Here is a 72,089-nt window from a genome sequence, read left to right as displayed (position 1 = left end):
TGATTTGTTTTTAAAGTGCAAAAGATAATTCTGACACTGTAAAGTAAAAGCATGGCTGTTTTGGTACCCGTGTGCTTGTCTAAAATGTATTTGTTGCCACACAGAAATGATTTTAGACACGGCCAAACGAATAAATCTCTACGCACATATCACACGAAGGTGGAGGCAATCAAGTATTTGATCACGCATGATACAACACTATCTTACAGTATTTTTCGAATCTGCGGCACTTTCTTTAAAATTGCTACTTCCGGTCTGTTTTTTGTTTTCGTTTTTTTTGTTTATGTACGTAGATTTCTGTAAATGCTATTTTTCATTTTCCATGTCCAAAATAATTCATGTGTTGGGTTCCAAATACATTTTAGACCGAATCACAGGCAAACGGGTACCATTGTAAGTATCCCATCTTTCACTTTGAAAAAAAAAAACTTCCGGTGTCTGCAAATGAAATCCGTTTTGGTCTGTTTTTTTCGTTTCTGTTGACTGAGGATTTATTTTTTCATTTTATGAAATATAAAATAAAAATCACACCGGTTCTAAATGCAGTTATTAATCTTTCACAACAAACAAGAACAACGCTGTTTTTTGTGTGGTTTTTTTTTGCATTTTAAAATTAAATTAAAATAAACCAGTCGTTACGGTGTTTCTGCTATCCATTGACAAAAAGGAAATCAAATGACCAAACCATACACTGATCGTCTCAAGTTAATTTTCCAATACAAAAACAAATAGTGTTCTTTTTTGTGTGTCAAAGAGCAATAACTAGGTCTAAAAACGATTTCATTTAGATTTTAGATTTCATACAACAAAAATAAAACTCACAGGACGAAAAAAACTGACCAAAAAGTAATTTTGCGGAATCGGAAGTGGTTAAAGACAGGCCGACCTTTATAAAATAAAAAATGTGGTGTTGTATTCTGCGTCAAAAAGACCAAATGGTGATATGATAATATATTCTTAAGTTCATATATATATAAACACAAGATACAACCACACATTACTTGTTCTGGCAAGCCGAACCACGACGTTGTTTACATCAATTTCCGGTTCCGGTGATACAAAAACAAAACAAACATCTGCTTTGGTCTGTTTTTGCAAAGCGGTAACCTAAAATATTGCTATATCATGTCTAAAATGAAAACCAAGTCGTCCTTAAGGTGTAATTATTTATATTTGTCACTGAAAAAAAAAATTCGATTATAGTTTTCTGTATATTAAAATAAAATTATAGTAATTATGCCATGTTTTACTTTGAAAATACAAACTTTCGGTGTCTGCAAATGAAACATCCGTTTTGGTCTCTTTTTCGTTTCTGTTAACTGGGGATTTTCCATCCATCCATCTAGTTCCTACCGCTTGTCCCTCACGGGGTTGCGGGGCATGCTGGAGCCTATCTCAGCTGCATTTAATTTTTTCTTCTATGAAATATAAAATTTAAATCACAGCAGTTTTAAATGCAGTTATTGATCTTCGACAAAAAAGAACGTTTCTTTATTTTTTTGCATTTAAAAATTAAATTAAATTAAACCAGTTGCTATGGTGTTTCTGCTATCCATTGACGAAAAGGAAATCAAATGACCAAACCATACACTGATCGTCTCAAGTTCATTTTCCAATACAAAAACAAATATCGTTCTTTTTTCGTGTCAAATGGCAAAAACTAGAAAACGAAAAACGATTTCATTTAGATTTTAGATTTCATACAACAAAAATAAAACTCACTGGACGAAAAAAAACGGACCAAAAAGTAATATTGCGGAACCGGAAGTGGTTAAAGACACGGCCACCATTTATTAAAAAAGAAAACAATGTTGCGTTGTATTCTGCGTCAGAAAGACCAAATGATGATAGAATAATATATTCTTAATTTTTTATATACAAATACAGGATACCACAACACACTATTTGTTCCGACAGGCCGAACCGCGACATTGTTTACATCAACTTCCGGTTCCGGTGATATATTTTTTTTTTTATATATATCTGCTTTGGTCTGTTTTTGCTAGGCGGTAACCTAAACTTTTGTTACATCAAGTCTAAAATGAAAACTGAGTCGTTCTTAAAAGTGTAATTATTTCTATTCGGCACTGAAAAATACATTTGTTTTTTTTCAAATTATAGTTTTCTGTATTTCAAAATAAAATTCATATAACTCAAATCGTTTTGTTTTTTTAATTCCCCTTCAAGAAGCGAAATTTCAGTGACCAAACCTGACACTGACCTTAGACTTTGTCAGTAATCTTTGTCACACATTCTTCTTAATTTATGTAAACATAATACCTGAAAACTGCACCATGATGCATTTATTTAAATAATAAAAGGTGAAAATGATAGCAACAGCTGGGACACAGGTTTCATGTTGTCCTCGATATGTGCAGGTTAGTAACGTTAAAGTGGAATAATGCATTTGTATGTCAAATAAAAGCTAAGCATATTAGACACAAATAACACAAGCAAAATCATTTGAGGCAGTTTAATGACGGCAAAAAAAAACAACATAATGTATTTCATCATTTTCGAAAACAAAACTTATTTCCCAGCAGCTTTTTGAAAACTAACGGCCAATTCAAGCACATCGTACACTTGTATCGCACGTGACATCACACACACAAGTAAGCATGCTGCAGGACTGCTTGTATCGCACGTGATATCACACACAAGTAAGCACGCTGCAGGGCTGCTTGTATCGCATGTGATATCTTACAAGTAAACACGCTGCAGGACTGCTTGTCTCGCACATGATACCACCCACAAGTAAGCACACTGCAGGACTGCTAGTATCGCACATGATATCACACAAGTAAGCACGCTGCAGGACTGCTTGTATTGGACACAAGTAAGCACGCTGCAGGGCTGCTTGTATCGCACACAAGTAAGCACGCTGCAGGGCTGCTTGTATCGCACATGATATCACACACAAGTAAGCACACTGCAGGACTACTTGTATTGCACACAAGTAAGCACACTGCAGGACTGCTTGTATCGCACATGATATCACACAAGTAAGCACGCTGCAGGACTGCTTGTATCGCACACAAGTAAGCACGCTGCAGGGCTGCTTGTATCGCACATGATATCACACAAGTAAGCACGCCGCAGGACTGCTTGTATCGCACATGATATCACACAAGTAAGCACGCCGCAGGACTGCTTGTATCGCACATTTTCCATGCAAGCCAATACCGTCAGATATAAGTTTTTTGCTGCTATCAAACCAATATCCACATCGTATCGGACCACCCCAGAACAGGAGTCCCTGAAGGAGTCCCTCAGGCTTAGCCGTCTTGATGTTTGTACCCCGCCATGACGACGCCGTCCTCTTCCTCCTCCTCCTCCTCATCCCCCCGGGCTCGCAGGTGCTCCTGACAATGCTCCAGGAAGGAGTCGAGCGCAGAGAAGCCCTCCCGGCAAGGCAGGCAGTGGTAGGAGCGCTTTCTCCTGGACGGCGCCCGCTTGAAGGCGTGCACCTCCTGCGCGCACACGCTGCACTCCCTGCTGGCCTGGGAGGAGTCGTGCAGCTGGGCGTGCTCCCTCAGCTGCGACTGCAGCGGGAAGACTTTGGTGCATGAGGGGCAGGGGAAGTCAAGCCGCGCCTCCTCCGCCTTCGTAGGCCTCCCGGGTAGGCCGGTCTTCGCCCGATGGTTCGGAGTGTGTTCGGTTAAGTGGGCCTCTTTGGCCTTGCTTTTGTGCGCGGCGCCGACACACGAGGTGGCCGTGTAGTGAGCGTCCAGAGACAGATGGTGGAGGAAGAGCTTGCCGCAGACTCGGCACGGGTAAGATTTCTTCTGCCTGCGCTGCAGCGTCGTCGTCGTCTCGCTGGCGGACTTTCCCTTCGTGCGCGCTTTCATAGTTTGCTTGGCTTTCCTGAACGCGCAGAACTCCGAGGCGGACCTGAAGAACATTCTAGAACCAGGAGCAACGCCACCGGTCGGCTTTTTGGACCCAATGAGTGGAGCCACCCGGACCTCTCTGCGGGCGCTCTTCAGTTCTACCTCTGCACGGAAGGTCCTCGGACAGACCTGAGGTCTACCGGGTCCGGAGACTTCCGAGTCCTCACAAGTCGGCGGAGAGAGTTCTGTGCGCCTGGCGTCCGCAAGATGAGACGGTTCCCTGTAGATATCCTGCGGGGGACACGGCATGTCAGCGTGTCCCCCGCACGGAGCGCACCCATCTGGGCTACTGCCCGCATGGCGAGGGCGTCCGCTGGGCGACCTCACGGGGCTGGGTATGTCAATCATGCGTGCAGGTGGCACTGCGAGGCAAGTCCGATCGCACTCGTGATGCTGCAAGGAGGACCCCGGCCCGCAGAAAGGGCACGGGGCGAGCTCCGATAAGGTGCATTTTGCTTCCCGGCGGATCGGCAGCTCCGTGGCGTCACCGAGGCTTACGGAACATTCTGGACGGACACATTCAGGCTGATGCAACAGTGTCCCCGTTGTTGTAGACAAATGACTCCTGGGGACTTGAAGCACTCCGGACGCCATCCATGCTTCCCACCTAGGCAGAACATTTGAGAAATGAGGTGGTATTCTCCATGGTATAGATGGCATTCATTTAAGCGAGCCGTTCAAAAGACTTGATCACTATACCGTAAATTCCAGACTACAAACCGCTACTTTTTTCCCCTACACTACGCACCCTGTGGCTTATAAGCCGGTGCCGCGGATTTATGGATTTTTCTTTGCTGACAGCCATAATAAAAATAGTTTAAAACAACAAGCAAATACACAAAGAAGGTGTTTTATTGTTCGTGTTATGGCGCCATCATTTAGTGCTATGGCGCCTTCCATTTAGCGCTTTCAACCGGAAGTCAAAGTGCCATTTAGTCTTCTCGCCGTCCATAGCGTTTTTACTCGTACGGATATGGTATTTTTACCACTGTGTTACATGGCCTTTCCTTTTTACAACATTCAGTAAACGTTTGAGAACTGAGGAGACCAATTTTTTAAGCTTTTCAGGTGGAAATCTTTCCTATTCTTGCTTGATGTACAGCTTAAATTGTTCAACAGTCCGGGGTCTCCGTTGTGGTATTTTACGCCTCATAATGCGCCACACATTTTCAATAGGAGAACGGGCTGGACTACAGGCAGGTCATTCTAGTACCCGCACTCTTTTAACATGAAGTCTTGCAGAATGTGGCTTGGCATTGTCTTGCTGAAATAAGCATGATAACGTTGCTTGGATGGCAACATATGTTGCTCCAAAACCTGTATGTACTTTTCAGCATTAATGGTGCCTTCACAGATGTGTAAGTTACCCATGCCTTGGGCACTAATACGCCCCAATACCATCACAAGTGCTGGCTTTTGAACTTTGCGCCTACAACAATCCGGATGGTTCTTTTCCTCTTTGGTCCGGAGGACACAACGTCCACAGTTTCCAAAAACAATTTGAAATATGGACTCGTCAGACCACAGAACACTTTTCATCAGTCCATCTTATATGAGCTCGGGCCCAGCGAAGCCGGCGGCGCTTCTGGGTGTTGTTGATAAATGGCTTTGGCTTTGCATAGAGTTTTAACTTGCACTAACAGATGTAGCGACAAACTGTTGTTACTGACAGTGGTTTTCTGAAGAGTTCCTGAGCCCATGTGGTGATATCCTTTACACACTGATGTCGCTTTTTGATGCAATACCGCCCGAGGGATCGAAGGTCTCGGGCATTCAATGTTTATTACGCTTACGTGCAGTGATTTCTCTAGATTCTCTGAACCTTTTGATGATATCACGGACCACAGATGCTGAAATCCCTAAATTCCTTGTAATAGCTCGTTGAGAAATGTTGTTCTTAAACTGTTCGACAATTTGCTCACGCATTTGTTCACAAAGTGGTGACCCTCGCCCCATCCTTGTTTGTGAATGACTGAGCATTTCATGGAAGCTGCTTTTATACCCAATCATGGCAACCACCTGTTCCCAATTAGCCTGTTCACCTGTGGGATGTTCCAAATAAGGGTTTGAAGAGCATTCCTCAACTTTCTCAGTCTTTTTTGCCACTTTTGCCAGCTTTTTTGAAACATGTTGCAGGCATCAAATTCCAAATGCGCTAATATTTGCAACAAAAAAAAAAGTTTCTTTGTTCGAACCTTAAGTATGTAGTCGTTGCAGTCTATGCAATTGAATATAGGTTGAAAAGGATTAGCAAATAATTGGATTTGGTTTTATTTACAATTTACACAACGTGCCAACTTCACTGGTTTTGTAAATTTAAATCACTTGTTACACTTTTGGTTAATGTGACGTCCCGCTAGTTGTTTAGGCAGTAATGTGTTTGTACAAACTTTGATTAAAATATGACGTTTTTAATTGGGAAATACGTTAATGTCTCTTGTTAACATGTTTCACCATCATCATCATCATCAATTTGTATTCCTTTCATGAAAATGCGTATATACAAGCCATATACAGTTGACACTTTCATTGTTTTTGTTTCTTATACATTTCCATGATCAGAAAGGAGCAGATGGAAGAATAGTAATCTTATATTTATCTTCCCCCTTTTTAACACAAACTATTTTAGATGACTTTATCACTGTTCCCTCCACCAACACCCGAACTCCAACATACTTTTAATTTTCGTTTAAGCATTTTCAAAATGACACGTCCAATCAAAATCAAAAACAGTTTGATATAATTCCAGTTGTCTCTTTTTGTAACTCTTTTTAAATTCAAAGATATTCTTGCAACTTTTTAAGTCTTTGTTTAGAGAATTCCATGCTTTCACACCAGCAACAGACAAGCACATTTGTTTCAAATTTGTTCGCACTCTTGGATGTTTAAAATCATACGGCCTTCTGTGGTTCTCATCTTCAGACGTGAACACAAATAACTTTTGGAAGTCCTTCGGAAGAACTTTATTTCTAGCTTGTTAGCATTTAAGCTAGCTAGGAAGCTAACACTACTTGGTCTCCATTATTTTATCAACGTGAGGATATCAATCCCTGTTTTTCGATCATTTTAATTTATAGGGTAATAATAAACGTCGGGAGTTTTAAAGCGGCTATTATTACTACCGTTTATTTCCTATTTTAGTTGCCGTGAATTGATTACGTGAACCCCGACTTAAACAAGTTGAAAAACTTATTCGGGTGTTACTAGTGATGGGTCCGGCCGGCAACACCGATGCGTCGAGCTCATAGAGCAAAACCCTGTGTCGGTGCGTGTACCGCTTTGAGAAAGTCACGTGACCGATCATGAGCCATTTCGGTCACGTGACCGATACGCAAACTGTGTCGCACTGACGCCTCCTCTGTGCCCTGTGAGCGGGTCTTTTCTACAGCCGGAGAAATAATAACTACGAAGAGAAATCGTCTAAAATTTAATACGTTGAAAAAACCGTTTTTTTTAATAAAAATGTGTAAAAATAAAAATAAAAATCCCGGTCCTCAACATCCTCATTCACAACACGTTCTCTTAGATTTCCATGTTATGAACATGTTCACATTATCTATTGACTGTATCTAAAAAAGATACAAATATATTTTTATCTAAATGAAGATATGAAATAATCCTAAATGAAATACAATGACTTGGTTTATATTATTGTATATACTAGGTCATAAAATCAGTGTCAGTTGAGTCGGTCCATAAGTTGCCTGTAGGGATTTTTAATGTCCAGCAGATGTCAGTATTTAGTGACACAGTATCAATACAGTTTTGCAATGTGTCGAAACGCTTCATGACGCCTCATCAACCCATCACTAGGTGTTACCATTTGGTGGTCAATTGTACGGAATATGTACTGAACTGTGCAATCTACTAATAAAAGTTTAAATCAATTCAATCAGTCGGGCGACGCTGTATCTGCACCTGCATAGAAAATGCCCCCAAACGAACGGCTCACAACCGCGAATCGGTTCCCATCGTTCACCTAAAAGAGCCGTTCAAAAGACTCTAATCGTTCGCGAACGTCACATCTCTACTTAACTCCGCAGCGTTAAAGTTACACAAGTTCAGCACGTTTGCCTAGCTTCTCTTTCTCCCTCGCGTATCTCACATTAAAATGAGCAAACCAAGTAGCTTGAAGTGAGAAAACAACAACTATGTCGTTCGAAGAGACCACGAAGCGCCGCGTTTGCTAACACTAGCATGTGGCTAACGCTAGCAATATAAACACGTTGAGCATAGCAGCGTCTTCGGTGCAGAAACAGATGGAGGTTGTATCTTACCTGGACACACTAACACATGCTTTTTGACAGAAGTGTGGTCGAAGAGAAAAGTTTGCACCGTGTGACAAACAGTTTTAGTCAACAAAAATTACCACTTCTACTGCTTAGGCAAAGTTGACGGGGGCGTTACAAGTATAGAGGATAACTTCGGTGACCTCACCGACTGACATCCAATCAGCGTTGAGCTCGCCAAGTCATTATTATTAATGGCTGTGACAGTCCGGTTTATTTAACATTATCACTTATACGCATGAACGAAAGTTCAATTCCACAACTAATCAAATCTCTGGGAGTAAAATCCGTCTAGTTGTGGCCGTGGTAGAACAAACGGACATGTTAAAAAAAATGCCGTGGCTGTCACTCATGCTGATCCGTTTGCGCATGCGCAAACATAACTTCCTGACACGCTGCTGGAGTTTTCCCGACTTTTTGAGCCATGAAAAATGTTTAAAGATTTTCCCATTCACAATATCCAGAGCAGTGTTTTTCAACTTGTTTTGAGGCACATTTTTTTCATTAAAAAATCCGAATTGATTAACGTGGACCCCGACTTAAACAAGTTGAAAAACGTATTCGGTGTTACCATTTATTGGTCTATTGTACGGAATATGTACTGAACTGTGCAATCTACTAATACAAGTTTCAATAAAAAGGCACACCACCAGCAGAAAACGTAAAAAAAAATGAAACTCCACCAGGTCGTCGTGCCTTATTTTGAGTTTGTTAGTGTTTTCTTGTGTGTAGTGCTTTAGTTTTTGTATTGGGCTGTTATTTTGGTGGCCCTTCCTGTTTTGATGGTGTTTTCCTGTAGCATGATATTTATATTTATGATTGTAAATAATGTAAATAATTCAATGTATATACTCTGATGATTAACTTGTATGATGACTGTATTATGCTGATAGTATATATTTATTCCATTAATTGATTTACGTGGACCCCGACTTAAACAAGTTGAAAAACCTATTCGGGTGTTACCATTTAGTGGTCGATTGTACGGAATATGTACTGTACTGTGCAATCTACTAATAAAAGTCTCAATCAATCAATCAAAGCACTTTCATGTCTTCCTTTGAGCGCTATCCCGCGCATTGGCCATGTCTTAGCAAGCAAGGCTATTTATGTTGTCGCTATCCTTCTTTGTGGGGACATTGTTGATTGTCATGTCATGTACGGATGTACTTTGTGGACGCCGTAAGTTTTTGCTGTCATCCAGCATTCTGTTTCTGTTTACTTTGTAGCCAGTTCAGTTTTACTTTAGTTTTGCGCAGCCATTGCCTTTTCCTTTCGTTCATTTTTGGTTTAAGCATTACATACCTTTTTACCTGCACACTGCCTCCCGCTGTGGTCTGCATATTGGGATCACAACAAACTATCCTCATCTCACCCGACACATTCCGACTTTTACAAAGCAATTAACTACCTGCTGCCACCTGCTGACATGGAATATTACGGTTACCCTGCTGAGTTTTACGAAGCAACGGCTCATTATTTACAGATTATAACTATTGATTTGCAAAAAAATATTTTTTGGACCAATTAAGTTAAGTTGCATAATTGGAAGAAGTGTCAAAAGATGGCGCTAACAGGCGTGGCTAAGATGCGCAAGCAGTAGTTTGCCTCTGCGGTAACTCCGGTGAAAACTTTAAGATTTAACTCAAATTCTGCTTTTTTTTTTAATTTAAAACTTACAACTCTTGGCTAACTATATGCATGCCTATCACTCTGGGTGAGTTATACTCTATCAAGACAACATAAGAATAATTATGCCCAAGACACGAAGAGGGAAGCAATTAGAGTCACCTGTGGCCATAAACGAGCTTGAGGCTGGCGCTGAGATGGCGTCATCAACTTTGGAGAAGTTGCTGGATAAAATACTCGAGTCTATCAACAAACGTTTTGACATGCTTGAGGAAAAGCTTGAGGCTCTTACAAGCAAGCAAGCGGCATTGACCAACAGAGTGGAGGACATGCAGCAGCAAGGTTCCGAACATGAGCGCCGCATCGAAGCGCTCGAACAAAAACTGACTGAAATGCAGAAGAGCAATGAGAAATTGGCAGCTAAAATTGACGAATTGGAAGGGCGCTCAAGACGTAATAACTTAAAAATAGTCGGGATACCAGAGCAAGAAGAAAAGGGAAGACTTACGGATTTCGTTGCGGACCTGATACCAAAGTTGTTTGGAGCGAGTAACTTCTCCAAGCCAGTGGTGGTGGACCGCGCGCACCGTGTCCCGCTCGCTCGCTATGGTGACGGCAAGCGCCCCAGGAGCATCATCGCAAGGACACACTTCTACCAGGACAAGGAGCTACTTCTTCGACTGAGCCGCGACCAGGAGCTGATCTACAACGGCCTGCATGTGTTCCTGTTTCCAGACTACACTGCCGAGGTGACAGCGCAAAGACGGGCCTTTCGAGAGGTAATGAACACGCTGCGGGAGAAGGAAATCAAGTTTATGCTACGTTTTCCAGCTCGCCTGCATGTGGAGTACAACGACCAGGTAAAGGTGTTTACCTCTCCTACAGACACTAAGACTTTCATTATAAAACATCTTAGTGGATAATCATCAATAACGGCTCCACCACACAAGGCTTATGATAAGCATAAAGCAGAAATACACTTTTTTCACTGATGTTTATTTCACCGGAGGACGCAGGGAAAAAAAAAAGAAAACACTTCGCTGCTGAGCTAGTGCTTGGAGCAGTGAACGCAACTACTAGCATGCGCCCTGTGCCTGAAGATGGGGGTGGGGGACTTTTGGACTGGGGAATCGACCAACACGATGTCGTATGGATAACATCACCATGGAGATTTCACTCCAAAACATCGAACTACACACGATGGGGACAGAGGGAGTGGGGAACAATGGGGTGTGAGTGTTGTGTATGTGTGAATCTGAGCATGAATGTGGAGGAACGAGGTGCACAATTATATTTCAACTTGCCAATTACTAAGGTTTTTTTTCACGTAAAGATAAAATACCCTAAAAAACTTTAATGTCAACTTATAAGAAAAAAATTACACTAGTTTCATGGAACGTCAGGGGTTTAGCTAAAAATATTAAAGCAGGGAAGGTTTTTTCACACTTAAATTCATTAAAAGCAGATGTTTTATTCTTACAAGAAACACATCTCTGTAAAGACAACCAACACAAACTTAAAGCCAGCTGGATATCTCAGGTTTATCATGCACCCTTTACTTCACAAGCTAGAGGTGTAGCCATTTTATTTCATAAAAATGTGCCTTTCATACTTACATCAAAAATAATTGACCCTAACGGAAGATTTATTTTATTAAATGGTCATATTACATCCTACCCAGTAACTTTTTTGAATATCTATGGACCAAACACAGATGACTCAAACTTTTATCATAGAGTCTTTGGTCTACTTCCTGATGATAACTCTTCTCATATCTACATTGGTGGTGATTTTAACTGCCTTTTGGATCCCACTTTAGATAGATTGTCAACTAAATCTCATGTAATTGCTAACTCAACTAAAACCATTAATAATCTTATGAGATCAAGAAATATCATAGATATATGGAGAACAAAACATCCTAATAAAAGGGAGTATTCATTTTAATCCGCTGTACACAATTCTTACACAAGAATCGATTACTTCTTAGTAGAAGCCTCTGCTCTCTCCAATGTCAGTAATCCTGAGTACCACAGTAGAGTCATCTCAGATCACAGCCCTATGAGTATGCAGATCCAAATTGATCTCCATAAAACCAAACAAAAATGGAGATTTAATCCACAATTATTATTATATGAAGATTTTAAAGAGTATATGAACAAGATTATCCAAGAGTTTATTGAGGTGAATGATAACGGAGAGGTCTCAGACTCTATATTGTGGGAAGCCCTTAAAGCTACTGTGAGAGGATATATCATTTCATTTGAAAGCTCAAAACAAAGAGAAGTAAGAAAAAGGCATAAAGAACTGGAAAAAGAAATTAAAGAAATGGAAGAAATTCATATAAATTCTCTTTTGCAGTCTGACTATATTAAGATGCTGAAACTGAAAAACGAATACAATTCTCTTCTTCACGGGGAAGTATCTAAACTCTTACTGAAAAATAAACAAAAACATTTTGAAATATCTGATAAACCACAAACACTTCTGTCTAGACAGCTCAAAGGAGATCAAGCTAAAGCTGCTATCCACAAAATATGCTCAAAAACAGGTGAAACATGTACAGATTTACAGGATATCAACAATGTCTTTAAAGACTTTTATTCAGAATTATATAAATCTAGTTCAGCTATATCGGTTAATGATTTAAATGATTTTTTTACTCCATTAAATCTACCTCAACTGAGTCCAAACCATCAGAATTCTTTAAACAATACTATTTCAACTGAAGAACTGCTAAAAGCACTGAAATCTTTCTCCGTGAATAAAAGCCCTGGTCCAGATGGATTTGGTGCAGAGTTTTATCAAGCTTTTAGTGAAATACTGTCCCCTATAATATTAAGAATGTTAAATGACTCTTTCGTAAACAATAAACTTCCAAGCTCTTTGTATGAAGCTCATATATGTATAATACCAAAAAAGGGAAAAAATCCACTCGATCCAGCCAATTATAGACCTATTTCCCTGCTCAATCTAGACCATAAGATACTAACTAAGGTACTCGCAACAAGGTTAAGCAAGCACATAACAGAAATTATCCATCCGGATCAGGTTGGTTTTATTCCGGACAGACCTTCTTTTGGCAATGTACGGAGATTATTGAACCTGTTGTACTCGGACTGCATAGGAAACAAAAAGGCAGCCGTCCTGACTCTGGATGCTCATAAAGCTTTTGACTCAATTGAGTGGGCTTATCTACTTCATGTTCTCAAATTATTTGGGTTGGGAGAAAATTTTATAAAATGGGTTAAAATAATTTATTTTGCACCAAAATCATATGTCATAACTAATAATGTAATATCGGATAGTTTTGAATTACATTGTGGCGTGAGACAGGGCGATTGCCTTTCACCCTTACTTTTCAATTTGGCCCTAGAACCACTGGCTATTGGTTTAAGAATGAACTCTAATATTAAGGGATTTTCAGTGGGCACATCAGAGAGTCTCATCTCACTTTATGCAGATGATGTACTTGTTACACTTACTGAGCCAGAAATTGCATTACCACTTCTTTTAGAATATGTAGACTCTTTTGGTAAAATATCTGGTTACAAAATAAACTGGTCCAAAAGCGAGCTTATGTTCCTTGGAGATAATGTTAAGATCAGTCAAAACCCAGTTAAAGTTGCAGAAAATTATATATCCTATCTCGGCTTAAAAATATCTAAAAATTATGAATCATTACTAAAATTGAACTTTACTGAAGCTTTTGAGAAATTGAAAGTGTGTATAGAGTATTGGAAGACCCTGCCCCTCTCTATGTTGGGTAGAGTGAATGCTGTCAAAATGATTACCCTGCCAAAATTTACCTATCTTTTTCAAAATTTACCAATTCTAATTCCTGCAGATTTTTTCAAAAAACTTGAATCTTTAGTTCTAGATTTTGTGTGGGGATATAAAAAACGCAGAATATCTAAAAAGCACTTATTCAGATCTACAGGGGAAGGGGGGCTGGGTCTCCCAATGTTCAAAAATTATTATTGGGCATCAAATCTGAACGCATTGACCTATTGGAAGATGGGGTTCCCAAAGAATGAATCACTTAATTCTGCTCCCTTGTGGCTGAAATTGGAACTGCAGTCATTAGTTAAACCTTACACATCATTGCTATCTTTACTTTTTACTAAACCAGTCTCTTCTATTAACTCAACAAGCCATAGTGTAGTAGTAAGAAATTCTATCAAAATTCTTTCTCAAATTAAAAAACTATTGAATATTTCCAATGTAACTATGTATTCACCATTGTCTCACAATCATGCATTTATTCCATCGATAACAGACAGAATTTTTTTTAACTGGTACTTGAATGGAATTAAATGCATAAAAGACATGTTTGTCGAGGACAATCTTGCATCATTTCAGCAATTGCGAATCAAGTTCAAGTTGTCCCAATTCAGTTGGTTTTGCTACTTGCAGGCAAAAACATTTATTAAAGAAAACATTTCAAAGTATCATCTGGTAAATGAAAAACACCCTCTCTTAGAATTACTTAATTTATCACCCACAAGTAAAAAGCTTATCGCCAAATTTGCCAGCTGCTTCATTATGCCCATGACATCAGCAGACGGTGTTAAAAGAGCATGGGAACAGGAACTAAGAATAACAATACCCAAACAGCAATGGGAACGGACACTCTCTCAAATTCACAATTGCTCAATTAACAGCAGACTTAGGCTCATACAGTTTAAAGTGATTCATCGTTTTTACTACTCCAAAGTCTTATTACACAAATTTTATCCTGATACATCTCCACTTTGTGATAAATGTAAATCTGCTGAAGGATCACTGTCTCATTCGTTTTGGGAATGTCCAATTATTCAATCATTTTGGTCCAGCATTTTCTTTTTTTACTCGGGGGTATATCAGAGAAAACTTGTCCCTGACAGGGATATAATCTTGTTTGGGTGGTCTTCAGAAACACAAAAACTTCCAAAATATATTACAGCTGTGTTGCTGCTTGGGACGGTCTTGGCCAAAAGACTCATTCTCAAAGACTGGAAAAGCCCATCTGCACCCAACTTCAGGAACTGGCTAAATGAACTTGTGAATGTAATGACTCTTGAAAGAATACGATTTATAAACTCTGCAAGTATGGATAAATGGGAACAAACTTGGAAACCTTTACTGACATATATTGAATCATAATTTAGACATTTAAGAAAAAAAACAAGAATCTTTTTTGTAGGTGTATTCATATTTTATTATCTTTATTATTTTCTGTATTGATCCTACATTATTGTTTGTTTGTTTTTTGTTACTTCTGATATGGCCTTCCCACGGTTTACTTGCTTATTTATGTATTTATTTTTTGTGACTTTTTATTTTGTATTGTTTTACATCTGAACAACTTCTGTGACTTCCCTTTTCTTTTTTAAGTGAGAACGGTGGAAAGGCCCTCGAGAGGTGATCTTGGGATCACTTCCTGAGGACCCTTGATGCAGAGGAATGTTCATCCATCTTGCTATGGTCTGGATAGCCTGCTGATCCTGAGCCAGAGCGGGATGGATGGATAAATATATACAATATCTGGGTATCTTTTCTAATAATGTTTATACTGTAAACCTTGAATTGTTGGAGTTTAGGTGCACCTCTCTCCTCAAGTGTGCATGTGAGTGGGTATGAGTGGATGTGTGATTGTATGTAGGTTTTGCGTGACCAAAGTATGACTGTTAAATGTGATTTTAACTGTAAAATTCAATAAAAATATTTGCAAAAAAAAAAAAGTTGCATAATTTCCCACGACACACCAGACAATATATCACAGCACAATAGTGTGCCGCGGCACAGTGGTTGAAAAACAGTGATCTAGACTGAGCACAAAACTAATTTTCGAGGAATAGACCTTGAACTTAGCGTGAATTGCAAACTTATTTAGATATTTATTCACGCAGTTTAATCATTTTTTAGCAACTTTATTTCAACAGTATGGTGCAAAATGTCACATACAAAACAAACCCACTCTTTCAAAACAACATATGAACATAAATAAACAAATATATTTTAATGATTATTACAAATATGGACACGAAAATAAATTTTTCAGACAATGATCCAAGATTAAAAAAAAATACAATAAAAGGAAAGAGGGGAAAAAAACGTGTGCTCGGGATTGCGCTTTGAATTGAATGAAACAAAAATAAATAATTATACTATACATTACATTTTGCTTTGATTAAAATTGTGTTAATGTTTTTAGAATGCAGAAATTTTTCATAGCATTTTTGTTACATTTTTTTTTGTCATTCGTGAGTTAATGATTTTTTTTTTCAAAATTAAACAAAAATTAATATAACATACAAGTTTTTTGAAAATATAATAAACATGGCCATTTCTAATTTGAAATACAGTTAATGTTTATTAGGTTAAGCCAAAAGTTAAGTTTAAAGTTTTGCGAACCATATAGAAAAACTGCCGTCCGATGGGGAACGTCAGTGGATTTTTGGCGCATGCGCAAATTGATCGGGTAGCGACGCTAGTGTGCAAGTCCCAGCGTTGTTGGAGTGACAGTCGGGGCGGCCAATCACATTTCAGCAAGAAACTGCAACGTCAATCAATGATATTGTGGGCGGTGTAAGGAAACCAGGCTTTAACTTGAAGCTAACTATGCTTGGAACGCCCGTTTGTCATTTTGTCTTAGTGCTTGATCCGTTGACATGTAATAAAGTGTACTATTGCTTTAGGATGGTATAAAAATACAGGGGAACAAAACTATTTATATACTGTAACTACAGTGGATAGCGCGCTTTCGAAACCCCGCTGATGACGTGCCTACACGGCGGCCATCTTAGTAGGGGCAACTTCCCCTTTAAGGCAATGCAATACAATGCGTTCTGTATTGAAAATAAATTATAACTTGCTTATTTATCCTCAAATTCTCATTAGGTTTACTTTGTCAACGTACAAACATGTATTGATACAAGTACCACAGCTGCTCATATGTACAGTATCATTCAAAAGTTTATACACAGAGAGTAACATGAAAATATGTGTAAACTTTTGACAGGTACTTTACATTGTCAGCTTGTTTACATTGTTATTTAGGACTTCTAGCACATCCAGACAAATGAATCAAGACCACGGAGACAATGTGATTGCCTAAAACAAAACATAGCAATCTTTTAATATAAACAAAAATAATGTACATTACAGTACTGTAACAATCAAATACTCCCTTTAAGGCTGAAGTAAGTCATTCTAACACAGCTTGTATTGGCCCAAAGCAACATTTGGCATACCATACATTGATTAAACAGCAACAACACACAATCAGGAACACCTTTTCTTTTAGGATATTGAGTTAATATTAAAACCAAACAATATGGAAAAAACAATATTTCGAAGAGAGGCATGAATAAAGCACTGAAATACTTTGCATTTCCAAAAAAAAAAAATGGCTTAAAATAAACCATATATTCATGGTTGACGAAACTCAATTTTTTTCTGGCTCAAATGAGATACAACGGTGTAGTATTTATCGTCAGTATCTTATGTAAATGCTCAATAAGCAGCTCCGCCTTGTTATGCATGAACTGACATGTTAGAATAGCAAAACAAAATCCTCAACACTAATTTTGTTACCTAGCTGTCATACAATGTCAGGCCTTAAGATGCAGCATGATAACACGTCATTGACCTACATTAATATTACCTACTCACATTTATGGAAACGTCAATACCAAAGTCTAGGATTGTCAACTCTTCCAAATGTAAATCTCACGTTAATACGCCACTTCCTCAAATCGCATTCGTTACTTCCGATCCAAGAACAATGCGAGTCGAGCAAGGAGATAAAAAGCAGGACTGAGGACAAAGCTTATGTGTCACATGGTAAAAGACAGAAGTACATCTTCACAAAGGCATCGACATATACTGTACTCTTGAGCACTTACTCTGAAATACTCACCAGCGTCCTTTGGTACCGCGGAACGGATCGTTAAATATGTCTGAGTGGTAAAATCATTCAAAAGCAATCAGGAGGACGGACACAAAGTTGCAGAGCGTTGATCGAGATGAGCACTTCTTTCACAACGTTTTGCACAATCAATACTGTTGCAGCAAAAGTAATTTAGTCAAACCAAGTAGGGGTGTCCCTATACAGCTTTTTCACTTCCGACTATTGTCCGATATCGATATCAGGGTAATTTTAGGATCATTTGCAAGTATAAATTAATTTCAGTTTGTCCTAGGTGTGCTGCCGTAGTTAGGAAATAGTCTTTGCCATTAGGTCGAACGTGCCAGTTGTGTCTCTTGTTGAGTCCTACAAAGTGTGTGTACTGCAAGTATTGCACTTATTACACATCAGCTGTTTGATTGTAAACGTACATCTTAGTTGTAATTTTCATTTGCAAATTCGGAGGTGTTGTAAAATCACTAATGCTAATCAGTAGCATGTAAACGGCATACCCAGTGTAAATTAGCATCGAGCTAGCGCATTGGTTTTAAATGTTGGAATGTCACAGAGAAGTTATTTTATATCCCATGTAACCTACATTGACATACTTTATACTTCTGTACTTTCAGTTTTTAGTAGTGATGTGCGATTTTCTTTCCGATCCGATACCAAGTAAAATTCAGGCTGGTAATGGCGCTACCAATCCGATACAGATACTTTGTGCAATTATAATGTGTCTGCTAAAATAACATATACCGTATTTTTCGGACTATAAGTCGCAGTTTTTTTCATAGTTTGGCCGGGGGTGCGATTTATACTCAGGAGCGACTTAGGTGTGAAATTATTAACACATTACCGTAAAATATCAAATAATATTATTTAGCTCATTCACGTAAGAGACTAGACGTCTAAGATTTCATCTGATTTAGCGATTAGGAGTGACAGATTGTTTGGTAAACGTATAGCATGTTCTATATGTCATAGTTATTTGAATGACTCTTACCATAATATGTTACGTTAACATATCAGGCACATTCTCAGTTGGTTATTTATGCGTCATATAACGTACACTTATTCAGCCTGTTGTTCACTATTCTTCATTTATTTTAAATTGCCTTTCAAATGTCTATTCTTGGTGTTGGGTTTTATCAAATACATTTCCCCAAAAAATGCGACCTAGATATGTTTTTTTCCTTCTTTATTATGCATTTTCGGACGGTGCGACTTACTGTATACTCCGGAGCGACTTATACTCCGAAAAATACGGTATATCTAAAAAAATAAACAGTAAAATTGATCATGTAATGACAAATAGCTGACATTTTCTAACTAATAATAATGTACTTTGTCTTTAAATATATCTAATATATGTTTTACTTGACTTTTCAGAATGGTGGACAAAGTTTAGACACACCTGATCTAAAATATTAGCAGCTCTCAAAATTAAAATGAATTATATCTAAAACATAAACAAAGTTTAGTTAGTTCATTGAAAAATGAAATAATTGTAAGCAAAAGAGAAAAAAAATCGGTGTTTAATGACAAAAAGCTGAAATGTTCTAATCAAATCTTACCCAATAACTGTTATTAGCATTTTTATTTTTAAATTTAAAAAATTATCAATATGGGCCCCGCATACTTGGCCCTTGGTGGAAAAAGTTTCAGCACCCCTGAACTAAAATATCAAAAGAATCAATATTTTGATTTAAAAATCGATAATAGAGCATAAAAATCTGGTATCGGCAGTATCGATATTTCAGTGTCGATGCACACATCACTAGTTTTAATGTTTTAAACACTCTCAAATGGAGATAATCTGGTATCTGTTTGCTAAAATAGCAGGAAGAGTCGTTAGCAGGAACAGAAAAGGCTGCTTGTGTCAGAGTTCTTCTATCAGATGTTTGTAGATGCAGGCTGATATAATCAGATACCAGTTTTATTGCTGGTATCGGACAAATATCTGATAACAATATTGAATCGGTACACCCCTAGTCATAACTATTCATTGTTCTTCTGCGTATTGAATCAAACATCAAAGGGTAACAAAAAAAATACAAAGTGCATTTAGGAATGATAGATGTACCTTAAGTGAAATATTAAAATATACTTTATGATAAAATGGCTTCTAAAGCTACATGAACCTGGTAGGTCATTTCTCCTCAACAAAAGGAGGCAATACAATTCACAAGTAAAGAGAAACTAAAACACTTTTAGCGAGGAGAAATGTAACGTCCACCTCTTTGCTCCTTTTAGTACGCACACCTGAAACACACCATGAAATAACAGCATGAGATTCAAAAACTGATGAGATTAGGTGGAGCTTTGAAGCGGAGACGTTTGATTGGCCGATTCTAATTACAGCTAGCAAAATGTATCTGAAAGGGGGAGTTGGCTTTATTTTATATATAGAACAATTATCTTCAAGTACAGTCGTCCCATGCCATATGTGTGGCTTCACGACCTCGCAGATTCAAATATAGACCTTAAATTCCGGACTATAAACCGCCACTTTTTTCTTACGCTTTGAACCCTGAGGCTTATAAAACGGTGCACTAATTTATGGATTTTTCTTCGATGACGGCCATAACGCAAATCATGAACAGGTGTGTTACTGTTTGTGCTATTGCGCCATCTTTTGAACAAGTTCGCTCACAGCAGGTGCTGCCATGCTTCGGTGTTCTTTTTATTTAGTGCTTTCAACCTGAAGTAGAAGTGTCATTTCGTCTCCTAGCCATCCGTAGCGTTTCTGATCGAATGGATTCTTCATTCGTCACTTGAAGCCACGTTTGTAAATTTAAAACTATTCTTACTTACTAAACCGTCTCATGTGTAATGTCTGTAGGAGTGTGTTCGTGCATATTTGTACGGGCTAGCATAATTTTTTTAAGCTAGCGTCGTAGAATTAGCTAATATGCTAACATGTTTACGAGTGTTAGTATTATTAATTTACAACGGCATTCTTTTTAAATTGTTTGTTTCACAATTTCCTCAGTAAATTCACCAAAACGTCGCCGTGGAGTTATTGTGTGTGTTTAACTGATTGGAGAGCTAGCTTCCGCAGCTAGTGGGTCCATGGCGATGACTTCTGTTTTGTTTGATCATCCGTTTTACTGCCGCGTTACAGACATTGTGTGGAAATAATTAAGGTATGTAAATAAACATTTACTAAATATTTCTGTGTAAATAATTAATTTCACAACGTAGATACCTGCGGATTATAGTCCAGTGCGGCTAATATATGGACAATATTTTTTCTTCTTCTAAAATTTAGTGGGTGCGTTGCGGTCTATAGTCCGGAAAATAAGGCATATATTTTAAAGCATTTTGTACATATTTGTGGCCTAAATCCAGTGTTTAAATTAAGCCTTATTTATTTGTTCGTGTCTTATACATATTGGAGTGCAGTATTTGTCTTATTTTCTATTATTATTTTGTGGCGATCAATAAAGCTATTCACCAAGTGGCACTTAAGTTTCCGGGTTAAGGGTGAACAATGCTAACAAAATGGCGGCTATTCTTGGCGCTAACCTCACCGAGACTATAATTAGACCAACTTTTTGATGCAGTTCATCTTCAACCCCTGCCTCATCAATAACACATCTCCACATTGGTGAGCCTTGAGCAAAGTCAAAAGACGAGACAAAGCGGTACATGGCGCGCCACTTATTGCTAACAAGGCTGTTATTAGCACCAATGTGACAATGACAACACGGGACACGCTGTGCTAACAACACGGAATGCTAACAACAGAGCTAATGGTCGTAGTTGCGACGATCAAGTTGACCAGGTTTTTACAAAATAATGTATGCCTGTGGTTTCAGCACATGAAGCCCAGTTCTAACTACTACTAATTACCCAGGACGTGATGAAGTATTTCCACGTTGTGGTCGTGTTGTAGTGGCCGGGTGACTGTCATAGCAATGACACTTGAGTACCAGTGAGTACTGTAATCCATACTTGCCAACCTTGAGACCTCCGAATTCGGTAATTGGGGTGGGGTGGTTGAAGTGGGGGGAAGGGGTGTGTACCGGTATATATTTTCAAGTATTTCTTATACACACACACACACACACACACACACACACACACACACACACACACACACACACACACACACACACACACACACACACACACACACACACACACACCACACACACACACATATATATATATATAAATAATCCATTCATGAATGAGTATATCTGTTTGGCCACCGTGTTCAATGGAGAAGACTGATCTACAAAATGTGCAGGCAGCATACCCCTTCCCCTTCGAGCTGTCCTGGATGAACTGAAATTATTTTTTCCAATCATTTTGGAACTTGCAAGCGTACCGGTACTTCTTCTTCTTACTCGTCGTCGCCATGTCTCTTCTTCGTTCTTCTGCTTCGTCTCTTGTTATGTTTTTGGACATTACTACTTTGCCGTAGTTTTGAAGCAATGCATGATGGGAATCCGGATGTTGTGTCAGTGTATTAACGTGCCGGCTGGAATAAACACACGCTGAGAAATGGCTGTGTGCCTGCCTACTTTATGGGTTATAGATAAACCTATGGATAACGGAGACATATATAATAGTCTCCTTTTAAAGTGAGAGAGGACGCTAAAGGCAGTGCCTTTAAGGCACGCCCCCAATATTGTTGTCTGGGTGGAAATCGGGAGAAATTCGGGAGAATGTTTGCCCCGGGAGATTTTCGGGAGGGCCACTGAAATTCGGGAGTCCCCCGGGAAAACCGGGAGGGTTGGCAAGTATGCTGTAATCTACAGTATAACACACTCAAGGTTAGTGTAATGGTGACTATATGGATTTTATTTCAACTTTAGAGGGCTGTAATTATGTTAAAAAAACATATTTAGAAAGTCATAAGGTTTTTTTATGCTCTAATGATGAAAATATTTACTAACAATAATCCTAATTGGTGTGAATTTGTTTACCACGGTCAGACCTGGAACCAATTAGCCACGATAGACAAGGGACGACTGTACTGTACATCAACATTTTCAACCTGTTAGGTAATGATTAATCCTTAAAACAGTAACCCCAAAACCAGTAGAAATAAAACGTGTCGATCATCTTCGATTCCGAATGATCAAGACATTCGTCATCCCTTTAAAAAAGGACGAAAAGGTCTCCTCCGAAGACATTAGGACGGGAGAAACAATCAGTCGCATGACTGCAGCAAGATAGCGTAGGCGTGTGCTTTAAAGTCTAACAGTCCAGTGTTCAATAGCAAACGATGGAGATCTTTAAACACCGTGTGGACCTCCTTAGTCCAGTGTGAGGACGGTTTTAGATCAACACATCAGTGTCTTTGAGGGGACGCCAGACACAGAGTCTAGTTGAATGTGCAGCGAACAGGACGTCTACCTCTTGTAGTGGCTGGGAGCGTCTGCAAACACGTACTTCAGTCTATAAGCTTCAGCCAGCAGGAGGCCCACTTCTTCATTGCCCCAGTGGATTGTGGGAAGGTTCTGCAGTAGTATCAGAAGGCCCTGAAGAGCAGAAGGAAAATAACGCTGATGTGAAAGTGAGCTAAGAAGGTTCCGCGTGAAGTTCAATGTAGTTTAGCGCCGGTATAAAATCATTAAAAAATGCTACATTTACTGAAGTAAATTTTGGATAAAGTACTTTCAAAGGCCTACTGAAACCCACTACTACCGACCACGCAGTCTGATAGTTTATATATCAATGATAAAATCTTAACATTGCAACACATGCCAATACGGCCGGGTTAGATTACTAAAGTGCAATTTTAAATTTCGCGCAAAATATCCTGCTAAAAACGTCTCGGTATGATGACGCCTGCGCGTGACGTCACGGATTGGAGCGGACATTTTGGGACAGCATTGTGGCCAGCTATCAAGTCGTCTGTTTTCATCGCAAAATTCCACAGTATTCTGGACATCTGTGTTGGTGAATCTTTTGCAATTTGTTCAATGAACAATGGAGACAGCAAAGAAGAAAGCTGTAGGTGGGAAGCGGTGTATTTTGGCCGGCTGCAGCAACACAAACACGTAGCCGATGTTTCATTGTTTGCATTCCCGAAAGATGACAGTCAAGCTTTACCATTGGCTTGTGGAGAACTGGGACAACAGAGACTCTTACCAGGAGGACTTTGAGTTGGATACGCAGACGCGGTACCGTGAGTACGTACGCAGCTGCGGCTTCCAAACATTTGATCACTTGCCCGTACGTGCGTGCCGCTATGTGCATGTCACGTACGTAACTTTGGGGACTTTGGGGAAATATATGTGCTGTATGAACTTTGGGGAGGTGAACGGTACTTTGGGCTGTGGGATTGAGTGTGTTGTGCGGGTGTTTGATTTGTATTGGTGGGTTATATGGACGGGAGGGAGGAGGTGTTTGTTATGCAGGATTCATTTGTGGCATATTAAATATAAGCCTGGTTGTGTTGTGGCTAATAGAGTATTTATATGTCTTGTGTTTATTTACTGTTTTAGTCATTCCCAGCTGAATATCAGGTCCCACCCGCCTCTCACAGCATCTTCCCTATCTGAATCGCTTCCACTGCCCTCTAGTCCTTCACTCTCACTTTCCTCATACACAAATCTTTCATCCTCGCTCAAATTAATGGGGAAATCGTCGCTTTCTCGGTCCGAATCGCTCTCGCTGCTGGTGGCCATGATTGTAAACAATGTGCAGATGTGAGGAGCTCCACAACCGGTGACGTCACGCGCATATCATCTGCTACTTCCGATACAGGCAAGGCTTTTTTATCAGCGACCAAAAATTGCGAAATTTATCGTCGATGTTCTCTACTTCAGCAAAAATATGGCAATATCGCGAAATGATCAAGTATGACACATAGAATGGACCTGCTATCCCCGTTTAAATAAGAAAATCGCATTTACCATTTAAATAAGAAAATCGCATTTCAGTAGGCCTTTAATGCAACATACTTTTTGTTGAGTATTTTTGAGAAGAAACACTACTGACTGGAGGACGAGGCGAAACATGTGACACACCGAGTGAGAACACGCAGGAGCATACCAGAAGGCATGCTAATCGCTAAGCTAGCTTGGACCATGAGAAGAAATAAGTGAAGTGAATTATATTTATAAAGCTCTTTTACATAGTGAAACACAATATCTAAGTTACATTTAAACCAGTGTGGGTGGGACTGGGAGCAGGTGGGTAAAGTATCTTGCCCAAGGACACAACGGCAGTGACTAGGATGGCGAAAGCGGGGATCGAACCTGGAACCCTCAAGTTGCTGGCACGGCCACTCTACCAACCGAGCTATTACGCCCTGTGTAAATAAGTGCTTAGTAAAGTTTAAAAAGTGTAGATGGAAGCACGTTACAGCAGGAAGTAAGCAGTTATTAACAGGAAGTGAACAAGTAGATCAATAAGAGTTATAGAGAGGTTAATATAACGATGTCTGTTGCTGTGTAGCAACAAGGGGAGGGGCAAATCCATCCATGTATCTGTAGTGTCGATACCAAAGGTAGTATCAGTATCAGGGCTGCAACGATACATCAAGTAAATCAATGCGTTTGATTCGGAAAAAGCTTTGATTTATGTTACTTTGATTAATTGTTTAGTAAATGTACCGGTAACTAACAAAAATGATGAAACCCGGACCGAATAAAAGAAAGTAAAACAAGATACAAGGTAAATTAAAGTACAAGTTAAATAAAAATGTAAACAGCAGGTAATGAGGGGAAAAGAAGGTGAATTTAAAAAAAAAAAAAAAAGGTAAGTAAAAGGTAGAAAAAAGGTAATAGAAGATAAATGGAAGCTAAATGAAGGTGAAATAAGAACAAGAAGGTGAATAGAAGGTAAATAGATATCGAAGGTATTGAAGTTTATGGTAACCAGAAAAATTGTTGTTTATTCTAACTATTTTCCCTGAAATACGCATTGAGACTATAAAGTGTGTCTTATCCGATTACTTAAGCAAACTAATCGATAGAATACTCGATAGCTGCGGCCCTAATCAGTATATGATCGACACAGATCAGATCAATATTGTTATTTTTACAACAAAAAAAAAAGTGTTGTTTTTGTTCACAGATACAATCTGGGGGAATAATTCCCTGGACACAGGAGGACAAAAAAGAAAGTATTTAAAAGAGTAGCAGATAGGTGTTTGACTTTTGTTTAGTTATTGTGTACTATAGATTTGTTTTGGTAAAACAATTGTATGTAATCAAATAGAATAAGGATGTAGTTAAAATATTGTGTTGATATTGTTACACTGTCAACAGCACTCAGCAGAAATACATAAAATATTTACAGTTAATACATGTGATCGGTATCGGCCGACCTCACTCATGGATGATTGTATGGAAATCGGCAGCAAGAAACTCTGATCCCAATTTTTAATGATTTAGAAATTTTGGCGACACTTATTTCAAGTTTTATAATTTTTAAGTATGGCGGAAAATAAAAAAGAAGCATACCTGGAAGTCAATCATGGAGAGGATTTCTTTGCGCCACTCAGTGAGGAACGCAGCGCAGACGTACAAGTGAAAGTGGGAGAATCCTTCTGCTTCAGCCTAGGACAAGACAAAGTGAAGAGGATAAACATACATTTAACATTTAAATTCAACATAATGACATAAAAATGTACTGAATATATTAAGACCGCCACAAGTAAAAATATTGTTCTAATGTTTTATTTTTTTGCAATAGAGGAATGTGCTGTTTCTTGGCAATGCACACAACTCGTCATTTCACATAAAATTAGAGTTTGAGGTTTAAACAACAGGCTTCTGTAGTCTGTCAGCACAGAGTGCAGAGCAGCAGACTGGTTAGTAGTAAAAAGTTAGCATCAATATTAAGTGTTATGTTATGTGTTATGTTATTTTCATTTATTATGCGCCCCCCAACCAACTGTTACATCAGCCCGGGGCGCAGCCCGAGTGGAGAAACAAAAAAACAGAAACAGAGACTGAGACAAACAAAGGAATCTAAACTAAACATTTAAGACTCACAATGGACACATAAATCAAAAGTCATCTGCGGTAAAAAGGTGAGTTTTAAGCTGTGCTCTAAAAGAGTCCAGGGTGGTGGCAGACTTAATATTCAGGGGGAGTTTATTCCATAACCTAGGTGCCATCACTGAGAAAGCACAGTCTCCCTTTGTCACCAGGTTTGACCGTGGGACCTTCAGGGTCATCTGGTTGTCCGATCGAAGGCAGCGACCAAGCCTGGAGCTGGTGGGTTGGTCCAGGAGATCTTTAATGTAAGCCGGGGCGAGACCATTGAGCGCTTTGAAGACATACGTGACGATCTTAAATTTCACTCTACCCTTCACTGGGAGCCAGTGAAGGGAGGAGAGGATGGGAGAAATATGTTCCCTCATTTTTGCGCCTGTCACCAGCCTGGCTGCTGCATTTTGTACTAGCTGCATGCTATGGATGTTTGGTGAATATATGTCTCGGTAGAAATGCAATTGTGGCCGTCTGTCAATTTTGTTACGTTAAAATCTAATTTGTTAAATGTTTGTACAAGTTTACAGTGATTGCAATGCTAATTTCCATTAGCCTGTCAATGAGGCCGTCCATTGTATTTTAGCATTAAGCTAGCAGTGTAGTTCAATTGCTTTTTTCAGTTTATAGCAGGATTCTTACAAGCATGTGCACTTTATGTGAAAATGAAATGTACTTTCCTTTGTGTGCTTAGTTTTATAGTCATTTAATTGTGGAGAATATCAATAAACTCTAATTTATAGGACTGTTTACACATCTGCCAAATAAATTACAGCATTTAGAGAGGGCAGAATACTATGTCAATAAACCAGGGGTGTTACATTGTAATTGAAAAAACCCTCAAAACAATATAATCTAACGTAGATATGTTGAAGAAGGAGCTGAGCCGGAAGGCAAAGCTCTCAATTTACCGGTCGATCTACGTTCCCATCCTCACCTATGGTCATGAGCTTTGGGTTATGACTGAAAGAACAAGATCACGGGTACAAGCGGCCGAAATGAGTTTCCTCTGCCGGGTGGTGGGTCTCTCCCTTAGAGATAGGGTGAGAAGCTCTGCCATCCGGGAGGAGCTCAAAGTAAAGCTGCTGCTCCTCCACATCGAGAGGAGCCAGATGAGGTGGTTCGGGCATCTGGTCAGGATGCCACCCGAACGCCTCCCTAGGGAGGTGTTTAGGGCACGTCCGACTGGTAGGAGGCCACAGGAAAGATCCAGGACACTATGTCTCCCAGCTGGCCTGGGAATGCCTCGGGATCCCCCGGGAGGAGCTGGACGAAGTGGCTGGGGAGAGGGAAGTTTTGGCTTCCCTGCTTAGGCTGCTGCCCCCGCGACCCGACCTCGGATAAGTGGAAGAAGATGGATGGATGGATAGATATGTTGATACTATTTACTAAAATCACAGATTTGTCTTTAAACGTATATGTAAAACCTACTAGCATTTAGAAATGAAAAATACAAAACCCAAAACCAGTGAAGTTGGCACGTTGCGTAAATCGTAAATAAAAACAGAATACAATGATTTGCAAATCCTTTTCAACCCATATTCAATTGAATAGACTGCAAAGACAAGATATTTAACGTTCTAACTGGAAAACTTCGTTATTTTATGCAAATATTGACTCATTTGAAATTTGATGCCTGCAACATGTTTTAAAAAAGCTGGCACAAGTGGCAAAAGAGACTGAAAAAGTTGAAGAATGCTCATCAAACACTTATTCGGAACATCCCACAGGTGAACAGGCTAATTGGGAACAGCTGGGTGCCATGATTGGGTATAAAAGCAGCTTCCATGAAAGGCTCAGTCATTCTCAAACAAGGATGGGGTGAGGGTCACCATTTTGTGAACAAATGCGTGAGCAAATTGTCAAACAGTTTAAGAACAACATTTCTAAACGAGGAATTTAGGGATTTCACCATCTACGGTCCGTAATATCATCAAAAACTTCAGAGAATCTGGAGAAATCACTGCACGTAAGCGGCAATGCCCGTGACCTTCGATCCCTCAGGCCGTACTGCATCAAAAAAACGACAGCAGTGTGTAAAGAATATCACCACATCGGCTCAGGAACACTTCAAAAAACCACTGTCAGTAACTACAGTTCGTCGCTACATCGGTAAGTGCAAGTTACAACTGTACTTTGCAAAGCCAAAGCCATTTATCAACAACACCCAGAAACGCCGCCGGCTTTGCTGGGCCCAAGCTTATCTATGATGGACTGATGCAAAGTGTAAAAGTGTTCTGTGGTCCGACAAGTCCCCATTTCAAATAGTTTTTGGAAACTGAATGTCGTGTCCTCCGGATCAAAGAGGAAAAGAACCATCTGGACTGTTATAGGCGTTCAAAAGCCAGCATCTGTGATGGTATGGGGGTGTATTAGTACCCAAGGCATGGGTAACTTACACATCTGTGAAGGCACCATTAATGCTGAAAGGTGCATAGAGGTTTTGGAGCAACATATGTTGCCATCCAAGCAACGTCTTTTTCATGGATGCCGCTGCTTATTCCAGCAAAACAATGCCAAGCCACATTCAGCACGTGTTACAACAGCGTGGCTTTATAGTAAAATAGTGCGGGTACTAGACTGGCCTGCCTGTAGTCCAGACCTGTCTCCCATTGAAAATGTGTGGCGCAATATGAAGCCTAAAATACCACAATGGAGACCCTGAGCTGTTGAACGACTTAAGCTGTACATCAAGCAAGAATGGGAAAGAATTCCACCTGAAAAGCTGAAAAAATTGGTCTCCTCAGTTCCCAGACGTTTACGGAGTGTTGTTAAAAGGAGAGGCATGTAACACAGTGATAAAAATGCCCCTATGTCAACTTTTTTTGCAATGTGTTGCTGCCATTAAATTCAAAGTTTATGATTATCTGCAAAAAAAAAAAGTTTCTCAGTTTGAACATTGAATATCTTGTCTTTGCAGTCTATTCAATTGAATATAAGTCGAAAAGAACTTGCAAACCATTGTATTCCGTTTTTATTTAGGAATTACACAACGTGCCAACGTCACTGGTTTTGTACATTCGTCATAGCCAATTATATGTTAGTGTTCTTTTGACAGTGTTCTGGCCACGCCCCCGCCGCCACAAACTGATTGGCGGTCTGTGGTTACCGCTGAACAGTGTACATTCTTAGCCAATGTAAGGTGCGGCATACTCCACCTGGTAGGTGTCCCACAGACGGATGGTGCAACGCAGTGGAAGTTCCCTCATCAACAGATTGTTCATCCAGCGGAAGGCAAACTGTAAATACTCCACCTCATACTTTTTGAAATGATTGTGAATGTCCTCTGAAGACAGAAACAACAGTGAGTTCAAATGGCGTTTCTTCACTTTCTGCCTGAATGAGCTTGTGCCCAAGAATGAAAAAAGGATGACAGGAGGATTCAGGTTTTATTGTGGTTGGCGGATGACGAAGGAGAGACTCACCATCAATTCGGCTGACAAGCTCCTCCAAAGCTTTGACTTTGTTCTGGATTCCCGGCTGAGCAAAGGTGTAGTTGTCCTAAAAACGACAGCAGCTTCACAAATCAAGCACATTTGAGGAAAGCAAGCGTGCAGACCTGTATTCCATCCAGCAGCTTGCTCATGCACCAGAAGCTGTCCGCTTCGATGTTTCTTTGCGTGTCCAGAGGCAGGGCAGCGACCTCAAAGTTCTCCATGTCCTCCACTGGAAGAACCGATAACAACTCATTCACTACGTTTCCATGCACTAAATTCGTCTGATTTCCCAAATAGTTTTTTTTTTTTGTATTTTCACACCTCTGTGTAGGGTTGTACGGTATACCGCTACTAGTATAGTACCGCGATACTAATGAATCATATTCTGTACTGCACCGCCTCTAAAAAGTACCGGTCCTCGCCCCCCTTTTTTTAACGGGCATGAAGGCACTTCGTCACGTCATGACATTGCTGGTTTTCCGAGCAGAGGAGCATATTTGGCAGCGCACACACACAGAGTACTTACAAGCAGACAATGTGTGTAGACAGAAAAGGGAGAACGGACGCATTTTGGCTTAAAAACTAACAATAAAGGTGAAGCTATAAACACCCTCGGGAAGAGGTGCTTTAACACATGGCTAGCTAGCTAGCAGCTAATGTCCATCCGCAGTGTTTTAGCGACTTGTAAATCACTCATCCTTGTCTCCATGGCGACGAATAAAGTACATTTCTTACAAGTGTCATCCCTGCAGGACGAGGAATAGCTAAACATGCTTCACTACACACCGTAGCTCACCGGCATCACAATGTAAACAAACGCCATGGGTGGATCTACACCGGACATCCACTGTAATGATACCAAGTACAGTAGCGTATCTAGTCGATACTACTATGATTACACCAAAAAATTTTTTAGCATCACAAAATCTTTTTTCCTTTTTTAAAAATGTATATTAAGTGTATAAACCCAGGAAATATGTCCATGGACACATGAGGACTTTGAATATGACCAATGTATGATCCTGTAACTACCTGGTATCGGATCGATACCCAAATTTGTGGTTTCATCCAAAACTAATGTAAAGTATCAAACAACAGAAGAATAAGTGATTATTACATTTTAACAGAAGTGTAGATAGAACATGTTAAAAGAGAAAGTAAGCAGATATTAACAGTAAATGAACAATAACAATAATTAATTTTTACCATTTGTCCTTAATAATGTTGACAAAATAATACAATGGAAAATGACAATATGTCAGCAGCTAAATTAGGAGCCTTTGTTTGCTTACGTACTACTAAAAGACAAGTTGTCTTGTCTGTTCATTAAGTTGTAGAGTGGCCGTGCCAGCAATCGGAGGGTTGCTGGTTACTGGGGTTCAATCCCCACATTCTACCATCCTAGTCACGTCCGTTGTGTCCTTGGGCAAGACACTTCACCCTTGCTTCTGATGGGTGCTGGTAGCGCCTTGCATGGCAGCTCCCTCCATCAGTGTGTGAATGTGTGTGTGAATGGGTGAATGTGGAAATACTGTCAAAGCGTTTTGAGTACCTTGAAGGTAGAAAAGCGCTATACAAGTACAACCCATTTATTATTTATTTATTTATTTAAGGACAAACTTGCAACAAGAAACATATGTTTAATGTACCCTAAGATTTTTTGTTAAAATAAAGGCAATAATGCAATTTTTTGTGGTTCCCTTTATTTAGAAAAGCATCGAAATACATTCTGGTACCGGTACCAAAATATTGGTATCCGGACAACACTAAGCAGCCAGCCTGAAATGCGGGTGTCAGGGACAGACGTGGAAGGAGATTTTTACGACAAAGTTCTAAAGCTTAGTGATATATCAGATTGTAGGTGGGTTTAATTTTTTACCCTTCGCGTTCATATTTCACTGTGTTTGTTGCTTTTTGTTGTGTTTCGCTTGCTTGTAAAATATGTCGATCGAGAAGGGGTGTGACGTTCATATGTTGTCAATATTCAGTGTTTTATCGTCCATAGTTATATTTAGAGATGTCCGATAATATCTGCCTGCCGATATTATCGGCCGATAAATGCTTTAAAATGTAATATCGGAAATTATCAGTATCGTTTTTTTTATTATCGGTATCGGTTTTATTTTTTATTAAATCAACATAAAAAACACAAGATACACTTACAAATTAGTGCACCAACCCAAAAAACCTCCCTCCCCCATTTACACTCATTCACACAAAAGGGTGGTTTCTTTCTGTTATTAATATTCTGGTTCCTACATTATATATCAATATATAACAATACAGTCTGCAAGGGATACAGTCCGTAAGCACACATAATTGTGCGCGCTGCTGGTCCACTAATAGTACTAACCTTTAACAGTTAATTCTACTCATTTTCATTAATTACTAGTTTCTATGTAACTGTTTTTATATTGTTTTACTTTCTTTTTTATTCAAGAAAATGTTTTTAATTTTTTTATCTTATTTTATAAACATTTTTTAAAAGGACCTTATCTTCACCATACCTCGTTGTTCAAATTAGGCATAATAATGTGTTAATTCCACGACTGTATATATCGGTATCGGTTGATATCGGTATCGGTAATTAAGAGTTGGACAATATCGGAATATCGGATATCTGCAAAAAAGCCATTATCGGACATCCCTAGTTATATTGTAAATCCCACATTCTTTATTTTAATGTACATTCTGGGTGTCTCATTCAGTAAAAAAATTGAACATTTTATTCAGTTTTTTAAGGCGGTCTGTCATAACGTTTTTAGCATTCAATCAGACATTATTGTGAGGTTTTGTATTAGTGTTCCTAAAAATAGATAAACCAGCCCGCAGAAACATTTTTTCTCTAAACTGCATTAGAGAATCGATCATTTTTCCCATCTCTACTCAAGACCGATACAAATTGTGGTGCAACGGGTCATTGACAATTGTCGACAGCAGTCACTCGGAATTTTACGGACGGGAGCGAGTCAGCGCGGCCACTCGCAACAACATCGCAGTTGAAAACATGTCAAGTGTGGGGACATTTCACCCTAATCTTGTTCAAGACACGGACGCCTTGCTCTTTCTGCAGAGCGGACGTTGTTATTTTATGGCAGTAAATCTGTGATACGGGAACATTCATAGCGGAGGCATGATGTCGGACATCTGGAGGATGCCATCTCAACTCAGTAAGATAGTTAGCTCGTTACCTCGCTAGCTAGCTAACAAGTGTGAGACCAAGTGTGGATTTAACTATCATTTTAGCCAAAGTGCACCAGCTAAACTTTGTCTAAATCAATTCAGGCACAATTTGAAATTTTAGTTAGGAACATTTTGCCTCATCGGAGTGTTTTCATTTATCGGAGCTTATCGGATTTAATGGTATGTTGTCATAATTCCTTGATAATTATCTGTGGGATATTTATCGTGCACCTCTAACAGAAAAAACGAGTGGCAGAGGTAGGAAAGCACAACAATCAGTGGGCAGATTTTCCTCCTGGCAACTTACTGACAAACTCGGAGAGGAAGACAACAAAGAAGGGTGTGACCAGATCATTGATTCCTTGGACATAACCACTGGCCGGGTGTCGAATTGCCCAGATGAAGAGAATACGCTCAAACACCTGAAGGGGAGAGAGGTGACAAAACTACCTGTAGAAAGATCCTGATAAAGTTCTGGTCAAACGTACGAAAGAATGTGTTAAACAACACCAATCACATTTACAGCAGCTGACGCATACTTGAAGACTAATGGGATTCTAGTATGAAGCTTTTGAGGGCAAAGAAATCTAAAGCCCAAAACCACATCTTTAGAAGTTCTGTATTAAAGATGGCATCTGTCACATATTTGCTCACAATAAAGGGTCAAAGAAGGTATTTTATTGCTTATTCAGCGGTTACCTCTTGCACAACAGGCTGCTGGAACAATGGAATGAGAGGGTTGGTCCTTGGAATGTCGATGTGAATCTACAGAAAGGGGACAAATTGATGTCCAGACTTCTATTTTATGTCTTAGCACAGTGGTACCCCGCAATACGAGTCCCTTGTTCTTCGGGATACGAGCTGTCTCTCTGCTATTTGCGATGCTTGGTGTCACGAGTCCTCCTACCACTAGTTGGTTTAGTCAATGTCATAGTCGACTGTAATATCCAACCAACACATCGCGAGCATTAGCTTCTAGACAGAGATGGACATAGAGTCATGGCCAAAAATATTGGCACACCTGCATTTCTGTCAGATAATGCACCACTTCTCCCAGAAAATTGTTAAAATGACAAATGCTTTGGTATTCACGTGTTTATTTATTTTGTTTGCATTGGAACAACACCCCCGCCCCAAAAAAACACAAATCAGATATTTTACACAGAACTCCAAAATTGGACTGGACACAATTATTGGCACCCTCAACTTAATATTTGATAGCACACCCTTTGGAAAAAAATAACTGAAATCAATCGCTTCCTGTAACCCTCAATGAGTTTCTTACACCTTGCTACTGGAATTTTGGACCACCCTTCTTTTGTAAACTGCTTCAGGTCTCTCAGATTTGAAGGGTGCATTCTCCTTACTGTTGTTTTTTTTAGATCTCTCCACAGATGTTCTATAGGATTTAGATCTAGACTCTTTGATGGCCACTTCAGGACTCTCCAGCGCTTTGTCTAATGCCATTTTTTTGTGCTTTTTGAAGTATGCTTTGGGTCGTTGTCCTGCTGGAAGACTCATGACCTCTGACGGAGAACCAGCTTTCTGACACCGGGTCCTACGTTATGCCCCAAAATTCTTTGGTAGTCCTCAGATTTCATCATGCCATGCACACAGTCAAATCATCCGGTACCAGAAGCAGCAAAGCAACCCCAAAACATCAGTGAACCTCCACCATGTTTGACTGTAGGGATGGTGTTCTTTTCTTTGAAGGCCTCATTTTGTTTTCTGTAAACTGTGTGATGATGTGCTTTACCAAAAAGCTCCACTTTAGTCTCATCTGTCCACAGGACGTTCTCCCAGAATGATTTTGGCTTCCTCAGGTAAGTTTTTGCAAACTCCAGTCTTGCTTTTTTGTCTCTGTGTCAGCAGCTCCTGGGTCTCCTACCATAGCGTCCCTTTTCATTGAGATGGCGACGGATAGTGCGAGCTGACACTGTTGTACCCTGTCTGCAGGTCAACTTCAATTTGTTTGGAAGTGGATCGAGGTTCTTTATCCACAATTCTAACAATCCTTCGTTGCAGTCTTTCATCAATATTTATCTTCCGTCCACGTTCAGGGAGGTTAGCTACAGTACCATGGGCTTTGAAGTTCTTGATGATGTTGCGCACAGTAGACACAGGAACATTTAGATCTCTGGAGATGGACTTGTAGCCTTGAGATTGTCCATGCTTTTCCACAATCTTGGTTCTCAAATCTTCTGAGAGTTAATTGTTCTTCGCATTGTTCATTGCACGATTGCACCAAGAAAAATTCGTAGTTTGTGAACCCGTTCTCAAACAATGGCAATAAAAACTATTCTGATTCTGATTCTTTTCTTTTCTCCATGCTCCGTGTGGTACACACAACACAAAGGTTGAGTCAACTTTTCTCCATTTGAACTGGCTGGAAGTGTGATTTCTATATTGCCAGCACCTGTTACTTGCTACAGGTGAGTTTAATTACAAATTAAAGGAGTATCACATCCTTAGAATACAACTATTTCTTACAATTTTGAAAAGTTGCCAATAAATTTGACCAGTCCATTTTTAAGTTAAAGTACCAATGATTGTCACACACACACTAGGTATGGTGAAATTTGTCCTCTGCATTTTTCCCATCCCCTTGTTCACCCAGGTGAAGGGGAGCAGTGAGCAGCAGCGGTGGCCGTGCCCGGGAATCATTTTGGTGATTTAACCCCCGATAGCAACCCTTGATGCTGAGTGCCAAGCAATGGGTCCCATTTTTATAGTCTTTGGTATGACTCGGCCGGGGTTTGAACTCACAACCTACCGATCTCAGGGCGGATACTCTTACCACTAGGCCACTGAGTAGGTTCTATGGAGTTTGGAGTTCCGTGTAAAATAATATCAGATTTGGCTCTCTTTTTTTGGGGGGGTTGTTGTGTTATGTTGTTCCAATGCAAACAAAAGAAATAAACATGTGAATAGCAAAGCATTTGTAATTTCAATAATTTTCTGGGAGAAGTGGTGCATTATCTGACAGAAATGGAGGGGAGCCAATATTTTTGGCCATGACTGTAACTTAGTTTTTCCAAGCACTGGAAGGAGGAAGGTGAGTGTGAAAGGAGAAGAAGAGGGTGATATTCATTGAATTAAAGAAATAAATAATCAAACACATGATAGTGTGTAGGGTCAGTGTATGCTTTGGTGGTCATTGCATTTTACTTTCCATTTGGAGAATTGAAAAAAAACAAAAAAACAAATGATTAGAATTTTATTTTGAGATACAAAAAAAAATTAATTGTAAAAACAAAAACCTATTTTTGAGTTGAAAAGCGACAACTACATCTTTAAAAGAAGGTATCATTTTCTTTTTAAATTCATAACAAAAATTTAAATCACCAGTCAGCAAAAACAAAAAAAACGGACCAAAAACAGATGTTTTCTCATATTCCGACACCGGAACCGGAAGTTACTATCGGATTGGCTTGTAGGAAAAAAAACTGTGTAGTGCTTAATATTGCGTTTGTATACAAAATAATATATGATCGATCATTGATAATCTGGTCTTTCTGACAGGATACATCACAAAACTGTTTTTTCCTACAGGCCAATCTTGTATTTAAATATTACCTTCCGGTTCTGGTGTCAGAATATGAAAAAACATGTTTTTTTTTGTCCAATTAGTTTTTTTTAATTTCGGTCTAAAAAATATGTAATGAAAATCAAACCGTTTCTTAGATCCAGTTATTGCTCTTCGAACCGAAAAAAAAAATTCAGTTTGGTCTGTCAGTTTTCGCCTTTTTCAGTATTTTTCAGTTACATTTTTTGTATTGCAAAACACAATTCTGATAAACAAATTTTCATTTTGTTTTTGAATTCTCATTCATGATACGAAGATTGAATGAACAAAACATACGCCGAGCGTGAGGCTAGCCAACTTGGTGAAGCAGTTGGAGCGAAGCTCTGCTCGTCTGCACCATGCCGAGCAGAACGAGTCCATGACGCGAGCCAAGGATTTTAAAATAATATCTAACCATTTATCCATGAAAATATGGTGAAGCTGCTGATGGTGTGTTTGACAGAGACTGTAGAAGTCCACTCTCCAAGGTGTATATTATTTGATTCCTCCACAAAACTACTGTACTTGTTTCTGCTACATTAACTTAAAGTTATTTTTACCTTTTGAAAGGCATGTTGAAATTGCGATGTTTTAGTGTGCCAAGCACCGATTAAATTAATTTGACCTAATTTCAAGGAGCAACGCTGTTACGCAATACGAGTCGCTGCGTCATAGAACCAACTAAACCCGCATCCCGAGGTGCCACTGCATTTGTTTTTTTGTTAGCTACGCATAGTCTGTAAAATCACCTGTCGGTACGTGTCTTTGTAGTGCTCATCTGTTCTGGAGTTGTAATATTGCACGATGAAGCCAAAGTATTCCTCCCGCTTCCTTTTGAGCACCAGCTCACGGCGCTCCTTGTTAGCCGGCAGGTAACCCTGTTGGAGAGCGGAGAGCAGCGCTGAAGGCAACATGGACTGAGTTGGAATAAAATATGCAACAACTTCACAACCGCCGGTGATGAAACTTACAGAAAGAAGCCTCCATGTGATGGGACGGACCTCCCTGGGTATACCTGACCAGCTGTGCTTACGGAGCTCCTCTGAAAGCCATCACAACATACACTGTGAGCACCGTCACTGTTAACACTACCAAATGTTGGTGTGCGCCGTGTCCTACCTAGGTCAGTGTTGGCACTAGCGAGCAGCTGCCGGAATTTGTCCAGTCGGCTCTTCTCCCTCACCGTCATGGGAGGGGCTCCCGATGCGTTCTGGTCCGAAATGCGCGCCACAAGCGGGATAATGGGTCGAACCGGGAGAGACTGCTGTTTCTGCAGCGTGGAGCGAACTGTGGAAGAACGGACGAGCAAATTGGGAACGTCATTGGGCTAAACTGTAATGATGTGCTATCAGAGAGCATGTGGGAAGCATGGCATTGGGAGCAAAGTCAACTTCACACAATCACTATTTAGATTTCAATAAAACTATCAATATCTATTGCAATATGCAAAAAACGCTTTCAATAAAATGTTCAATATTTATTTTTCTTCTTAATCAGAAGAAAGCGGAAGTAGCAAAACAAGGTTGGTTGCATGAACAAAGGCACTCTGGTAACCGAGCAACGCAGGAAGTGATCACTGGTCAGTGGGAGTGACACGCTAACAGCCAATCAGGTGACAGTATCAACTATCACGTTTGGTTGATTCTTTGCACGGAGTGAGAAGTGGCAGTCAAAATTAAGAAAGAGTAGATAAAGGTTTCTTTTAAGTATCCTGGAAGGAATGGCTAAGCTTGCATGCATGCACACACGCACACACACACACACAAGAAGCTAACCACTAAAGCTTCAATATAAAGTAGGGAAGATCCATCAAGATGTCGATACTATCGATACCTAGTATACTATCGGTATATAAACGATAATAAAGTTATTTCACTGATATTTTATTTTCTTGTTTTTAATATTTCTTGTTTTGATTTTTACACAATCAAATTTTGGTGGTTTTTGTTATTGTTCACAAAGTGAGGAAGTAAATCTCCGATACAGGAAGGCTTTGAGGGCAAACCCAAATGATTTAAATAGGAGCCAATACAAGTTTTTGTTTATTTATTGTGCACTAGTCACTTTATTTTGTTAAAAAAATATGTAAATAATAAATGATAAATGGGTTATACTTGTATAGCGCTTTTCTACCTTCAAGGTACTCAAAGCGCTTGGACAGTATTTCCACATTCACCCATTCACACACACTTTCACACACTGATGGCGGGAGCTGCCATGCAAGGCACTAACCAGCAGCCATCAGGAGCAAGGGTGAAGTGTCTTGCCCAAGGACACAACGGACGTGACTAGGATGGTAGAAGGTGGGGATTGAACCCCAGTAACCAGCAACCCTCCGATTGCTGGCCCGGCCACTCTACCAACTTCGCCACGCCGTCCCCACGCCGTGTAACATTAAATACCTCACATTTATTCCATCATCGTATAGGGCTGGGTGATAAAACAATATCAATATAAATTGTGATAATCATGTATAAAAAAATGCAATCGATAACTGTTTGATAATTTTTTTCTCTTTTTGTTTGGAAGAAAGCGGAAGTATGGAAGCAAGGTTGGTTGCATGAACAAAGGCACTCTCTCGCTCTGGTGACCGGGCAACGCAGGAAGTGATCACTGATCAGTGGGAGTGACACGCTAACAGCCAATCAGGTGACAGTATCAACTATCAAGTGTGGTGGATTATTTGCATTGAGTGAGAAGAGAAAGTCAAAATGAAGAAATGGTGGATAAGAGAGAAAAGTCCCCTAGACAGGTTTTGGATTTTTTCAATAGGGACCGTAGTCAGACCAATGTGGTTTGTAAATGATGCAAGGCAAGACCGCTAATACCATACCACCTTAGCCGCGCTCGCCCTTTAGAGCACAGCTGTAACTTCCTGCCATTAAACCTGCAGAAAATAGTTCTTCTCAGGTTTATCTACGTTTACATTTTTACACTTTGCACTATTTTCATACACTTTATGAACTATTTCTTACATATTCATGATTTTTAAGAGCTTATTGTTAAGAGTTCAATGTGATTTTAATATTTTGTTTACATTGAGTGTTTTCCATGCTTGTGTTGACATTTCCTTTCTGCCTTGATAGCTGAAGGCATTATAATCAGAAGAATGCATTGTCCTTATTTTCCTAAGTCACAAAAAATTTCAATAATTATCAATATCAACCAATATATTAATAATGTTTAAACAATTACTGCATAAAAAAAAATAGTTTCCATAATTAAATAAGAATAATAGGGCAATTTAATGTTACACAACTGTTATTTCCTCGCACTAAACCTGCAGAAAATAGTTCTCAGGTTTCTCTATGTTTACATTTTCACACTTTGCATGATTTTCTTACACTTTATGAAGCATTTCTTACATATTGATGACTATTACTAGCTTATTGTTAAGTGTTCAATGTGATTTTACTATTTTGTTGACATTGAGTGTTTCCATGCTTGTGTTGACATTTCCTTCCTGCCTTAATAGCTGTGGGATTATAACCACAGGAATCTAACATTAAAAAAAAAGTGTACATTTCATAAATTGTTCTACTGCTCTTTGTTTTTCTGTTGGTACTAATACATTTAAATAATTATCGACACCAGGATCATGCAACCAACCTTGCCTCGCAACATCAGTTTTTTTCAGACAAAGAAGAAAATAACATTATAGAATGTTTTATCCATCATATTTTTTATTGATATCGATTAAATTACCGTATTTTCCGGACCATAGGGCGCACGGGATTATAAGGCGCAATGCCGATGAATGGTCTATTTTCGATCTTTTTTCATATATAAGGCTCACCGGATTATAGGCGCATTGAAGGTCCATATTTATTTATTTTTTTTGTAAATTGAAAACACTTCCTTGTGGTCTACATAACATGTAATGGTGATTTTTGATTTTTTACAGATCATCTTCAAACCGCTTTGTGACAGTCGCTTCAGGATGCGCCGTTTTGTGGGCAGTCTGATTTACGTGGCACACCTTCGGCAGCGTCTTCTCCCCTTCATCTTTGCTGTAGCGGTGTAGCGTGCAAGGACGGGAGTGGAAGAAGTTTCAAAAGATGGAGCTATCTGTTTCAATGACATTCAGACTTTACTTAAATCAATAACGGAGCAGCATCTCCTCATCCGGAAACAACAACGTGTGCCGTGAAAAACCGTCCGACCGGAACTCTCTAATAACTAAAGTTCCTTGGGTGATTAATATAAATTCACTACACCGGTATGTTTTAGCGTTTTCATGGCGAGTTTACTGACAGATAGAGGGCTCGAATTTAAACGCGGCATGTGCCGCGACCGCCGTTGTCATTTGCTGTAATGCCCTAAAAATTTACCAACATTTACGGCAACAACATGCCGTGACCGCCCTTGACTTTTTACTTGTTAATGGACTAGGGATGTAACGATAAACAGTATAATGATTGACAGCGGAAAAATTCCAGACGGTTAGTAATGCATTTTAGGCAACTGCTTACTCCTGAATACCGAAGCGCCGCAGAGTCTGCGCATGCGCACTTGAGCCGTTCGGCTCGGGAAACATGGCGGCGACTCCATGGACTTTGTTTTGAAAATGTTCCCTCTGAGCTAACGGAGCCGATCGCTTCGTTTCAATCACTTCTACTTCTGAAGAGTGTTGTTGTGCGATTAAGAGCGCAAGAAAGAGAACAATATTTATTGTTGCAGTTTCATTTTGAACGTGCAGCTGGCGTCCTGGGACTGAGAGTTACCATGCATAAGGCGATGTGTCGGAAACGTTGCCACAACTTGTTTATAAAGTCTGTAGTTTTTTTACTGGAATGTTCACTCGTCCTTTATTTAACTGCTAACTTTGTTAGTGTTCCAATAACATCATTACTAGCTAAAATGTTTTGTCATCTCATCGAATTGATCGCTGGCTGAATTGTCCGGGAGGCACAAAGATTGTGTGTTAGGTGTGAGGTGTCACTCCTCTTTATTTTTGTTGGCCAAATCGTTGCACTGAAGTACATGGTTGTTGTTGGAGAACAAAGCTTGTTTATTTGACTTTATCTTCATTTGCCAAACTGTTTTGTATTGATATCAAAAAGTAAACACCATGTTTTTGTACATTACTTGTTTTTTTTTCATTCCACAAAGTAATTACTTTAAAAACCATTCATGTGACAAAGCATTTTGTTAATGTTTTATGGTGTATAGTTAATTCCTATATGACATATTTCTACTCAAACTCTCAATGGAGCTGTCCTTATACAGCATGTACATGTACACATATTAGTACATGTAAATATATATAACTTCAATCTAAGAAAATGTAAAACTAGAGACAAAGGCATCATGTAATAAAAAATCTGACACGCTAATACTAGTAATGAACAAAAACAACTATTTGTCTTTAAATGTATAGATCCAGAATGTAGAGCATTTTTATTAGATATTACAAATTAAATGATGGTGTCGCATTCACACTCCAATACTGCTTTACCAAACATAGTGAATAATCATGATTAATAATCGTGATTTCAATATTGATAAAAAATAATCTTCATTATTATTTTGTCCATAATCGTGCAGTCCTATGTATAAGACTTGACCTCATATATTAACACTGTTTTTATCTATATGGAGAAAAAGTGCAGTTACGTCTTATATCCATAAGATGCCATCTTGCAAATGTTTCACATTTATTTGTATTTATTTATAGTATTATTTTGTTTCTGCCATATTACTTTGTTTATAATGCTTGAGCTGCTTTCATATGCACATTCAGCTTTCTACTTGAGGTACATATATACATTTTGAATGTGTGTGTTTTAAAAAAAAATCAATTTGGTTAAAGGATTTCAGTATAAGTAGTTTTTGAAAATGTTGAGCACATATGCGCTTTGGAGCCCCTGCCTCGAAAGAAAACAATTTTTCCAACTTGCCTTGGTGCCCTAAAATATGAGCCCTCCTTGAGAGGCAACACTTGCCTTGACCTTAAAAAGTTAAAATTCAAAGCCTGCAGATATAAGTAAGAACTTTACACTACTTTATATTAGAAATGGCAACAACGGAGGATGAATGTCCCATAACAAGAAGACAGAGAAAAAGAAAACGCTCATCGACTATGGTGTCGCCACGGACTAAAAAGGCAGACGTGCGCAATTTTTCAGGATTTATGCAGATCCCAAATACAGATCAGCAGGTACCAGAAGGTAAGAAAAGTTGCTTTTGCATAATATTGCGAAACAAAACACCAGATATGTCTTACCTTATAAACACACCATAATACTTATATGTTTAATGCACCGACAGTCCATCAAGCAGTGCGGCTTTATAGTTTACCAAAGTCATAGTAAAACATTTTGAAAGATTTTTGAGCCTCGTGTATAATGTTCTATATTTTCAATGGAACATATAAAACGTTGGTGTTGTTTACTTGAGTCATACTGCCGTCATAATGCAGTCTACACGTATCTCTTATGTTTGACTTCTATTTACTGGTCACATTTATCATTACACCATGCACCAAATAAAATTGCTTCGAGGTTGGTAAGCAAAATCAGAATTATTCTGTACATTAGGCGCACCGTGTTACAAGGCGCAGTGTCGCGTTTTGAGGAAAAACATTTTTTTTTAAGTGTGCCTTATAGTCCGGAAAGTACGGTATATATATATTGATATGGCTTTATCGCCTAGCCTTAAGCTTTTTACAGGTTAGTCACGCAGCTGGACCTTCAGGACTATGTTCGTCTCCTACCTGAGGACGAGCTGAGGTGCACCTCGCTGTTGGACTTGACAACTTTGCCGTTGACATGCTCGTGCTCCGCGTCCTCCCCTGTCAAGTGTGACATTCCACCATGCTGCTCAGCAGAAAAGACATCGTACACATTTCCCTTAGTTGTTGATAATTGTTGTGGGATTTCTTGTACTACTTCTTTAAATGCATTAAAAACAATAGGTGAGGGTGAAGTAGCTACCTGTTTTGGAGTGAACCCAGATGGCAGGGTAGAGCAGAGGGCGGGGCCTCCAAAGAAATCGTCATCTTCCTGGTCGTCGTCAATGTCCCAGGCATCGTTTGTGCTGCGGGCAAACTCGTGGAAGCTCGACGTCTTTTTAGACTTCAGATTGTTGAACTTCAGCTTGGTGTCTTTGGGGTACCTGCATCAGCAAAGGCAAGCAAGGGGCAAGAAACAAACAATTGGTTTTTGAATAGACAGGTGGCGTGGGGGTGGAATAGGACAAACAACATAAAATGAGGACATAAATGTCGGAAAAATCAAGCGGGAAATGATCTGGCCAAACCAAAGCAATAAATGAAATGCATCCATGCGGACAAGGTAACATGCAGTCTCAGGCCTGTGAGCACTTACAAGCGTCGCAGTCGCGGATCCAGAGGAGGATGCTGTGCTCCATAAACAGGCTGCACACTGAAGAAGACCACATGTCAACTACTACTTCAGAACTACCTCTTCTTCCCTCGTGCTGGCACCAGCCGTTCATGAGGGCTTCGCCTCCATCATCATTTAGCAAGGCTCATTTTCACTCTGCCCATTACTCCTTACATTTTTGGATGTATTCTTTGCCGGATACAGAGAAAAACAGTAAAACTTAAAGAAACTGTCCAACATATTTTTCAGTCCCAAACCTCAAAAAGTCCAGGGTAAAAAGCAGAAAATCCACACACTTCAGAATTAGGGAGGTCATGATTACTAGTATTAATGATAAATCACCGTAAAACTAACAATATTGGACGTCATGTGCGATACCACAGTATAAAAAAGTGTAACGTCATTTCTGGACCATAGGGCACACCGGATTATAAGGTACACTGCCGATGAGCAGGTCTACTGCTCAGTGGCCTAGTGGTTAGAGCAGACCTGGGCAAATTGAGGCCCAGGGGCCACATGTGGCCCGTTAAGCTTTTCAATCTGGCCCGCCGGACATTCCCAAATAATTTTTTTAGATGTTTAAGATGTAAAGTGTAGCTGCCATTATGATGTGCACTCATGTTTTCTAATGACCGTAAGTCTTCAACTATACCAAGTCTTTCAATGCTTGGAATCTGCACTTTTGCGTGATATACTAGTTACTACGGTCATCTAATTAGTTACTATGGTCATCTAAGTCATAGCAGCTCAGACGAAGCACTAAGCAGTGTGGGTGGGGAGCGTTTCCACAGAGTGTTTCAATCAGGAGATTTTTACAACAAAGTTCTGAAGCTTAGTGATATATCACATATATCAGATTGTAGGTGGGTTTTTTTTTTACCCTTCTGGTTCATATTTCGTTGTGTTTGTTGCATTTTTGTTGCGTTTCACTTGGTTGTAAAATATGTGGATGGAGAGGAGGTGTGACGTTCATATGTTGTCAATATTCAGTGTTTTATCCTTCATAGAAAAATGTAAAATTCCATTCCGTTTTTTAAGGCAGTCCGTCATAAAGTTTTTAGCATTCAATCAGACATTATTGTGAGGTTTTGTATTAGTGTTCCTAAAAATAGATATGCCGGCCCCCAGACACATTTTTTTCTCTAAATATGGCCCCCCGAGTCAAACTATATGCCCAGGCCTGGGTTAGAGTGTCCGCCCTGAGATCAGTAGGTCGTGAGTTCAAACCCCGACTGAGTCATACCAAAGGCTATAAAAATGGGACCCATTACCTCCCTGCTTGTCGCTCAGCATCGAGGGTTGGAATTGGGGGTTATATCACCAAAATGATTCCCGGGCACGGCCACCGCTGCTGCTCACTGCTCCCCTCACCTCCACTGGGGTGAGGGTTATGGGTCAAATGCAGAGGATAATCTCACCACACCTAGTGTGTGTGACAATCATTTTATTCCGGTCTTTTTTCATACAAAAGTTGGACCAAATTATAAAGCGCATTTAAGGGGTCATATTATTTTTTCTAAATTGAAAACACTTCCTTGTGGTCTACATAACATGTAATGGTGGTTCCTTGGTCAACATTTTGCATAGATTATGTTTTACAGACCATCTTCAAGTCGCTTTCTGACAGTCGCTTTAGGATGCACCGTTTTGTGGGCGGCCTTCTTTACGTGGCTCACCATCGACAGCGTCTTCTCCCAGTCATCTTTGTTGTAGCGGTGTAGCGTGCAAGGATGGGAGTGGAAGAAGTGTCAAAAGATGGAGCTAACTGTTTTAATGACATTAAGACTTTACTTAAATCAACAACGGAGCAGCATCTTCTCATCCGTGGCTCACTAGTGCAACAACGCCGTGAAAAACCGTCCGACCGGAACTCTCTAATAACTAAAGCAGTGGTTCTTAACCTGGGTTCGATTGAACCCTAGGGGTTCGGTGAGTCGGGCTCAGGGGTTCGGCGGAGGTCAAGACACACCCGACTCATCGTGTAAAAAAAACCTTCTCCTTATCAGCGTATTACGGATACGGCAACAGCAGAAGTCACACTGATTTGCAGGTGTGTAATTTGTTGTGAGTTTATGCACTGTGTTGGTTTTGTTCTTTGAACAAGGTGACGTTCATGCACGGTTCATTTTGTGTACCAGTAAAAAAACATGGTAACACTTTAGTATGGGGAACATATTCACCATTAATTAGTTGCTTATTAACATGCAAATTAGTAACATATTGGCTCTTAACTAGTCATTATTAAGTACTTACTAATGCCTTATTCGGCATGGCCTTATTATAACCCTAACCCTAACCAAATAACTCTAAATTAAGTCTTTGTTACTTAGAATATGTTCCCCATACTAAAGTGTTACCAAAAACATATAACTTTGTCTTGAATTTGAAAAAAAAAAACATTTTATTTTTCATAAAGAAGGGTTCGGTGAATGCGCATAAGAAACTGGTGGGGTTCGGTACCTCCAACAAGGTTAAGAACCACTGAACTAAAGTTATTATGTAAACCCACTACACTGGTAGTTTTTAGAGCTTCCATAGCGAGATATAAGTTAAAGCTTTACGTTACCTTATATTAGCAACAACAGAGGGTGAATGCCCCATAAAAAGAAGACAGTGAGAAAAAAAAGAAGCTTATCAAGTAGGGCAGTGGTTCTCAAATGGGGGTACGTGTACCCCTGGGGGTACTTGAAGGTATGCCAAGGGGTACGTGAGATTGTTTTTAAATATTCTAAAAATAGCAACAATTCAAAAATCCTTCATAAATATATTTATTGAATAATACTTCAACAAAATATGAATGTAAGTTCATAAACTGAACATCAAATCAAGTAGGCTATTCCATTCATTACCATAAACCCAGAGTTTCCCCCATGCCATGATGGTTTGACCCTCACTAAAATGTCTGTCAAAAACAACTGTGAAAAGAAATGCAACAATGCAATATTCAATGTTGACAGCTAGATTTTTTTTGGACATGTTCCATAAATATTGATGTTAAAGATTTTTTCTTTTGTGAAAAAATGTTTAGAATTAAGTTCATGAATCCAGATGGATCTCTACTACAATCCCCAAAGAGGGCACTTTAAGTTGATGATTACTTCTATGTGTAGAAATTTTTATTTATAATTGAATCCCTTGTTTATTTATCAACAAGTTTTTAGTTATTTTTATATCTTTTTTTCCAAATAGTTCAGGAAAGACCACTATAAATTAGCAATATTTTGCACTGTTGTTATACAATTTAATAAATCAGAAACTGATGACATAGTGCTGTATTTTACTTCTTTATCTCTTTTTTTCAACCAAAAATGCTTTGCTCTGATTAGGGGGTACTTGAATTAAAAAAAAGTTCACAGGGGGTACATCACTGAAAAAAGGTTGAGAACCACCGAACTAGGGCATCGGCACGGACCGCAGTGGCGGACGTGCGCACATTTTCAGGACTTATGCAGATCTCAAATACACAGGTTCCAGAAAGTAAGAAAAGTTGGTTTTGCATAATATTGTGAAACAAAACGCCAGATAATATGTCTGCTAATGGTTGCCATTTTGCGGCCCTTAAACACACACCATAGTAATACTTGTATCTCTTACTACGGTAGCCGTAATGGGCCGACAATCCATCAAGCGGTGTGGCTTCAAAGTCATACTAAAACATTTTGACAGACTTTTGAGTGCCGTGTGTAATGTTCTTTATTTTCAATGGAACATTTAAAGATTTGGTGTTGTTTACTGGCGTCGTATTGCAGTCTACATGTATCTCTTGTGTGCGACTACTATCTACTGGTCACACCTATAACACCGTGTAACAAATAACATTGCTTCGAGGTCGTTAAGCACAACCAGAATTATTCCGTACATTAGGCGCACCGGGTATTAGGGCGCACTGTCGATTTTTGAGAAAAATTAAAAGGATTTTACGTGCGCCTTATAGTCCGAAAAATACGGTACATGTAAGGTAAACAATTAAGATTTAGTACCTATATTTTTATTGACAAGAACAATGCAAAAAAACCTACTAGAAGATGTAACATAAATTAATGCAATTAACAGAAATAATAATAATAGTAATAGTAAACAATTCAAAAATTAACATTGCAAAAAGAAACTGCATATAGCATCCATATTTTTGCAAATGGAGTATCATATCCAGATACATGGCATTCCTTTTTTGAGTATTGATACTCTTGACAACCCTGTAAGGTTATCATGTCAGGCCATACATTCAGTGATAGCTAATGTTAGTAGCTACCATTATCACTAGCTCGGGATTTAACGCATAACTATATTAATGATAAACTGAGGTAAAACTATCGATGCATATTGTTATGGTTCCAAATTTAAAATGATTGTAAATCCGTGATTGGTAACCGCACTTTGACATACGGACTGGTGAGAGTGCTTGCTAGCAGTTAACAGCCAAAGCACAATTTCTTTCACTTTCTCTTCTGACTCCACGCAAGGAATCAACCGCGATACAACCAAACCTGATAGTTCATACCCTAACCACTGATCAGTTATCACTTCCTGCGTTGCTCTGTTACCAGAGAGAAATTGCCCTGCTTCCTGCAACCAAACTTGCTTCACAACTTACGCTTTCTTCCGACGGAAACATTTTTCTTCACGTTTTATCGATTGCATTTTTTTTATTGATATCGAGTACTTGTCTATAACGATATATCGTTTGACATCCTACCCCTAACTCATATGTCATTCAAACATCCAGAAAGTGCACACAAACAAATCCAACAGATTATGTATACTACTAACACCAGAATGACATCGAAGTCAAGTCGTCAGGTCTTCGTCAGTGCAACACGTCCCCACTTAGAGATGTTTGTGATAGAGCTGCTCCCCTTTAACGTCGAAGGACGTTAAGCGTGTTCTTGCTTGTCCTTTGCATAAGTCAACTGACAGTCAAGCTGGTGGCTGAAAACAAGGCTAGCTAATTATCTGACAACACCAGAGTCTGTCAGACTTGTTTTATCGGGACTAACCCAAAAACAGGCGACTGGAGGAGTTGCTGTTGTCCCTGCTCAAACATACTGCGTGTTCAAATTTGCAGCCTTTACACTGACATAAATTTGGGTGAGATTACGTGTGTGTGTGTGTGACAAAGACAACAACACCCTCTTAGCACAGATCCTCTCTATGCTGGTAGTGACACGTAGGTCTAGAAGAACACACGCCATGAGCAGTTCACCTTTTCCAATAAACCGTCACAAGATTAGACTTCTTCTCGATGCTTAATCCAACGGCCAGAGGGGAAAACGTGCTAAAGGGCCGAGGGGCACAAACATGCCGTTTTAGGCACACAGCAGCACCGTGAGTGATAAGTTCAGCCTTTTACCACACATGTAAGGTAGTGGAGATCATGACCTTCATTACACGGCAACTACTTTGCCTTGCACACATGCAATCAATAGTTGCAGGATTGCAAGGACTCGGCATGCCAAATTTAGCCCTTGGGTTCTACTTTGTGCACCATTGCTCTGCTATAACCAGCTGCACAAAAATACAACTGTATTCCAGAATCAAATCAATAATAGAAACAGCTTTTATGTGGGCTCTGTACCGAGGATGTCGTTGTGGCTTGTACAGCCCTTTGAGACACTTGTGATTTAGGGCTATATAAATAAACATTGATTGATTGATTGATTAAGATTATTCAAAAGGTGTAAATCAGGGGTGTCCAAAGAGCCCACAACTAATTTGTATTATCGCTTGGCCAAAAACAGAAGTAATCAATTATCAATGCCATATACAGGTATTATAACATATTACATAGAAATGTGCTGATCGATAGGCCGATTTTCGTGAAAAAGAAAAAAAATGATCCTCTCCGGCTGACAAGCGGCGAGCAGCTAATGATGCGTCTTCATACAAAGTGTGGAGCCGCTTCCCCTAACATACAGTAAATTGCATTTCTTAGTATCTTGATCAACCATCACTGGAGGATGAGGCTAAACATGCTACACAATGAGAGAAAGCCAGGTAGCAGGCATGCTAATATCTAAGTTAAGCCAGAAACAAGAGAAGAAGTAAGTGCTTAGTAAAGTTTAAAAAGTGTAGATGGAAATAGGGCTGGGCTGGGGGTCAGCTAATCTCTTTAGTGCCGCCCTAGTGGCTCTCTGGAGCATTTTTAAAAAAGGATGGAAAATGGAAAAAGTGGGGGGAAAAATATTTTTTGTTTGTTTTATGTTTTTTGTTTGAGGACAAACATGACATACACTTTCCCAATTGTTAGAAAGCCCACTGTTTAATATGTTTGTGTGTATGCTTCACTGCTGAGAGTATTTGGTGAACATTGTTTTGTCCTACTAATTTCAGCGGTTCTTGAACTCACCATAGTGTGGACTGTGACGCAACAGTTTGTTTACATGTACAATCTTCCACTCCTTCTTTGTCTCATTTTGTCCACCAAACATGTCATGTTGTGTGTGAATGCACGCTTTGTTGTTGTTCTTGACTTGTTGAAGCGCTAATCAGGCATATTTGGTCAGCGCATGACTGCAAGCTAATCAATGCTAACATGCTATTTAGGCTAGCTGCATGTACATATTGCATCATTATGCCTCATTTGTAGGCATATTTGAGCTCATTTAATTTCCTTTACTTTTATCCTCTTTGTATATAATTTAGTTTTGCATGTCTCATGACACGTTATCAGTATGTAATATTGGCTGCATTTCAGATAGTTGTTTGCGTGTCATGTTGTTCCAGACTACAGCAAACATTACTTAGCTTGCCAAAGATTGTAATAAATATATTAAAAGAAGACAGCCTGCTGTTTCCTTTAACTTGGACACACACATCTACACCTTTGACCATTAAAAGTCAGTAATTTGCAGAAGTTATAATAAATGATAAATGGGTTATACTTGTATAGCGCTTTTCTACCTTCAAGGTACTCAAAGCGCTTTGACAGTATTTCCACATTCACCCATTCACACACACATTCACACACTGATGGCGGGAGCTGCCATGCAAGGCGCTAACCAGCAGCCATCAGGAGCAAGGGTGAAGTGTCTTGCCGAAGGACACAACGGACGTGACTAGGATGGTAGAAGGTGGGGATCGAACCCCAGTAACCAGCAACCCTCCGATTGCTGGCACGGCCACTCTACCAACTTCGCCACACACTTTCTGAGTAGCCTCTGATTTACTAATGGTTTCTAATGTTGTAAAAATGTGTAGAATAAATATTACATTTAAACATTTCTGTCAACGAAAATTTGCTTCAGCCTGCGACACATCGTTTTGATAGTAGGCTATTATGGCTAATATAAACACTTACATCATGTGCTGCCTTCATTATAACACCTATATACGGCTTTTCATTTTTTGTGGCTCCAGACCGATTTGTTTTTTGTATTTTTGGTCCAATATGGCTTTTTCAACGTTTTGGGTTGCCGACCCCTGGGCTGGGCGATATGGCAAAAAAATGACCACAAAGAAAAGAACATTTTAGTTAAATGTAAGTTGTGTCTTGGATCAAAGATCCTATCCTAGAAATTCAAATCTGCTGAAACAGCTACAAAAGCAATATGCTTCGACGAAGCTAGTAAAGAGAGACACACTTCACCTCCTAAGCAACAGCGGCTGGATTTTAATGAGGCACTGCTAGCCAGGACAACATTGATAGAGCCATTGCAGCGTGTGTGCTAGAAGACATGCAGGCTATTTCTACAGTGGAGTCACTCGCTTTCAGGCAGCTAGTTAGCATGATACCGGGCGTCAAATGGCACCTGGACAGTGAGTACATAAAAATGGAAAGCGAGCTAAAGAAGACACTACAAACTCTGCCTCTGCTCATCATTCAGCACGGAAGGTACACACTCTGTCAATTCTCTTATATAGTCTTTCATTCTAGACTTCTAGAGTGTTTGATTACCACATCACTCTAAATGTATAGACTATAAAGTTCACAAACATAAAGAGAGATGCTAGTGCGCCAGGCCAATCTTTCCTTATCTCTAAACTAAAACTGGGGAAATGTGCAGAGTGTTCTGGGCGTCAGACATAATTTTATTTCAGAATTCCTTGAGAGAAAAAAAACGCCTGGTTAGGCTTTGTGTATGTAGTGTGTGCCTTCCTTGGTTTACAGCTATGTTGTTATTATGCTGTTTGTTACTTATGTATGTTATGTTGCAGCTATTTAAAATAGTTTTGTCGATTTGGCCTGAAATAAATTGGCCCTTTGAAACATATATTTGTCTTTGTGTGTTGTATGTAGACCACATTGCTTAGCAGAGTTCAGTGATGCAAATGCATGTCAATTAGATCAACAGATTGTATTATTCTCCAGTGCAATAACAGTACTGAAATGAAGGCTAAAAGGGCATTAAAGGGGGCCTTAAAAATTTTTAAAAAAATATTTAAGTAACTAACTAGTTACTTTTCACAGTAACGCATTACTTTTTGGTGTAAGTAACTGAGTTACTTTTTAAATAAAGTAACTAGTAACTGTAACTAGTTACTGGTTTTCAGTAACTAACCCAACACTGTTCATCACTGAAGATACACACTGTCAATTCTCTTATATACTCTTTCATTCTAGACTTCTAGAGTGTTTGATTATCACATCACTCTAAATGTATAGACTATAAAGTTCACAAACATAAAGAGGGATCCTAGTGGGCCAGGCCAATCTTTCCTTATCTCTAAACTAAAACTGGAGAAATGCGTAGAGTTTTCTGGGCTTCAGTACAGTGTTGATCTCATGAAGACATTATTTTATTTCACAATTCTTTGAGAGAAAAAAACGCCTGGTTAGGCGTATGTATAGCAGTATGTGTGCTGTATATAGTGACATGGCATATAATCATGTCATGGTGCCTACCTTGGGTGAAGCCAGGTTTGCAGCTATGTTGTGACATGTTGTGACATGTTGTTATTATGCGGTTTGTTACTTATGTATAGGGATGATACTCGAAACCGGTTTTCCCTGTTGTTCGATAAGAAAAGAACCGAGTCCTCGGACTCGAATCCCTTTTTGAGAACCGGTACCCATTATCGAGACCACTATAGTAAAGAAAAAAGAGTTGGTTCTTTATTCGAATCCCTGGAATCCCAGGGTATATAGACTATAAAGTTCACAAACATAATGAGGGATGCTAGTGGGCCAGGCCAATCTTTCCTTTTCTCTAAACTAAAACTGGGGAAATGTGTAGAGTGTTCTGGGCTTCAGACATGATTTTATTTCAGAATTCTTTGAGAGAGAAAAACACCTGGTTAGGCTTTGTGTATGTAGTGTGTGCCTTCCTTGGTTTACAGCTATGTTGTTATTATGCTGTTTGTTACTTATGTATGTTATGTTGCTGCTATTTAAAATCGATTTTTCAATTTGTTCTGGCCTGAAACAAATTGGCCCTTTGAAACATATCTTTGTCTTTGTGTGTTGTATGTAGACCACATTGCTTAGCAGAGTTCAGTGATGCAAATGCATGTCAAGTTGATCAACAGATTGTATTATTCTCCAGTGCAATAACAGTACTGAAATGAAGGCTAAAAGGGCATTAAAGGGGGCCTTAAAAAAAATAAAAAAATATATATGATAATGATAAATGGGTTATACTTGTATAGCCCTTTTCTACCTTCAAGGTACTCAAAGCGCTTTGACAGTATTTCCACATTCACCCATTCACACACTGATGGCGGGAGCTGCCATGCAAGGCGCTAACCAGCACCCATCAGGAGCAAGGGTGAAGTGTCTTGCCCAAGGACACAACGGACGTGACTAGGAAGGTAGAAGGTGGGGATTGAACCCCAGTAACCATATAAGTAACTAAATAGTTAGTTTTCACAGTAACGCATTACTTTTTGGTGTAAGTAACTGAGTTAGTAACTGAGTTACTTTTGAAATAAAGTAACTAGTAACTGTAACTAGTTACTGGTTTTCAGTAACTAACCCAACACTGCTAACAGCTGACACCTGTCATTTTGTCCATATACGTATATATAATTGTGTTTACTAGTACAGGATAGGTAACCCACGCAACAGTCCGTACCTGGTTTTAGAGCCATGGTATTGCTTCTTTTTTGGCACTTTTTGTGGGGGTAAAGAGGACAACTTTTTTGCCCTTCAAAGTGATTTTGTTTTTTTTGCTTGTCATTACAAACATTCTGCAGTAAACAAAGTATAATTGGTGTAGTGAATACTTTTATTTCAAGTTAACATTTACCAAACAACATTTTCAAATGGTCAATTAATATTTGTATTCTTTAATGACTTGTACACATCAGTGCTTCTCACCAGTGCGTTGGCAAGCAACACACGGTGACCCACGTTGTGGAGTTTTTAAAACTCAAATTCTGTATCTTATATTGAATTAAAATATATTAAAGTGCAGTTTGAAATTGAGGTATTGAAAAACTAATGTACACCAACACACAAAACAAGTTTAATAATTATTACAGCAACAAAATGTTTTTTTTTTTTAAATCTACGAACAAACAAAAATAACAACGTCTCTGCAGAGGAGAGGAATCTTTGCAAACACAAACAAAAATACTGATAAAAAATATTTAGATATAAAAATGCCTTTTCTGATTAAATTAGTGGGTGTGTTGATTCTCCCAGTTGGGACCAATACAGTCACATAAACGTTCTGACTGCCAGCAAGTCTGCATTTGGGGGCAGGATTACTGGTGAGCTGCAGCAAATTTCTTTATTTTGTTTTTCTGGGCTGCACTTCCAGTTGTGTAAGGGGAAGAGGCACAACGCGATTGAACATTATTTACGTTGCGACGAGACTCACTTTCGCGACAGTGGAACGGAATGGTAGGTCACACACACGGACACACTTATACACAAACACATGCACACGTACACAAAGACACACAGGGTCACGGTCAATAAAGGTGGATTGTTCCGTGCAGGATCATACCAAACATTGTTGCTTCCCTACGGTTTACTACTGCGGTAACTTCTAACAGACTTTTTTGTCATGTTTGATCGAGGAAATATGCTATAAGCTGATCACCGTGATCAAACTCAAATGAATCGCGATCAACGATCACGATCATATAACGGCCCAGCACTAGATGGAACCAAGTTAAAACAGAAAGTAAGCAGTTGATAACTGATAGAGAGAAGATAATGTAACAAGTGTTGGTGTGTCAGCATCATCAGTCAGAACAGACATGTGAAGAGGAGAATCGGAACGATACATAAAATGGTGGTGTCAATTTTAAGGGTAGTTTTAGTAAACTATTGATAATAGGGCGATCAGATCGACATTTTTATTGTGGTCAAAATGTATTTGTTGTTTTTGTTATTGTTTACAAACTCGGGGTATAATTATTTGGACTTCTTATAGACCTTGAGGGCGAAAACCAAATTGCTTAAATTACATTTTGCTTTAGTTTAGTTATTGTGGATTATTGACTTTGTTTTAATCAGACACTTGCATGTAATACAAGAGAATAGGCGAATAGTTCAGATATTGTGTTGATGTTGTTACACTGTCAATAGCACTCAACATAAATACTGAAAAATGTACAGTTAATACATGGGCATTAATTTATCGGTATTGATATCGGCTAATTTACGAATTAACGGAAAAGGCAGCATAAAACCTTGATCGGAACATCCTTTACACTTTTTTACTTACTTGCCTATAATACAAGGTAAGATGTCTTGTTCAGCGAGCTTGGCATGTACAAAACTCAAAACCAGTGAAGTTGGCACGTTGTGTAAATGGTAAATAAAAACAGAATACAATGATTTGCAAATCATTTTCAACTGTGAAACTTTGTTTCATCTGACCACAGAACTTTCCTCCAGAAGGTCTTATCTTTGTCCATGTGATGTCAGATGAAACAACAATTCAGCTGTTTGGCCACAATACCCAGCAATATGTTTGGAAGAGAAAAGGTGAGGCCTTTATTCCCAGGAACACCATTCCCACCGTCAAGCATGGTGGTGGTAGTATTATGCTATGGGCCTGTTCTGCCGCCAATGGAACTGGTGCTTTAAATGGCACAATGAAAAAGGAGGATTACCTCCAAATTCTTCAGGACAACCTAAAATCATCAGCCCAGAGGTTGGGTCTTGGGCACAGTTGGGGGTTCCAACAGGACAATGACCCCCAAACACACTTCAAAAGTGGTAAAGGAATGGCTAAATGAGGCTAGAATTAAGGTTTAAGAATGGCCTTCCCAAAGTCCTGACTTAAACGTGTGGACAATGCTGAAGAAACAAGTCCATGTCAGAAAACCAACAAATTTAGCTGAACTGCACCAATTTTGTCAAGAGGAGTGGTCAAAAATTCAACCAGAAGCTTGCCAGAAGCTTGTAAATGGCTACCAAAAGCGCCTTATTGCAGTGAAACTTGCCAAAGGACATGTAACCAAATATTAACATTGCTGTATGAGATGTTACTTTTAAACCAGCAAATGGTCTCATTTTCAGTAGACCCATAATAAATTCATAAAAGAACCAAACTTCATGAAGGTTTTTTGTGTCCAACAAGTATGTGCTCCAATCACTCGATCACAAAAAAATAAGAGTTGTAGAAAGTATTGGAAACTCAAGACAGCCATGACATTATGTTCTTTACAAGTATATGTAAACTTTTGATCGTGACTGTACGTATAAAATACTAAACGGTCTAGCTCCATCCTATCTTGCTGATTGTATTGTACCATATAACCCGGCAAGAAATCTGCGTGCAAAGAACTCCGGCTTATTAGTGATTGCGTTCAAAGAACTCCGGTTTATTAGTGATTCCCAGAGCAAAAAAAAAGTCTGTGGGCTATAGAGCGTTTTCTATTCGGACTCCAGTCCTCTGGAATGCCCTGCCGGTAACAGTTAGAGATGCTACCTCAGTAGAAGCCTTTAATTCCCATCTTAAAACTCATTTGTATACTCTAGCCTTTAAATAGACCCCCCTTTTAGACCAGTTGATCTGCCGTCTCTTTTCTGATACAGATTAGGTGACCACTGGCTGTTCAAAGTTTGGACCCCGGGTGGACCACTCATCTGTGCATCAGTTGATGACGTCTCTGCGCTGCTGACTTGTCTCCACTCAAGATGATCCCCTGCTGGCCCCACTATGGACTGGACTCTCACACTATTAACAAGATCCACTCGACATCCATTGCACCGGTCACCCGGGAGGGAGGGGTACCCACATCTGTGGTGCTCTCCAAGGTTTCTCATTGTATTGTATTGGGTTGAGTTTTTTCTTGCCCTGATGTGGGATCTGAACCGAGGATGTCGTTGTGGCTTGTTCAGTCCTTTAAGACACTCGTGATTTAGGGCTATATAAATAAACTTTGATTGATTGATTGACGATAATAAAATGTACGTAAACAGAGGAATAAGTGCTTATTAAATTTGACTAGAAATGGAGATAGAAAGATGTTTCGAATGAAGGTAACCAGATATCAACAGTAAATAAGCATACTGTTAATACACGTTAATACACTGACACACAACATCCGGATTCCCATCATGCATTGCTTCAAAACTGCGGCAATTTCCAGCCGGACAAACAATATAGGGGGCGTGCCTTGAAGGCGCTGCGTTTAGCGTCCTCTCACCTGAAAAGGAGACTATTATATACAGTATGTCTCCGTTACCCATAAGTTTATCTATAACCCATAACACGGTGGCCGAATTGATATAGTCACTCATGAACGGTCAGAGAAGCACAAGTCGGCGGCAACGCAGTATTATGGGCCACCTTGCAAGCAACATCCCGTTCTCATTTGCGGATGTTTTCAACAAATCCGTGAAGGATATGTTCCCGGATTCAGAGATCAAAAGCTACTCAAACGGTGAAAGGTAAGTGTTTTTTTTTTTTTTAAAGTAAGCAGCATGTACAGTACAGTTAGTAGAACAACTGTGTTTTCATTACTGTTTATTGTACTATATATATATATATATATATATATATATATATATATATATATATATACATATATATATATATATATATATATATATATATATATATGTTTATTGTACTATATATATATATATATATATATATATATATATATATATATATATATATATATATATATATATATATATAAAAATATATATATATATATATATAAATATAAGAAATACTTTAATTTCAGTGAATTCTAGCTATAAATATACTCCTCCCCCTTAACCCCGCCGAATTCGGAGGTCTCTAGGTTGGCAAGTATGATATAACGTCACCAAAAACGAATGGCCAATGAAGGTGAAGGCAAAAGACTGAGGAGTGTCCTGACCAGATATCTAGATCCTTAGTTTGATTGATGTAAAATGTTCTTTGTCACATTGTCTACTATTCCAGTTCATTGAAATACCACAACACTGGATATTGTTCAGAAAAGTTTAAATTTAAGAACTTGCACACAAAGCAACACTGGAGGTGACTCTGGCGTGCGCATTTTCCGCGCATGCGTATTAGGTCGCGTTGTTGGGGAGAAAGAAAAGTCTTAAACGATGGCATTGTTGTGTGTGTGGACACGGATACCCTGGATAACATTATCCGGCTTAGTGTAAACGGTGCCTTTTTTAACTGTCGCATGCCATTCAGTGGTAAAGTAGCAGTAAACTGTAGTAGGTAGCTAGCTGGCTAATGCTAGTTAGCATAACTAGTTCGCCCAGAAGGAGCATATGGCAGATGCTTCTCTGGCGTTCCGAGCCACAAACCCCACAGATGAAATGGATGCGAGTCTTGTCACCCACGATCACTAACAACTCAGGCAACGCAATGACGTAAAGCGTAGGTAAAAAACATTTAATCCCACAAACGCGACAGTTTATCCGCTGCCTCAATGACTTTGACTGAGCCACGTCAAAAATAATGTCCACTTTCATGGCCTTGTACACGCTACTTGTTATTCTTTAAGGGTCAGGAGATAAAAAATGACATATAAATATTAATAATATCAGTACACGAATGAAGAAGTCCTACCTTCCGGGAACCTTTGCGTTTCTCCTCCAAAAATGGATCCTGTTGTCGGTGGCCATCCTCGGATAAGACCGCCCTCCTCAGGCCGGCTCCCCGCACACGACAACCATAAGCAAAGCGCTCTCACCGGTCATCGGCGACGTCTTAGTCCTCGCGTCGAGCCTCTCCCTGCCCTGCCTCGGCATCAGTTTAAGCGTTTAGGCAACGACGGGGGATAATGCGAGGCGATGGAAGCCGCCATCTTGGGTCGGACTGAACCCCAGCCTCGTGATTGGCGGAGCGGGTGCACAGGTGCAGCGCGGGTAGCCAATAAGGGGAGGGCGAGGGAGGGACCCGGATGGCGTTATAAACACGCAGCGGGGAGACGTTGGGAACTTTGTTGTTGGAAACTTTTGGTGTTTCCCTGTTTTTAGCCTCGCTTTCATCGTTTGCAACGGCCCGCGGCGAACACATATCAGGTAGGAATGAAAATAAAACAACTTGTAAATAAAGTTAGTTTTATTCCCCCCTCCCCTCCACATCCCCCGCCCCAACCCCCTCTACATCCCACCCCCCGATTGTAAATAATAAATAATTCAATGTATATACTCTGATGATTAACTTGTGTGATGACTGTATTATGATTTGTACCATGATTTGATTTACGTGAACCCCGACTTAAACAAGTTGAAAAACTTATTCGGGTGTTACCATTTAGTGGTACGGAATATGTACTGTACTGTGCAATCTACTTATAAAAGTCTCAATTAATCAATCAATACGGACGACATGACTGCGGTTTGTTCACCCACTATCTCAGTGTTTTTCAACCTTTTTTGAGCAAAGGCACATTTTTTTCATTGAAAAAATCCGAAGGCACACCACCAGCAGAAATCGCAACTGTTGAATATGAATTTAAACCATAACCAACCATGCATCACTATACTTGTCTCTAAGTACTGTCACATCACGCCGTTACTTATTTGGAGTTTTTTGGTGTCTTCCTGTGTAATGTGTCTTTGTTCTTGTCTTGCGCTCCTATTTTGGTGGCTTTTCATGTTTTGTTGGTATTTTCCTGTAGCAGTTTCATGTTTTCCTTGAGCACTATTCCCCGCACCTGTTTTGTTTGAGCAATCAAGGCTATTTAAGTTGTCGCTATCCTTCTTTGCGAGGATATTGTTGATTGTCATGTCATGTTTGGATGTACTTTGTGGACGCCGTCTGCTCCACACACTGTAAGTCTTTACTGTCGTCCAGCATTCTGTTTTTGTTTACTTTGCAACCAGTTCAGTTTTAGTTTCGTTTTGGATAGCCATCCCTAAGCTTCAATGCTTTTTCTCAGCGGCACTCGCCTTTTGTTTATTTTTGGTTTAAGCATTAGATACATTTTGACCTGCAGGCTGTCGTCTGCATATTGTGATCACGACATACCATGTTCCCGACATCTACAAAGCAATTAGCTACTTGCTGCCACCTACTAATATAGAAGAGTACTACACGGTTACTCTGCCTAGCTCTAAACAGCACCGACACATTTGCAGATTATTATTACTGGTTTGAAAAAAGTATTTTTAACCCAAATAAGTAAAGTTACATATTCTCTCACGGCACACTAGTGTGCCGCGGCACAGTGCTTGAAAAACACTGCACTATCTGATACAGAGGTGTCAAAGTGGTTTTCACTGAGGGCCACATCGCAGTTATGTTTGGCTCCAGAGGGCCTATTCTAACAGTGAATACTATTATTACTAGAGATGTCCGATACTATTGGAAATTATCGGTATCTGTTTATTTATTATCGGTATCTGTTTTTTTAATTTAATTTAATTTTTTTTAATTTTTATTAAATCAACATAAAAAACATAAGATACACTTACAATTAGTGCACCACCCAAAAAAATCTCCCTCCCCCATTTACACTCATTCACACAAAAGGGTTGTTGTTGCTGTTATTAATATTCTGGTTCCTACATTATATATCAATATATATCAATACAGTCTGCAAGGGATACAGTCCGTAAGCACACATGATTGTGCGTGCTGCTGGTCCACTAATAGTACTAACCTTTAACAGTTAATTCTACTCATTTTCATTAATTACTAGTTTCTATGTAACTGTTTTTATATTGTTTTACTTTCTTTTTTATTCAAGAAAATGTTTATAATTTATTTATCTTGTTTTTGTTTTGTTTTGTTTTTTAAAAAAAGGACCATATCTTCACCATACCTGGTTGTCCAAATTAGGCATAATAATGTGTTAATTCCACGACTGTATATATCGGTATCGGTTGATATCCGTATCGGTAATTAAGAATCGGACGATATCGGAATATCGGATATCGGCAAAAAGCCATTATCGGACATCCCTAATTATTACACATTTTTTAATGCATTTTAATAGTAGACTTTTTTTAAAAACTAAAATGTAAAGAAAAAATATGTTAAATTGCAATAATTTCACCTCAAAATTGTGTGTATGGAAAGACAGTACTGCTGTTTTTATGGTAAAAAAAAAGAAGAAAAAAAAGGCAGCTCAGTTGCCAGAATTTTACTGTAAAATGTACATTTGTTTTTTTACGGTCTATAAAAAAAACCGGCAATTTTGCAGTAAGAACCTGCAATTTTGCAGTAAAATGTTGGCACCTGAGCTACATGTAAGGTAAAAATAAAATGCCATCCGTCCATCCATTTCTTGTCCCTTTTGGTGTCACGGGGGGTGCTGGAGCCTATTTGGTTGAAACTTTTATTAGTAGATTGCACAGTACAGTACATATTCCGTACATTTGACTACTAAATGGTAACACCCAAATAAGTTTTTCAACTTGTTTAAGTCGGGGTCCACGTTAATCAATTCATGGTACAAATATATACTGTCAGCATAATACAGTCATCACACAAGTTATTCATCTGAGTATAAACGTTGAATTATTTACATTATTTACAATCCGGGGGGTGGCATGTGGAGGGGGTTGGGGCGGGGGAGGTTAGGTTTGCTTGATATCAGCACTTCAGTCATCAACAATTACATCATCAGAGAAATGGACATTGAAACAGTGTTGGTCTGACTTGATAGGATATGTACAGCGAGCAGTGAACATAGTGAGTTCAGAAAGCATAAGAACAAGTATATACATTTGATTATTTACATTTGATTATTTACAATCGGGGGAGGTGGGATGTAGAAGGGGGAGGGTGTTAGTCTAGGGTTGTAGTTGACTGGAGGTGTTCTTTTAGTGCGGTTTTGAAGGAGTATCTCGGCTGTATTCGGGCGGAAGGCGGGGTACACCCTGGACGAGTCGCCACCTCATCACAGGGTCAACACGATAGACAGACAACATTCACACTCACATTCACACACTAGTGCAGGGTTTTTCAACCTTTTTTGAGCTGAGGCACATTTTTTGCGTTGAAAAAATGCGGAGGCACACCACCAGCAGAAATCATTAAAAAAACGAAACTCCGTTGACAGTAAAAAGTCGTTGTCGCAATTGTTGGATATGACTTTAAACCATAACCAAGCATGCATCAATGTAGCTCTTGTCTCAAAGTAGGTGTACTGTCACCACCTGTCACATCACACCCTGACTTATTTTGACTTTTTTGCTGTATAGTGTTTTAGTTTTTGTCTTGCGCTCCTATTTTGGTGGCTTTTTCTCTTTTTTTGGTGATTTTCCTGTAGCATGTTTCATGTCTTCCTTTGAGCGATATTTCCCGCATCTACTTAGTTTTAGCCATCAAGAATATTTCAGTTGTTTTTATCCTTCTTTGTGGGGACATTGTTGATTATCATGTCATGTTTGGATGTACATTGTGGTTGCGTCTTTGCTCCACAGTAAGTCTTTGCTGTCGTCCAGCATTCTGTTTTTGTTTACTTTGTAGCCAGTTCAGTTTTAGTTTCGTTCTGCATAGCCTTCCCTAAGCTTCGATGCCTTTTCTTAGCGGCACTCACCTTTTGTTTATTTTTGGTTTAAGCATTAGATACCTTTTTACCTGCACACTGCCTCCCGCTGTTTCCGACATCTACAAAGCAATTAGCTACCGGCTCCCACCTACTGATATGGAAGAGTATTGTCTGATTACAAGAAAATGTGAAAAGTATATCAATCCCCACTTGCTCAGTGACCTTGTGGTTAGAGTGTCCGCCCTTAGATCGGTAGGTCATGAGTTCAAACCCCGGCCGAGTCATACCAAAGACTATAAAAATGGGCCCCTTTACAGCCATGCATGGCACTCAGCATCAAGGGTTGGAATTGGGGGTTAAACCACCAAAAATTATTCCCGGGCGCGGCCACTGCTGCTGCTCACTGCTCCCTTCACCTCCCCTGGGGTGAGGTTGATGGGTCAAATGCAGAGGATAATCTCACCACACTTAGTGTGTGTGTGACAATCATTGGCACTTTAAATTTTAACTTTAATAAAAATATATAATGATCCTTTTTGAGCAATAATAAATGTTTTGTTTTTTATATGGCAAACACACAAAATATGCAATATTTCAAAGTGAAATATTTGATGTAAAGTAATTGGAGTCTTGAATAGGTTAAATATATTTTTTTTTTGAGCAATGACAGTTTTGAAGAAAAAACAGCCAGCAAACATTGCAACTTTTCATCCTTACATTTCACCAGTTTACCTTTTAAAAAACAAACAAACAAACAAACTGGCAGCTCAGTTGCCAGAATTTTACTGTAAAATGTACTTTTTTTTTTACTGTAAATAAAAAAAACTGCAATTTTACAGTAAAATTTTCGCACCTGAGCGGCCAGTTTGTTTGTTTTCTACCGTAAATCAGTAACTGTAGATTTTTTGGTGTATTACTGTTAATGCCAAAACGGCCCCACAGTTTATTACAGTAAAAAAAAAAAGTACAGTTTTTTTATATTTCGAGAAAAATGCTGTAAAAACCTGAATTTCACAATTTTACCATGAAATCTATTGCTACTTTTACATTGCACAATTTGATGGATACTTTGCATTGAAATCATTATTATTAGTATTTATTACTTTAAAAAAATGGTTTGAATGTTTGATAATATATTTTTGCATAATTAGACAATATTTAAGTTAACATAATTTGCGATCACATGGAGTACATACATTTTTTTTCTCCCAAAATAGAAATAAATAATACATTTAGTAAGAAAAGTTACAGTACTTTATTGATACATATTATTTCCAGGCTTTCGAGGGCCAAATAAATGAAGTGACGGGCCACATCTGGCCCCCGGGCCTTGAGTTTGACACTTGTGATCTAATACAAACAACAACAGAACAAACGCACAAATTAAAGAGATGGTTTGACAAAAAACAGACTATCTTTGAAAATAATGGTAGTCGGTAACAGTTAAAAACAAACACAAATAGACACAGAAAGGGTTAAATAAAGCACATGTTTTATTGATGATAAAATTAACTGGAAATCAATCCATCCATTTTCTACCGCTTGTCCCTTTCGGGGTCGCAAATCTCATATAAAAATACACATCAAGTGGCAAAAATATTTCTATAATGGACCAAAAATGACTTTGTATCTGAGTTATTGTGCAGAAATATGGGAAAATAACTACAAAAGTACACTTCATTCGCTAACCTTGTTACAAAAAAAAAAGGCCAGTTAGAACAATACATAATGTTGTCTATTGTAAACATACAAACACTTTATTTATTGAATCCAACATATTGAAATTCCAACGATTTGATGCATTCAATGGCTAAAATGATGCACAAAGCAAACTATAACCTCAACAAAAGAGGGGAAATATAACCTTAAAAGAGAAATGTAACTTAAAACATTTGTATGCACGTACAACACTTACAACCATGTATGTGGAATTAAATCATGGAATGGATTAATAAACAATGTACTAATATGATCCAATTTGGGAAAAAAAACCTCAAAGAATCCTGATTATATTTTGAACCTAGTTAAAAAAATGTATACCATTTTATTCATCTCATAATGTCAACCATAAAATGACTTAAATATTTTTTTATGAGAACTTTATTTATGTATTTATTATTAATCGACTTACTGATTTGTCTATTTAATGTATTGCTTGATGTATCTCACCGTTGCCTTACAGAATAAGCAGTAACACATTTGTTCGAGAAGGGGTCGGCTTAAATAAGCTCTGCTTCCTCCTACTCCTTTTCAGACATGCTGTGATGAGGAACTGTAATGATGTCGTATTGTGTGCATGTTCCAAACATACTAGGACCGTCACCATAACCATATTAGTGGTACAATTTTAAATATTGTACATTCACCATCGTAGAAGGAAATGACAACAAAAAGTAGATGTGTTAAAGATAAGTCACAAACCATAAATCAAAATCTTACTTCTGCTTTTGGATCGCTTCTCTCTTTTTGTTCCTGTTCAGTCAAATGCTGCTGCGTCAGTGAAGCTTCCATTCACAAGAGGGCAGACTTTCCTCCTTTCAGTGAACCCAGTGGACTGTAAATATTCTTTAATTTCCTCATTTTTACATGTTGCATAACGAAAGGGATTTTAAAAGGTCGTATTCAAATGCAGGCAAATGGACATTGTAAGGATGTGACTTGTCATTTGAGTCGCCGGTCTAGTCCTGTTTGCTTGTTTAGGGAAATCACTGCAGCCCCACACCTGTCGTCACAACAGGTATTTTCAACTGCCATTTTCCAGGTCAGCCAAAACTTCTCTTTCTATGGAGTACAGTACTTCCACAAGGCTGGTTCTGTGTGACTCCTAGCATTGTTTTGGGGCGTTACTTTTTACTAAACAACACCCTACATCAGACCTGGGCAAAATACGGCCCGGGGGCCACATGCGGCCCGTTGTGATTTTCAATCCGGCCCGCCGGACGTTCTACATAATTTTTTTAAAGACCTTTAACATCAAAACTGTCGCCGCCATTATGATGTGCAGTGCTGTTTTTAAATGACCATAAGTCTTGAACTATAGAAAGTATTTCAATGGTTAAAATATGCGCTTTTGGGTGTTTTACGAGTTATTACAGTAATCTACAAAACCCAAAACCAGTGAAGTTGGCACATTGTGTAATTCGAAAATAAAAAGAGAATACAATGATTTGCAAATCCTTTTCAACTTATATTCAATTGAATAGACTGCAAAGACAAGATATGTTCCAACTGAGAAACGTAATTTTTTTAATGCAAATAATCATTAACTTAGAATTTAATGGCAGCAACACATTGCAAAAAAGTTGTCACAGGGGCATTTTTACCACTGTGTTACATGGCCTTTCCTTTTAACAACACTCAGTGAACGTTTGGGAACTGTGGAGACCAACTTTTGGAGCTTTTCAGGTGGAATTATTTCCCATTCTTGCTTGATGTACAGCTTAAGTTGTTCAACAGTCCGGGGGTCTCCGTTGTGGTATTTTAGGCTTCATATTTCACCACAAATTTTCAATGGGAGACAGGTCTTGACTACAGGCAGGCCAGTCGAGTACCCGCACTCTTTTACTATGAAGCCACTGTGTTGTAACACGTGGCTCGGCATTGTCTTGCTGAAATAAGCAGGGGCGTCCATGATAATGTTGCTTGGATGGCAACAAATGTTGCTCCAAAACCTGTATGTACCTTTCAGCATTAATAGTGCCTTCACAGATGTGTAAGTTACCCATGCCTTGGGCACTAATACACACCCATACCATCACAGATGCTGGCTTTTCAACATTTTACAACAATTGCACAACAAACAACAATTTAAACATTTTCTATAACAATCCGGATGGTTCTTTTCCTCTTTGTTCCGGAGGACACAACGTCCACAGTTTCCAAAAACAATTTGAAATGTGGACTCGTCAGACCACAGAACACTTTTCCACTTTGCATCAGTTCATCTTAGATAAGCTCGGGCCTAGCGAAGCCGGCGGCGTTTCTGGGTGTTGTTGATAAATGGCTTTCTCTTTGCATAGTAGAGTTTTAACTTGCAATTACAGATGTAGCGACGAACTGCAGTTACTGACAGTGATTTTCTGAAGTGTTCCTGAGCCCATGTGGTCATATCTTTTACACACTGATGTCGCTTTTTGATGCAGTATCGCCTGAGGGTAGAAGATCCGTAATATCAGCGCTTACGTGCAGTGATTTCTCCAGATTCTCTGAACCTTTTGATGATATAACGGACCGTAGATGGTGAAATCCCTAAATTCCTTGCAATAGCTAGTTGAGAAATGTTCTTAAACTGTTCCATAATTTGCTCACGCATTTGTTCACAAAGTGGTGACCCTCGCCCCATCCTTGTTTGTGAATGACTGAGCATTTAATGGAAGCTGCTTTTATACCCAATCATGGCAGCCACCTGTTCCCAATTAGCCTGTTCACCTGTGGGATGTTCCAAATAAGTGTTTGATGAGCATTCCTCAACTTTCTCAGTCTTTTTTGCCACTTGTGCCAGCTTTTTTGAAACATGTTTCAGGCATCAAATTCCAAATGAGCACATTTTTGGAAGAAATAACAAAGTTTTCTAGTTTGAATGTTAAGTATCTTGCATTTGCAAAAAATGTATTGGACTGAAAGGGCAAAAAACTAACAAACCAAAAAAAACCTAAAAGAATGTCAAAAAATAAACAACAAATCGACGGAAGTTGATCTAGGGACCTAAGTGTTAAAAATAAAAAAAATATACAAACAAAAATATTTTTTATATATTTCTTAACACTTTTATGAGTGGGTCTTTTTTCCCCCTCTAATAATTTTATGGTATTTTTTTTAATTCAAACTGTCATTGCTCAAAAAACAATAATGAATCAAAATCAGTGTTGTTATAAATTATTGACCTATTCAAGGCTCCAATTGTTTTACATCAAAATTACACTTTTAAATATTTTTGGGGTAAAATATTGCATATTTTGTGTGCTTGCCATATACAAAACAAAGTTTTCTTTGACAAAAAGGGTATAAAAGACACACACAAAATGCAAAAAAAAAAACAATAGACTTAAGTGTTGAAAGTAAAAAATAAAACAAATGTATGACTTATGTCAGTGCCTCACCAGCCATTAACCTCACCTAACATCCACTGTAATGATACCAAGTACAGGCACGTACTGCATCTAGTCGGTACTACTATGATTACGTCGATATTTTTTGGTATTACAACATCATCTTTCGTTTTTTTTTTAATTCATATTATGTTTATAAACTCAGGAAATATGTCCTTGGACTTTGAATATGACCAATGTATGATCCTGTAACTACATGGTATCGGATTGATACCCAAATTTGTGGTATCATCCAAAAGTAATGTAAAGTATCAACCAACAGAAGAATAAATGATTATTACATGTTAACAAAAGTGTAGACAGAACATGTTAAAAGAGAAAGTAAGCAGATATTAACAGTAAATGAACAAGTAGATTAATAATTCATTTTCTACCACTTGTCCTTAATAATGTTGACACAATATAATGATATATGATACAATATGTTACTGCATACGTCAGCAGACTAATTAGGAGTCTTTGTTTGTTTACTTACTACTAAAAGACAAGTTGTCTTGTATGTTCACTATTTTATTTAAGGACTCAACTGCAATAAGAAACATATGTTTAATGTACCCTAAGATTTGTTGTTAAAATACAGCCAATAATGCAATTTTTTTGTAGTCCCTTTTATTTATATAAGTGCCGAAAAGTACAGCAAAGTCTCAAACTAATTTTGGTACCGGTACCAAAATATATTTATCTATACATATATATGTATATATACATATATATGTATATATACATATATATACAGGGTGACACAAAAAAAACGTTCATCAATAAATACCGAATAACTTCCAAAATTGTATTTAGATTAACACAAAAACTCAGCTACATTAGGTTAAGTCTATGTAGCAGACATCTCTAAAGTTTCAAGTCTGTACCACAAAAAACTCTTTGTTTAACTGGCGCTCAAAAAATGTGCTCTAAATGAGCTCCCCGTTGCTGCAAGCACATTTGGATCCGGCGGGCAAAGTTCTCGATGACCCTCCCACATTCTTCCCTTGGGATCGCTCTTATTACTGCTGTGATTGCTGCCTTCAGATCAGGGATAGTCTGGGGGTTGTTGCCATACACCCTGTCCTTAAGGTATCCCCACAGATAAAAATCTGGGGCGTTGAAGTCCGGTGAATGCGGCGACCACTCCGGGTCACACCTGCGGCTGATCAGTCGGTCAGGGAAACGATGCTGTAGCCATGGCAATGATTCGTTTGAGGTGTGGGGGGTGGCACCATCCTGCTGGAACCACTGGAGGTCCCTGACGACCCCTCTTCGTCGACCAAGTGCTCTCCAGAATTTGCCAAGCACCTGAACATATTGCTCGGTGTTGATTGTCACAAACCGCTCGTTGTCGTCCTCGAACCAGAATGGTCCAATGATGCCATGTTTGGAGATGGCGACCCATGCAGTGAACTTGACAGAGTTTAATGGCCTTTGCAGACAGTACTCAGGGGGTGTGCTTCCCCAGAAGATGTTGTTCTTAGAGTTCACATGACCTGACAGCAGAAAATGTGCCTCATCAGAAAACCAGACATTGTCAAGGAAGTCTGGCGCAGCATCAATCTTATCGCAAAACCACTGGCACATGATCACTCGTTTCCTCATGTCGGCATACATATGTCGGCAGGTGTAAGCTTTTGTTTAATCTGTATCCTGTAAGGATAGAGGTCGAGATCTGCGATCAAAATTCTCCGCACAGACTCCCGGTTCATTCCAAGCTCCTGACTTCGTCGCCGCATAGACTTGCGTGGGCTGCGAACAACAGAGTCTCTGACTGCATCAACGTTCTGTGGTGTCCTTGATGATTTCGGTCGTCCAGAGTGTGATTGTCTGTTAGTATCTTTACGATTGAGGTTATTAACAGTCTCATGGGTTCGGAACGTGTTGACCCATCTGTAGATCATTGTGTGGGAAACTTCCGGCTGAAAACGTCTAGGTATGATGACGTTTGCGCGTGACGTCAATGGTTGAAGCGGAAGTATTGGTACACCATTGTATCCCAATACAAACAGCTCTGTTTTCATCGCAAAATTCCACAGTATTCTGGACATCTGTGTTGGTGAATCTTTTGCAATTTGTTTAATGAACAATGAAGACTGCAAAGAAGAAAGCTGTAGGTGGGATCGGTGTATTAGCGGCTGGCTGCAGCAACACAACCAGGAGGACTTTGAGTTTGATAGCAGACGCGCTATCCGACGCTAGCCGCCGACCGCATCGATGATCGGGTGAAGTCCTTCGTCGCGCCGTCGATCGCTGGAACGCAGGTGAGCACGGGTGTTGATGAGCAGATGAGGGCTGGCGTAGGTGGAGAGCTAATGTTTTTAGCATAGCTCTGTGAGGTCCCGTAGCTAAGTTAGCTTCAATGATGTCGTTAGCAACAGCATTGCTAGACTTCGCCAGGCGGTACAGCATTAACCGTGTGGTTACAGGTCCAGAGTTTGGTATTATTGTTGATCTTCGGTCTATCCTTCAAGTCAGGGGCTTATTTCTTTTGTTTTTATCTGCATTTAAGCACGATGCTATCACGTTAGCTCCGTAGCTAAAGTGCTTCGCCGATGTATTGTCGTGGAGATAAAAGTCACTGTGAATGTCCATTTCGCGTTCTCGACTCTCATTTTCAAGAGGATATAGTATCCGAGGTGGTTTAAAATACAAATCCGTGATCTACAATAGAAAAAGGAGAAAGTGTGGAATCCAATGAGCTAGCTTGTACCTAAGTTACGGTCAGAGCAAAAAAAGATACGTCCTGCACTGCACTCTAGTCCTTCACTCTTACGTTCCTCATCCACGAATCTTTCATCCTCGCTCAAATGAATGGGGTAATCGTCGCTTTCTCGGTCCGAATCGCTCTCGCTGCTGGTGTAAACAATGGGGAAATGTGAGGAGCCCTTCAACCTGCGACGTCACGCTACTTCCGGTACAGGCAAGGCCTTTTTTTATCAGCGACCAAAAGTTGCGAACTTTATCGTCGACGTTCTCTACTAAATCCTTTCAGCAAAAATATGGCAATATCGCGAAATGATCAAGTATGACACATAGAATAGATCTGCTATCCCCGTTTAAATAAGAACATTTCATTTCAGTAGGCCTTTATAGAAGTCCCAGCATTTTTCTGTCTACCTAGAAGACCCAGAGAGGGGTCATTTGGCCTGACGCTTTTCCCGAATACACTAATCACTCATTTTGTTATGGTAATGAGGCTGTTAGGGGCAGTTTGTCCAATGCAAGGACAATCATGCAACTGTGCGCTGTGTTGACTGCTACCGTTATACATGTGGGAAATGCCGAAAGGAGCAATGGCAGTGCCAGGATTGTGAGTGACTGCTCAAATGTATGTCAGTCACGTTTACATGGACATGGTTTTTCATTCTTTGTAAATATGCTTTTTTCTTTGTAAATTTTTTTTTTTAAACTATTTTTGGCACACAAAAATAACAATTGCTTCTGCAACAACCCTCCACACCAAAACTGGGAAAACAGTTGCTTTTTCATTCTTTGTAAATATGTTTTGTTTTGTATTTTTTTTAACAATAAATGTCAGAGTGTTGATCCCTTCATTCTTGTTGATCCTTTGTTGATCCTTGCAAAAACACACACAACCTACCTCAGAACTAAAGCTTGAGCTGTAAGGTCCCCTCCCCCACACAGGCTCAAGTGGCCCCCTGCCGTGTGCCACTAACAGCCACATTTTCATAACAAAAGGAGTGTCCACAGGGGGGACTAGGGGTCAAATGACCCTCTTGTGGGTTTTCTAGGTAAAAAGGCCAATTGGCCCTTCTCTGGGACTTCTAGTGTTAAAGTACCATAACATTTACTGTGCAAACACACTTTTAACAGCATTTTTAAACAGTTAGCAGTTAAACAAAATATTTGTAAATCTTCAGCCTCAGCTTCAACAATGTTATCAAAGCAAATACAAAATTAAAGCTTATTGCCACTACCTGGGCATTAATGTTATACTGTTCCTTATGAAAAATAAAACAAAGTCCTGAGCCACAATCACAACAA

At 39.2% G+C, this 72,089-nt stretch overlaps 2 protein-coding genes across 2 annotated transcripts; both read right to left on the bottom strand.

Annotated features, from left to right (window-relative positions):
* Nucleotides 1-2,481: 2,481 nt before the first annotated feature.
* LOC133653486 (zinc finger protein 419-like) lies at nt 2,482-8,287 on the bottom strand. Its single transcript, XM_062052805.1, has 2 exons — nt 8,168-8,287; nt 2,482-4,497 (listed from the first exon to the last, which is right to left on the bottom strand). Exon 2 carries the CDS (start codon nt 4,482-4,484, stop codon nt 3,276-3,278), a length of 1,209 nt encoding a protein of 402 aa, XP_061908789.1. The 5' UTR covers nt 4,485-4,497; nt 8,168-8,287; the 3' UTR covers nt 2,482-3,275.
* Nucleotides 8,288-16,889: 8,602 nt separating this feature from the next.
* LOC133653484 (TBC1 domain family member 22B-like) lies at nt 16,890-59,375 on the bottom strand. Its single transcript, XM_062052800.1, has 13 exons — nt 59,115-59,375; nt 43,780-43,960; nt 43,560-43,662; nt 37,964-38,131; nt 37,816-37,886; nt 37,594-37,722; nt 33,979-34,044; nt 33,587-33,701; nt 30,219-30,325; nt 30,085-30,160; nt 29,818-29,945; nt 26,129-26,224; nt 16,890-23,194 (listed from the first exon to the last, which is right to left on the bottom strand). Exons 1-13 carry the CDS (start codon nt 59,168-59,170, stop codon nt 23,066-23,068), a joined length of 1,425 nt encoding a protein of 474 aa, XP_061908784.1. The 5' UTR covers nt 59,171-59,375; the 3' UTR covers nt 16,890-23,065.
* Nucleotides 59,376-72,089: the final 12,714 nt, after the last annotated feature.

The sequence above is a fragment of the Entelurus aequoreus genome, linkage group LG07 (assembly GCF_033978785.1).
Source record: "Entelurus aequoreus isolate RoL-2023_Sb linkage group LG07, RoL_Eaeq_v1.1, whole genome shotgun sequence".
Classification (NCBI taxonomy): Eukaryota; Metazoa; Chordata; class Actinopteri; order Syngnathiformes; family Syngnathidae; genus Entelurus; species Entelurus aequoreus.
The sequence above is the reverse complement of the archived record's forward strand: the minus strand, read 5'-3'. Positions and strand labels throughout refer to the sequence as shown.

What these genes read in the sequence shown, in the direction of transcription:
- LOC133653486 (XM_062052805.1), bottom strand. Translation starts at nt 4,484, where the DNA reads ATGGCGTCCGGAGTGCTTCAAGTCCCCAGGAGTCATTTGTCTACAACA.
- LOC133653484 (XM_062052800.1), bottom strand. Translation starts at nt 59,170, where the DNA reads ATGGCCACCGACAACAGGATCCATTTTTGGAGGAGAAACGCAAAGGTT. An exon ending in TCACATGGAGGCTTCTTTCT is followed by an intron (nt 37,723 to 37,815) that starts GTAAGTTTCATC and finishes GCTCTCCAACAG; the next exon opens with GGTTACCTGCCGGCTAACAA. An exon ending in GCTTGTCAGCCGAATTGATG is followed by an intron (nt 29,946 to 30,084) that starts GTGAGTCTCTCC and finishes TTCTGTCTTCAG; the next exon opens with AGGACATTCACAATCATTTC.